This window comes from Amphibalanus amphitrite, unplaced genomic scaffold, assembly GCF_019059575.1.
Source record: "Amphibalanus amphitrite isolate SeventyFive unplaced genomic scaffold, NRLGWU_Aamphi_draft 000038F_arrow, whole genome shotgun sequence".
NCBI lineage: Eukaryota > Metazoa > Arthropoda > Thecostraca > Balanomorpha > Balanidae > Amphibalanus > Amphibalanus amphitrite.
The window spans coordinates 1,524,844-1,595,849 of record NW_024881534.1 but is presented as its reverse complement, the minus strand read 5'-3'; the positions used below and the strand labels follow the sequence as shown (position 1 = coordinate 1,595,849).

Below are 71,006 nucleotides of genomic sequence, written 5' to 3'. Positions count from 1 at the left end.
TACATCACGTAGTATGTAATTAATACTATTGACTGGAGACAATTCCAAGTGCATATTTTCGAATGGATGTGGTAAATGCAGAGGTATAGGTATACCTATCGTGCACCGTCAGCATATAAGTCTTTGAAGCAAGAACTGCTGCGTATGTGGAAGAACATGGTTTTGTGCATCGCATCAACATCAAGCCAGAAGTATAACATGCCCGTATGACGAATATTTCCACATTGACCATAACACATGGCAGTTGCACGATCACGCAGATAATTCGAATAAAGCATGATCGCCAACCAGATTAGCTTTACAGCCCATATATGTCCATCAGTTAAGTTAAAAATACAAAGAGTTGAATTAAAGGCAAATAAATGTATTTATATATAAAAAAACACCGACCGCAAAACATCTGCTCACATGTGCATGCAAAGGGCCCACTTACATTGCGCGCGCAGGGGAAGGGAGGCGTCTCGACAGCGGGTATAGGCACGATTAGTGCGTCCCGCAGGCCAGAGCGGGCCTCACTCACAGCACGAACACCACAGTTCACAGATTTCACTTTTTACTGCACAAATGCTGGAACAGCCCTCGTCGCTGATCCATGCTGCACGGCGGCCGCGCGACAACTGCTGGTTTGAACGGTTTGAAACCGCCGCGCCGGGGCCGGACGGCGACCGCTGATTGGTCCGCCAAGTCTGACGTCACGGGCAGCTGACCATGTGTATGCTGACCAGCTGACCAGTACAAGTTAGGCGCCGGTTAAATAACCATGCGGCAACAAGTTTCCAAAACTGGTTAAGAAACAAACGTTGAAACAAATGTAGAGTTGGTCTGGATACTGAGAAGTTGGTGTGCATAGTAACTATTGACTCGTAGTTGTCACCTGACAAGCAATGCACCAGACAACGGCTTGTTTGAAAAGTATCAGTTGGTAAACATACCAAGAGATGATTGGTTATATTACACAAGACTTGTCAATTTGGTTTACAGTGTATGTTCTGGTCCCTTTTGACTGTTTTATGCTCTTGGAATTAATTAACGTAACGAGGCTAAGGCCGACCCCCACCGGACACGATTTGGTAGCCGAGGTCTGTGACGTCAGCTGGGCGTGAAGTTTTCCCTTCACCATAGGCTTTACACACAAATTGGCCAAAGTTCATGCCAGGATATCTCAGTCTGGAAGTGCAAAAAAGATTAAATCTTGGCGTCATTAGATTCAGTGTTTCATTTTATATCTGTAAACGTCCATTATTAGGCCTCAAAGAAGGTACAAGTACTCGAAATCGAAGTTCAAGAAGATGCTGTCGTGTGCATGATCTGGTAGCATCACGTGACCTCTTTACAGCAGTTTATTGATAATTTCAAAATCTAGTTACACGATTGCTGCTTCAAACAACATAAATAATACATCTTCAACATTTATTACTTCCGTTTAGGTCACAACATTGCAAAAAGCGAAGATCACCATCGTAGTCACGTGACCAAAGGTGTAGCGGGGGTTGGGACAAACGCTTGAAGGGTTCTAATTTTTTAAAATAAATTATATAGTTTTCGTGATGAAATTGAAAGATTGTAATTTTTCATTACATAATACGAATTTTCGTATGTGGGATATTTTATTTGTAGGCGGAATTCTCCACATAAAAATGATAATGACGTCACGGGGGCTTTACTCAAAACCAACTCGAAACATCGGACCTACCTGTTTCTTATAGGTATCTTGGCTAAGGCTTCGTCTACACATAAGCAACATATATTTTAATGCAAAATTCTCTCAAGCCACCGCAACTCACCTTCCAGACGACAAATGCGATCCAGGAGCAGAGGAGAGCCATTCGAACTGTTCGCTCCAGCAGCTGGGCGTTCCTGCACGGCCACCACGGCATGGTTCTGCCGTAGGACGTCCCACCGGACGTCCGGCAGTTTCATCCACCGTCCGCTCGCGGCGGGACCCAACTGGCAACTGGTCAGTTGGGGCTGGCAAGTCATTCCCACGTGTCCCCCTAACTAGACTGTGTTTGCGATACAATGTCGTCACATGTAGACACCGCTGTTGGTCGGCATATGAGCAAACAGACATATCCTCGAGTTACGTGAATATTTGTTGTGGCGTGATGTCATGTGTGCTAGAGTTTGTCATGGAGCTGAACCATGTTGTAACGATTTTTGTTCATGTAAATACCTACAGCTAAATGGGCCTCAATTTATTGCGTTTGCGATTTACGGTATTCGAATTGTATTGGAAGCTGACCAAGAATGAGTAGCATAGAATCTGTCAGTTTTTGACAAATTATATTCAAATGTTAAAGTTGAAATGTAAAACCAGCTTGTTGGGCATTTAATTCAGAACACCGATTGCTACACATCAAATGCTGCCCGGCACTCTCTGAGTCTCACCGATCAGCAATTATGAGTCATCATTGCTGAAACACCAATGGTAAGATCTACACATTACATCTGACCGTAGAAATGCTCAAAATGATCGGTTTCTGTACAGGTTCACTTCACGTGTCAACAGATTAAGTTCCAATAACATATTACAAGGCGTTAATCATATCAAGGGCGCAAAACTCGTACTTTCTAAGAGGGAGATGCACCGTTCTTGGGGTCAAACGACCCATCGTTCCAATCACTGTTTCTCAAGCTGTTTATCGGCACAGGTAAAATAAGTCCCCAAGGATGTCGATTCCGTCTTTGGATGCGTAAGCAATGCCTAACTCTGTCTCTTGGTGCTCTTCTCAAAGTCCAATTCCTGTCGAGAATTACTGAGCGTGCCGGGAGGCGTATTCGCCAATTGTATTACACGAATCGGCCAACCAATAGCTTGCCTCCTGAGTGACGTCAGCGTGGCGTCATACTTTCGGTCCTCGCCCTGGTGGCGTCTATTGAAGCTAGGTTTTAACTTATTGATATTTAAGCTACGTGGGGTACATTATCGCCGTGGCGAGGTGGTTAGAGTATCGGACTGGTGATTCAGAGGTAGGTGGTTCGAATCCACTCGGCGACTTCGATTTTCGTGTCATGTCATTGTGCGTTTTTTGCATTTGTAACGGCGTGCACCTAAGAAATCAGACGTAGGCATTCTTCTAATGAATATGTTGCATAAGATAGATATTTGCAGTCCAACCGATTGGTTCGGTTTCGGTATTTTCCAATGGTCTTTGTTTGTATTTGGTTTGGTAGCGGTGTTCTGATTTTCTGTGATTGACATCACTAATGCATAGTGCATACTATGCGAACGTAGCCAATGGAAAGACAAATGGTGCTGGGCGATGGCCACTCATTGATCAATATTTATCACTGCCAATGGGTGATAGCACGCAGCATTGACAGGGGCGGCTGACCTTTTGAAAGTAGGTGGGCACTTGGCAAGGTAAAGTACCTAAAAGTAGCGAAACCTGAGATGAAAAGTAAAAATCGCACGCTGGTAAGCAGGCTATTAGATAGTTTTTCGTGTAAGAATCACCATGCACAAAAAAGTTCGGCATAGCTGTTAGCGTAATCACGGGACGAGATAATCAGTTTCCAGCCGTCAGAGCGTCATCTATAGGAGCTATGCCCTAACTATAACTTTTACATTTCAGCCGCCAGGGGGATACCTAAGTCCTCTTACTTGGAATCTAGTTAGTCAAAAGATTTATATTAGACATTTATGAAAAAAACTTGGGACTGGTTGTTAAGTTGCATGCTCACGGCGGGCTGTCATCAATTTATATCTATACATGTCTTATCTGATCGATGAAATAATACAGGAATCCGTTGTCATTCGAGTGTGTTTCATAATAGCTCTTCCGACTTTGACGAATATCGACAGTGCCGTAACAAAATTGGTAGTTCAGGTATAGACTGCAACTGCAGTTCTTTTGCAACTTATTCCTTAATCAGATGAACACTAGTCAGAGATTTATTGGGCGTACGATATTGGCGTGCGAACGTAGGGGCCAAAAATGCGCATCTACGACCGACTTCTTTTTAAGAGAAAAGAACCGCTGAAGCAAGAATCGATCCACCGACCTGTCGTCCATCACACCGAGACTCTAACCACTCGGCTACGGCGACACATGCATGCCTGATAGCCATATACAATGCAAAAATAGTCTCAACTCAAATCTAGCCTCAATGCATGCATTGTCGCGGCGGATGGCTATGACGTCGCACTAGAGATGTCGCTAGTTGATGGGCCGGTTCGTGTAATACAATTGGCGAATACGCTGCCGGGAGCACAACGCAAGGAGTAGGCACTTGAGAACAAAGGTCGCGGCGTTCGAAGACAGTCCCGGTTCGCACGATTCTTTCTTTCTCTGCTCCGTCTCCCTTGCTCGAGTTGTAAAGCTGAGACACGCCGCTTTTGGAGGGGGGATTCAGGGCGCCAGATTCCATCACTGATAAGGCATCACTAGCAACAACCTTCTTAATCTTTGGACTAAACCACCTACAGAAGACTGTTCGTGTCAGTGTCTTGAGATCATCAAAGATGGAGAGGATGGAGTAGCCGAGGAGGAGTCCCAGGTAGCCTCCCATGTCCGCCAAGAGGTCTGGGAAGGTGTACGTGACGAACGTTTCGACGGTGCGCCGCACGGGTCGAAAGCTCACGGGTGCGAGGTACCACTCATCGGAGCTACCGAATTCTCCAGGTCGGAGGGACACAGTGTATCGCTGCTTGTGACATGGCCGCGGACAAGAGCATGGGGGAATATTCGTACCGAAGAATTCAACCGGAAAAGAGGCAAAACCTTCCATATACTCATTTTGAAACCACATCATGTCCGAAGCGGAACAGACGGGCTTTTCATCACCGCCATCCAGGCTACAAGAGAGAAAGTCCATGAAGCAGCGCTTCCAGCAGCTTCTCCGGCTGTAGGCGGGATCCTCCTCGCACGGTTGGCGACGAAGATTTGGCATCACCTCACGGTCCACGTTGATCACCAGCTCCTGGTTGGTGAAGGTGGTCATGAGGTTGAACGTTGTCATCTCTGCGTCGGAGCGCAAGGTTAGATGTGCGTCTTCAGATCCCCCAAAGTCGTCCATGCTGTGGATATGGATGCGGTAGGCAATGCTGGCTTTTTTAACTTCCTTCCTTTGTCGTTCGGGGTCTTCGGTGGCAGGGATATCATCACTGGCGTGTACGGTATCGGATGAGTCGTAAAATGCTGTCGAAGTTTCTACATCTTGAGAGCTGCTCGCTGGAGGTGTATCATTGGTACTGTCTGATTCAGTGTTCGTATCTCGAGATCTTGAGGATGCTTGAGGAGAAGTGGTGCCATCACTTCTAAAATCAAGCTCCATGGTGCCCTGGCCTACGTTATATTGATCAGTCTGACCAGTTTCAATCTCCTCCACCGTATCTGGAGTATCACTGCCGGCCTGATACTCAGACACTGTGGAATTATCATCCCAGGTGAAGTTGAAGTTCTCCTCAGTAAATGTGTCATAGTTATAATAATAATTTTCAGTATCATTAAATCTACAATATGAATAATGTATTACGTCTTTTTCGTTTTGTTCATAATCTTGCCGGCGCGCCACCCTGATCAGAGCAGTATCCGAGGTCATATTGAAAGTACCACATAATCCACCTCTGGCATAGTCGACGACAGATTTCCAAACACCATCATACTCTTCAACAAATTGAAGGGACGCGTTGAACAAATATCAGGATAAGTGTGTAACAGTTTTTCCAGCGTTATCCTTCTCTTTTGAAGAGGGCGAGGAGAGTATCATTGCCGAACAGCAGCTCCTTTTCCTCCTCGGATCCGCAGTGTAGGACGTTGCGGGCCTCTCGGTTGAAGACGTAGTAGGGGCAGACGGTGATGACAGGATGTTCGAAGTCGTCATCCCAGCGAGTCACGGAACCAGTTGGCTCAGACAGCAGCACTGTCACCTGAAACGCGACAGAACACGCCATTGGCATTCACATTTCCATTGTTGGCTATATACAATCGATTACACACATATGTAAGATACAATCGATATATGTAGCATACAATCGGTAGGTAAAAGTAAGACACCTGGAAGACGTTCCGAAAGTTCTTAGCGTTAACTGATAACAGACTCGTTACATGCAACTCGGCAGGAATCTGTTTTGAGTGTCAGGGAAGGAAAGTTATCATGTGCCAAAAATCGTCACAAACCGCGTCCACAAACGCTAACGTCATACCTTCCAGACGACGAATCCGATCCAGGAGCAGAGCAGCGCCATTCGGACTGTTCGTTCCAGCACCTGGGCGTTCCTGCACGACCACCACGGCATGGTTCTGTCGTGGACAGTGTTCGTGCGTCGCTCCTTTGCCAAATGTCTCACAGACGGATTGCACCAGCACACTAAGGGGTCTCGCGGTGTACTGAGAGCCAAGGGGTAACTAGCGGCATAACTGGCTGCCGACTGCCACCTAGGCAGCCTTCCTCCCGTGTTTGCACTGTGATAAACCTCAAAGAAACACACGTTAGCCAGGATATGAATAGACAACTGGCGTCGCATGAGTCACTCTGGAATGTGGTGCAGTGTTGTTTAATTAGTGCAGAGTAACGAGCACATGAATGAAGCATACGTGTAGGTCAGTAGCGGCGGAACACCTTCAGTTAAAACCCGCGCCCTGATGGGGGGCCATTTTGGCCCCCCTGCGGTTTTTCTTAAAGAGCGAGAAAACGGCGGCGCGCAGCGCCGCCAAATTTTGGTTACCCTACCGGGCATCAATTTGACACCTTAACACAAAATTTCAAGTCACAGGTCACCTTAGGTCAGGAGTTATTGAGGTCAAACTGAGGTCATGTTCGAGTAAAAATGAGCAAAAAACATGGCATCTTGAAACGCTCACCAATTCTACAGTTAACAAGCAATTTTAAAGTTCTTTATGTGGTTGTGTAGAGAAAAGACGGCGCTACAAAACTGCTATCTTGGATTTTCGAAGTTTTGGGATTTTGACCCCAAAAAATCAAAAAATTGAAGTTTTTAGAAAAACTAAAAAAATTTCCAAAATTTTTTGGAATTTAAAAAAAACCGGAACATATGTGATAGTCCGTGCGCTCTTCGATATACATACCAAATTTTAGATCAATACCTCTTTTTTGGCCAAGTTATAGCGAAAAAACTGTTAAAATTGATGACGTCAAATTTTTTAGCTCAATTTTTAGCAATTCTAGACCTCGTAGCGCAAAACGGAGACCACCGTTGAACTCCCCGTGACGAGCTGCATCGAATCGATACTCATTTTATGCAAAAATCATTTCTGAAATTTGACCTTATTTGACCTGACCTTGACCTGACCTTGACCTGACCTTGACCAAAACGTGACCTAAGCTGGCCCAAAAGTCTGCCTGACCCACATCATCGCATTTGTCATGTAAAATGGACCATAAAACATGCATCACACGACACTTTCATATTGTGACCCCCCCAGTGACCTGACCTCTGTGACCTGACCTGGTATCAGTGACCTCAAATAGCAAAATATGTGTTTGAAGAACATTTCCCCATCGATGATTTTCAATGAAATGCATTTTACTCGATTTTACAACGCATTTCTTGAAATGCCTGTAAACGGTGAAAATTCGACCTTTGACCTGACCTGTGACGTCATCGGTTTGACCGAGGTCAATGAAATTGGGTCACAAGGTAGTTCACCGTTGGGGCTATCCAACGCCGTTTACCGCTTGTCGCTATGTTGCGTGGTTCTCGAGATCTTAAGGGGGGCCAAAATGCCCCCCCCCATCAGACCGCGTTGCTCGGCAGACCCCATCTGGGCGCGGGTTAAGGGGAGGGGGAGGGCACTGCCGACTTTTGGCCCCATTCTTTCCATGCAACGCCCATAGGGCTAATGTAAAAATGCCAAAATCAAAGAGGGGCACTGTGCCCCGGTGCCCTCCCCGTTCCGCCGCCTATGATGTAGGTATCTTAGAGCACTTGCTTGAAGACTGAATAGGTTAGGTACTATGGTGAATGGTGTAATAGACAGCCGTTCAACGTGTAATGATGGCTGTTCATTCAGGCGTATGGGCCATTAAAAATGATGACGACATAAGCCCACCCATTTCCACCTTTACCACCCAATCTGCTGATCACATTATATATGAGACAATGAGATGCATGCGACGAACTTACTGTGCTATCTCGTGAAAAACCATGACGAAACGAAATTGTTGAGAACCTCCTCTGAATGCTAAAATCAGGCAATACATTAGGCTCTGCGCACTTCATACTGTAATGCTGAAAACATCCGATTCTTCCCTTAACGATGGAAGGCGACCATCGTGCCGCTCTAAAACATCTTTTATCTATGTTGGACTTATACGACCTCGCACAGATACAGCGAGTCCCCTACCGGAGTTGTGATTGATGGAGAAGGAAAAGATGGAGTAGCCGAGGAGGAGTGACATATCTGTCTGATCCTTAACAGTGGCGGATCCAGGGGGGGGGGGGGCAAAATGGGCATTTGCCCCCCCCCAAACGGCATAATTTTAACATTACGCCTATGGACGATGTATGGAAAGAATCGATAAATAGTTATGGTTTGCCCCCCCCCCCCCAACCTCTGAGCTGGATCCGCCTCTGATCCTTAATGGCTTCTTGGTATGTTGAGCTTGCATTATTTTGTTAGCTTTAAAATTATTTTTGCCGAAAATCCGCATCTTCTAGCAAAACAACATGCACGCAATAACACCTCACATTACGCCGATGACTGATGAGCGACATACCTACCTTCCACGCTAACAATTCCGATCCAGGGGCAGCAGAAACATGTCAATCGAATGGCACGCTCCAGTACCTTGAAGTTGTTGAACAGTCACCAGCGCATGGTGCCGCCGTCCTCCTGCGATGGTCGGCCACTAAGTGACCTGTGACCTCCGCCTATATCCACCCACGGGGAGGCCAGGCCGTTGACTGGCCGCAGTGTGCGTTCAACCATTGCGCTAGCTCTGCGGTCGTTCTTTGCACACACATGACCAAAAAGGTAGCGACAGCTTTATCAGCTAACAGCAAGTCCACGGCGACAGTGGAGGGTTGACGGCCGTATGTGTTCTTTGGAAGCAATTAATGGCTCTTCTTGCGTTTTATAAAGCGTGTTTAAATTATTTTCTTTGAATGTGTTCATGCTGTTAGTGTTAAACCAGCCAAAGTGTGTAGTTTTCAACTTATCAACTAGTTCTGGGCATGTTTGCAGCTTGAATATGGCACGAAATCGTCTCCACAAAATGCCACCGCAACAGGTCTTTCAAATGCAACGGCAAAGCCTTATGTAGTTTCAACAAAACAACTAATGTCACCCTCACTAATTAAGGCACTGTACACAGACCACCAACTTTGCCCCACGGTTTCATGAGAATGCTGATACTTGGATACAGATTGAATAAGTAATTCGTCTTCACGCGCCGTTATAATGAATGTTAGATCGAAACAGGTGCAGGACACACAGGCCCCAGTCTGTCGGGCTGTTGACAAACTGACTGCGGTCGTTAGCAGTCACGACAACCGAGTCAGACATGTTCTGAGTGTGGTGTCCTCAAGGTGACCTTCACTGGCACCTAAAACAGACGGGCTCTGATTGGTGAACTTGAACTTCACCAGCGATGCCCTGGTCGCTTGGAGGTATAACCTCTGGCCTTTTAATTGGAACTATTTGGTAACAATGATTGTAAAATAAAACATTTATCCTCGACTTATCAGTGATAAAAATCGGCACCCTCGCCAGGATTGGTCGGATTTGGTAAATAATCAGGATGGCTCCAGACTCCAGGGGTAAAATATTGTCAGTGCTCCATTTTGCCAGTCCTCATCGATAACGTCACGCCTAATTGAGGCTGCGCTGTGCAGAAGTCCTGCCGCGCGGACATGAAAAACTGTGCCATTTTTTAAAATAAATTTCGAATTACGAATAAATAGGTAGGCGTCTCCATAAGCACAAGCTTTTTGCATTTCCAAATCGCGTCCGTCTGGACATTGCCTGCTATTGCCTGCACACTGTCTATGAAAACTATCGCCTTACGTCTAGCACATCGAGAAGCATTGCGTGTCTCCGTTGAGGCGGGGGCTTACAGAGCCTTTAGTCCCATCTCAGCGGAATCAGGCTTCACATCTCTGCCTTTCAAGAGCTTGGCTTGTCATTCAAAACGATGGTTCGGTATCGAAGTAGCAGCATCTCACTCCGCGCTTGCTCCGCATCCGTGGTGTGCATGGGAAAGATGCTATACCTATTACTTCAGCTGGTTCTCGTAGAATGTGGTATCGTGATGTGCCGACTGCCGTGCTGCTTGGGTTGTTAGTGTAAAATAATTGGTTTTTACTCGGGTAAGGTCGCATACCAATTCAAAACATGTTATAGACCGCCAAATTCGACCGCCTTCCAATCCAATGCTCAGGAGTCACAACAAGGCGCAAAAAGAGCGTTTTTACTGGTTTTCGAGTCGAACTGTGTCACTAAGCTTTAATTAAGAGAAATCCACTGATTAAAAAAAAATTATGGTCATAGCAGCTAAAAAGAATCGATAGGGGCTTGTTCGTTTACCGTAAGAGTTATGCGTAAGCTAACCATTTATTATCCCTCACACAAATCGAAACACATGTAACAGTGAAACACCCTGAACCGTTCCATAGCCGGTTGAACATGAAAAGACCTCAACCTTATATAGTAAATGATTGAAGACGCACTACTAGCAGGAGCTCGTTGATTCCATGACAGTATTAGAATGTAACATTCAGGCATCTATGCGATGCCCACAAAATACGTCACTGGGACAAGGCATGTCGGTGGTTTCCTACCACGGTTAATGGTTTCCCCTGCGTCGCCGCTCATTTGCGGCTTGTGCTGATTTGCATCAGAACAACAGTCGCTTTACCAGAAGGATTCCTGTCAGAACCCTTGTCAATCGCTGTCAGAATCGCTGTCAGATTCATCAGAATCGCTGTCGGATTCACCGGAGTCGCTGCCGGACTCGCTGGACTCGCTGGAGTCGCTGCCGGAATCTCCGGAGCCGTCGCGGTTGCCGAGGCCGAGGCCAGGGTTGTTGGGGCCTACCCCTGGATAGCCGGGTCCGTACGAGCCGGACGTCCACGGATTGCCGGAGCCTTCCGATTCAGAGCTGCTCGATCCGTACCCTCCGCTGGAGCTGGAGTTATCGGAGACCTCAGTCTCGGAGCTGTCCGAGCTGCCCGAGTCACCAGACGAGTCCGAGCTGGACTGACGTGCTGCCGGGCTGTCCAGAACGTCGTTTGGTCTTCCAACGGCGACCGCCGCCACCAGCGCCAAGAGCAGCAGCACAGACAGCACCTTCATGGCTGTACGGATAGTAGATGGCTGCCCTCGAACGAAGACAAGACACCGTTCCTATCGACCAGAGCACTTTTATACCGGGACGTCGGGGCCGTATCAAACGCCTAAAGTCAGCAGAAGTGGTGCAGCAGTCGGGTGACGCAGAGACCCAGGTGGATGCGCAATCCGCTGACACGGCTCAGGCAATAGAACAGGTGTGCGCGTGCGGGCCTTACACGTAGCGCGGGGTGCTGATCGTCCCGAAAAGCTGCGAACGGCAGCTCCAGGTCCATTGTTTGAGTGCTGAACTGATTCCTGAAGTGATTCGCGGGACGTGTGACAGATATCGACTGCATGTTCTTGCTGTGTTCGGGGCGACCTGCCCCACGCGGTCGACAGTTGCGCTTAGAGAGAAAAAAGCGGCGACACCGGGCGGAAATTCCGTGTATTTGACACCTGCCCATCTGAAATGTCAAATGGAACTGTCAGGGCTTTCGTGATTTACTTTTGGCGTCGTATTGGAAGTATAATGAATGGGCCTCTCATGCATCCAGAATAATGTTCTTGTCTTGGCGAGGTTCACAAAACGATGGACCCAGGTTTTATTCACAATAGTGGGAAGGGGAATAGTGTAAAGAACATCACTGTCATTGCTCAAAGTACGCTACACAACTAAATCACAAAATTAATTTAAATTTTGACTACATAATTTAACATTGTAATGCTAGAAAATTGTTATATTCTCACGCCAAAGCACGGATATACTCGGCAAAAATAAGTCATCCCACAGAAGGGTGCTATCCTATCCCTTTACGTACTAAGGGGCATTCAGCTTCCTATGAGACGCAAAATGTTTAATTTTAGGACTATCTTGCACGACTCCGCGTGATATGTGCATGGTATGCAGTTGAGTTGAGCTGGTATGATAACATTTGAATTTCTAACTCAACATCTCTGACTATTCCTGTTTTGCCTATACATATAGCGCATTTTACTGAACACTTGGATTTCTCAAACACAACTGTTATTCTTGTATTGTCACCATTCGATTAGCTTTTGAAAAGTTAAAACAGTCCCTCCCTCCTTCTAATTTTGGCCGAAATACGTCATTTCTCATTTCTGACTGATCACCTCGAAGTGCGATAATTATCTGTCTCAGTAACAAAGAAGACAAATCTGGTCAGCTGGTGGCGATCTTGGCACACTTGTTGAGATCCCGTCAGTCCTCCAAATGATGCATGGTGCTAGGACATGCGCTATCAGACGGGAAGCATGCATCTTCCGTGTCTGCAGAAATTTGTTCTGAATTGCGTGATCGAGACTTCGGGGGCTGTCATCGCGAGATTGCGTCAACAAGTGCCACGAGGAGGTACTTATACCCCTGGGCCGGTGGCTCATGCCGACTCTGTCAAATAGCGAGGGTGCCTTAATAAGTGCTCTGTAAGTCTTAGAAGTTCAGGGATTGAGCTGTCGCCAAAACAGGCGTCGTAAGCACTCCTTTTTCAGCGTCATTCGCCTGGCCTCAAGAGCATTCTGGGCAAGGAACTTGAAGGTAAACAGCTTTCTCGCTTGCTTGATTAGAGCGAACTATGCACATGAGCGTAAATACTTTGTTTTTAGACTTTGTTTTTAGAGGTAAGCACAATTTTTAAGCGTAAAATGTCCGTAACACCTTACCTAGGACATGACATATCAACACATGCTTCAATTTACATGCTTAAGAAAAGCTCCGCAAAATGTGGGAATGCTTCTTTGAACGGTCAGCAATGAACCGCGTAGCCATTTCATTTCCTTTTTTATATCGCTCTTACTCACCAATGCATTCGTTTGCTTTGCCATTTCAGACGATGTCTTCATACTCTGCACTGCTGTTGCTGAGCCTTCAAATGGCATCAGCTATGAGGCTGCATGCTTCTAAATCGGGCGACGCGCCTCGCAGCCGGTCGTTCCGCCTCGAGCCCAGCACTGCTCGTAGGTCCGAGAATGGTGATACGAGCCGCCTACCTGTGTGGGACTGCAGTGACCTACCCTTCGGCACCCCGAGCGGCGTCTACTCCATCCTGGAGGGCGCCGGCGGCCCTCCCGTGTGGGCCTACTGCGACTTCAGCGATCCCGCCGGCTGGACGGTGCTTCAGCGGCGACAGGACAACCCCACGCAGCTCAGCTTCGCGCGCCAGTACGACGACTACCGCTACGGCTTCGGCCAGCTGAACTCGGAGTTCTGGTGGGGCCTGGAATACATGTGGCTCATCACCTCTCGGCACGACCGCGTCTACGAGCTGAAGATCGAGCTCGGCGACTGGGTCGGCGCCACGCGATACGCTCTGTACGGCCAGTTCAGCGTCTCTTCACACGACGGCCGGTTCCGGCTGTATGCCACCAACTACTCTGGTGATGCCGGCGATTCGCTCACTTATCACAACGGTATGCAGTTCAGCACAGAAGATGAGGACAACGACCAGAATAGTGCCAACAACTGTGGCGGAATCTACACGTCCGGTTGGTGGTACCGAAGCTGCCATGAGAGCAACTTGAACGGCATCTACTACGGCAATAACAACCCGACAGCCGACCAGAAAGGGGTCGTCTGGTCGGCCTGGCACGGGTTCTACTACTCGCTGAAGGATGTGGTGATGAAGATACGTCCCAGGGTGAAACTGACGTAGGAAATGCACGACAGATGTTCAGACAGCGAGTGCTGATGCATTCTGCACGGGATACATAAGGTTAACAGTTTTGAGCGAACGATTCCCCAGCTTATCGGGTTCTTTCACATGCTATGACTCATGACTAGCTTACGTCTGAAATTAGGTGGATATTTGTGGAAATGTCGGTTTTTGCTTTGATTGTCCTCTAAATGTTGTCTTCCTGTTTTGCAATATATTTTTTTATGGGATATATGCCTTGTATTTATCCAAAATTGATGTATTTTTGTTCAAAGTTTGCGTTTGTATTTCGTTCATAAGATTACACCTCTATCAGCGCACTAATGGTGTTTGAAGTCGAGTATTCTAACCGGTCGTGAGTTGCAACAAGCGGCGCCGTGCAAGGTTGTCACAAGGCAGACACTCCAAAACCGTCCTTGACTACATAAGTGGTACGGGCCATCCATAGTGATCGCAGCTCCTGACGGTGTACAAATTTAAGCGCAATCCACCGAACCGTTCTGGAGATGTAGAAGGGGTCATGCACGTTCGGTGTCCGATGAGCGATGTCATTTACCAAAGGCAAAGTTTTTTCCCGGAGTATAATAAATACGTCGCCCAAAAACTTACCCTCCCTAACCGAGGAGGGAGCCATCCCGCCTTAGCTGAGAGTTTTTCCTAAGTTAGCATTCATAGCATGACACTACATTGACTAGTGCAGTACCCAGCCTTCATCCATTCATAGTTCCTGATCATAGTTCAGACCGTTCAGGCCGGATCTGTATGACACCAACTCTATTTTCAGGTTAGGCTAAGCCAACGAACTTTAACCCGCGCCCCGTTGGGCTATTCCCGAACCCTGCCGCCCGTCGGGGGGGGGGGGGTGCGTTTCGGCCCCCTTAGAATTTCGGAGACGCTTACAAATTCAAACGGTGTTCAATAGCCTCCACCGAAGACCTACTGTTACAACATCGAGAAAAGGCATGTCATCGAAAATCATCGATAGAGTGTTATTTAATTAAAGTGACCATCCCACCTTAACATTAGTTTTGAGTTGAGATAGCCAAAATGGGGTCCCTGGCTTACACTTACCGGTTTGAGCACTCAAAACATCCAGAAATGCCTCAAATGTAATATATCTAATTTCAAAGCTGCAGCACTTTGGATTCAGAGGGGCTAATGCATTTGAATGCCCCCTCTGAATTTGTTTATACGTCAATGCAGATCTAACGATTTTAAATATTTTACTAAAACGTTTGGTAGCACGCGGTGGTATATGCTGCTTTGAGCGCAAGGAATGCCGCACTATCAGCTGCCAAACTATTGCTTCCAAAAAAGTCGCTAGGAACAGCGAGAACCCAAAATGTAAACAAAAGTAAAAGTCAAATATCCCGGTGAATATATTTCGGTGGAATTTGGTAGACATTTATTTTCGTTCTTTCTGAACCCAGCGACATCACTTTAATGCCAATTCATTAACATTTTTTGAAGGTGGGAGAGTCCCTTTAATACTTGTGTTGCTAAAAGAGGTAAATGATACTAGGCTAAGTCACAGGTCATGTCACTATGGGTCACAATATGAACCCAACTATACTAGGGTAGTGTGATACATGTTTTATGGTCAATTTGACATTTCAAATTGAATTATGTCGGTTAAGCGACCATTGGGACCGGTTTAGGATACACTCTGGTCAAGGTCAGGTCAAGATCAGGTATAGTTGGTCAAATTTCAAAATAAGTATTTTTGTATAAAATGTATTGATTCGATGCTGGATGCAGCTCGCTACGGGGAATCCAATGGTGGTGTTAGTTTTACGCTACGTGGTCTAGAATGGCTAAAAATTGAGTGACAAGTTGATGTCACCAATCTTGAATATTTTTTCGATATAAGTTTGCCAAAACTGGAGCTATCGATCTGAAAATAGGTATGTCGAGGTACCTAATGTTGTATAAGATATTTTCTGCATTTTTGTCTTCATTTTGTCTTTATAGGGAACTATAAAACATTCTTATTTTTGTGGACCAAATGCAAAATGCTAAAAAAATCCCAGATAGCAGTTCTGTAGCACCTGTAGCAGTTCTGTAGCAGTTCTGTAGCACCCCCCGCGCACCGACGGGGGGGGGGAGGGCGGTTAACCGCCCCCCTGAGTTTTTTTTCGTAAATAGCGGGAAATCCACGGCGCGTACACGAAATTTAGCATGACTTTTCCTTCATCAATTGTACACATGATGTGCAAATTTGAACCTCCTACCTGCCTTTGAAGGTCAGGTCACCAGGTCACTTCGAATGACCAAGCCTCTCATCACTTTTTGCAACTTTGTCACCGTGTCAGCTACAGTAGATGACGGAGTTCTTTGAAAGTCGCAGGATGTATGTACATAATAAGGCCGTTGGTAGCTACAATTTTGATCTCTCGGAATTTTGATATCGATGACCTAACTAAGGTCAGGGCAATTTCTTGACCTCCCCATTATAGTCAATGGGGAGAAAATCGATCCCCCGTTTTTCCACTAAAACGCGTCATAATGGCCCAAAATATACCATGGATGACTTCATATACGATCAAACTTGACTACCTTGAGGCTTTTTTTGCTCTTGGGCAACTCTAAGGTCATGTGACGTCATCAAGAGCCACCATTTTTTGCTAATAACTTCTTACAGAACAGGATACAGCCGCGCGGGTGGTCTCATTGTGCTCAGCTCGTCAAGGCGCATCGAATGATATACATGATGACCTTGAGGTCACGTGACCTGAGGTCAACCTTTGACCTTGACTTTTCGAGGTCAACACATATATGGTTCGATGCAGATTGACGAGAGGATCACGATGGTGCCATTAGTTTGTTTCTAGCTTAGCTGCTTCGAAAGTTATTCGATAAAAATCTTGCTTCATTTCTAGCCTCACAATTTTGACTTGAACCCCTGGGTCGTCATCTTTTACTTGACCACTGTGACGTCATCTATGGCCTGACCTGAAAATGACCTTCATAGAAATTTTAGATCTTGTCCGTGCGTACCCCATGCCGTTTACCGCTTGCCGCTATCTTGCCTCATTCTCGAGATCTCAGGGGAGGCGGATACCCCGTCGGTTCTAAGTTGGCGCGGACCAGCGCGGACCCTCGTCGGTGCGCGGTACTACACCCTATTTGCCTTCAGACATTGTTTTTTCTATCTCCAAAACTGTAGGCATGACAGCTCTTCCCGCATATTTTTTTTTCTCGAAAATGGCAGATGACGTACTCTGACGTCATTTGCAGCCAACCTATCATCGTCTAGTTTAGAGACATGTTTAGCCGCAGCAAGGTGTAAAATTGATGCTCAGAGAAGGTCCTGAAAGTTTAATGACGATATCTACCATTCTTGAGGAGCTGATATCGACAAAAAATGTGAGGGAGGCGCTTTCTCCCCCCCCCCCCTCCCCCACGGGGCACGGATTAATAAGCTAGGGCACATTTAAACCCTACAATGCTTATTCCCTCTCAGACAGCAACGACAACAATACAAGTACAGAAAGTATTTATTAGACCGAGCCGACAGTAAGAGTAGGACAATTGGAACAACAGCACATTTACTTAAGCCAAAACTACATATACCCAACATTCATAGATGCGCCGGTCTTCAGCCGTTGGATGTGGACGGGACCAGAAAGATACCTACAGTATATTTATCGTCCTCCAATGCCTAGAACCTCATATATCCCGTGCGGTGTGCAATGTGCATCAATATGTAAGTGTTTACCGGACCAATCCCACTCATTTCCTACGTCAGCTTCACCCTGGGACGTATCTTCATTACAGCGTCCTTCAGCGAGTAGTAGAACCCGTGCCAGGCGTACCAGACGACCCCATCTTTGCCGCTAGTCGGATTATTGTTGCCGTAGTAGATGCCGTTCAAGTTGCTCTCATGGCAGTTGTTGAACCACCAGCCGGCTGCATACACCTCACCACAGTTTGCAGACCAAAGGTCGTTGTCCTCGTCATCTGTGCTGAACTGCATGCCGCTGTGGTAGCTGAGCGAATCGCCGCCATCACCAGAGTAGTTGGCGGCATACAGCCGGAACCGGCCCTCGTGTGAAGAGACGCTGAACTGGCCGTACAGAGCGTATCGCGTGGCGCCGACCCAGTCGCCGAGCTCGATCTTCAGCTCGTAGACGCGGTCGTGCCGAGAGGTGATGAGCCACATGTACTCCAGGCCCCACCAGAACTCCGAGTTCAGCTGGCCGAAGCCGTAGCGGTAGTCGTCGTACTGGCGCGCGAAGCTGAGCTGCGTGGGGTTGTCCTGTCGCCGCTGAAGCACCGTCCAGCCGGCGGGATCGCTGAAGTCGCAGTAGGCCCACACGGGAGGGCCGCCGGCGCCCTCCAGGATGGAGTAGACGCCGCTCGCGGTGCCGTAGGGTAGGTCACTGCAGTCCCATATGGGCATCCGGTTTCGGTCAGTTCCGTCCAGCTGGCGAGCGGGCCTTAGGTCGAGGCGAAGCGCCCGGTTTGCAGGCGGGCCGACCGGTAAATGATCATCCAGCCTCACTCCTGATGCTATTTGAAGGCAGGACAACAGAAGGGCAGAGTATGACATCCACAACATGATCTGAAAATGAAACAAAGTTGTGAACTATGGAATGTTGATACCAATCAGAGATCTCTTCGTGAAATGCATGTAGCGTATCATCGGTGTATTAAAAAGCTTATGAATTTGCCACTTGGAACCAGAAATCATGAACTGTGTCATCGAGTCAAATTACTTACTTGTCCTATGCTTCTGGCTAAAAGACAGCTCATGTTTCACCGTCGCATCAATCAAAGCAGTAATGGTATTGTCCAGTGTATTAGAAATAGTGTAATAGGCCGTAATGGATTATCTGCGAAAGCTAGCCTCGCAATACGGAGACGCTACGACCTACTAGGCTTGGATTTCAGTGTCATAACTCCATTTGACTTACAAAACATATTTATGTCGAACATTGAGCGTATAGTCAATGAACGCATGATGAGGCGGGACCAAGGCGGGACCACCTAGATGTAATGACCTAGATGCCTGACTGGGCAAAACGTAGCTGTGCTATGTCTGCATGTTCGTGTGTTGTGTTGGTGTATATTGTTATGTGTTTTAATGTTTAACATTCCGTTTTGATTATTATCAAAGGAAGGTGTTTCGTTGCTATAGAGTATTTTATGGTTATTTAGGTAGATGCTATTATCCGTGAAATAAAAACATCAAGGGGCTGCATTATATGAAATAAATGCAATGAATTTAGCAAGGAGTTTATTAACCCTAAAGTATAAAACAGGAGCATTAGGTATCACATCTCGTAGAAACGGAGAAGTGTGTAACTCGAAGTGTTGTCCATCATTACATGATATGCGTACTTTTGGTTAGTTTGTAGTTGAACAACGAAAAACAAGCACTTGACTCACCAGAAATCCTTTAGACATCATGTTCACAACCTCACTCGCCTTGAAACTTGCAACTCAGTCAAACAGCACTGGATACCTACATCAATTACTTATCAATCAATAGATCAACGTAGCTCCTGAAATATGATTGGATTTAGGTGTTGCACGTATACGTGCTGTTTGACAGAGTCGGCACGAGCCACCGGCCCAGGGGTATAAGTACCCCTCGTGGCACCTGTTGACGTGCTTTACGCAATCTCGCGATGACAGCCCCCGAAGTCTCGCACACGCGATTCAAAACAAATTTCTGCAGACACGGAAGATGCATGCTCCCCGTCTGATAGCGCATGTCCTGGCACCATGCATCATTTGGAGGACTGACGGGATCTCAACAAGTGTGCCAAGCTCGCCACCACCTGACCAGATGTGTCGCTCCACTGTTGATAAGACATCAAATTGCAACACTTTCGATATAATTTATCAGGGGTGACATCTCATTAGTCTGCAGCATATTTTGTGTTACCGAGGCCGGAGCGTCTGGACTTGAAAAGGTATTGATGAACATCGATGCACAGACCTTGCATTTTTTTTAGGGATTTCTATTCCTTACGCACTGTTGTGCAGTTTAAAGGAAACTATTGTAAATCTAATTTGCTAAGTTTTCTTCCAATTATAGAAAAACAGCAAATTTGATCAAAAGTTGCATTCATTTATCATTGTATCGGGCCTACGAATGGGCCAATTTGCCCCAAATGCCCACCTTGAATCCGCCAGTGTGCACACTGCACTGCACCTATACCTACTTATTGACCGTCACTCCTTCAAGCCCTTCAAGTTTTTTTTTTTTTGCTTGGTTAGGCCCTTTCGGTCTGACAAGACCATTTCTGAGCCGGAAGGATGATAGGAATTAGGGGGAGACATTGGTCTGGGCAGACACCTTCGTGAGTCAACAGGGCTGAGCCCGTCCCGAAGAACAGGCCGACCAGCCCCCCCCCCCCAAATATACTCACTGCACCCGGCTGTGCCTTGGGAGCAACGGTGCCGCTCCAAGGGAGCAGCCCGCATGATATATAGTTGCCTGTCCAGCCCGAAGAGAGGGTTGTGGCGTGAAGGAGAAGAATTTGAGCATCCTGCGGATGAAAACGACGGACGGGCTGCTCCTTCAAGTCAGGCAGTGGACCCCTCATGGACAGCCTGCGCTTACGGCGCCGTGGCGACCTCTGTGTCCGGGATCGGGCGTCACCAGGCGGCGCTGGCTGTCTCGGTACAATGGCGAGCAACTGACGACGGAATGGAAACATTGTCTCCACACCCAGACGCATTGTTCGACGGTACCGATTTGCTCACAGATATTGGAAAATATGATGTGGAGTTCGCGCTACACATATTGGCCTCCAGATGTCATGCAGCATTTGTGCTCACGGGCGTCACTTTCTGAAATTTCATTGCTATAGGACGCCTCCAAATATAGTCAGCTTTAGCCAAAGCCATTTTTACCTTACCATGCATCGCCATCATTCGATAATTTCAAATAGCTGAAGACCCAGTTTAAATCGGAGTAAGTAGCAGCCATAGTGGCTGGAATCGCAGTTGTACCCAAGGCAAGGGCAAAGGCAATTCATTTATCTGCTTTATGATGCACAGTTTTGCGGAACTGTTGCGTGAAATTAATTTCAGCATCATGCATATTCAAAAGGACCAGCGGTCCGGTGTTGAAAGTGTTTCGGCGCAACTTCCACTGTTAATAAGCGAAACGGTTTCAAAATAAGCTTTGGCCAATGCTACTGAAGAAAAGTGAATTGGCAATTTTACACCTCTGTTGCCTACATTTCGATGACAATATTTAGAATGCCTAGATGATATCAAATTATGCTAATAACAAAGATATAGGTACAGTCCACAGCATAAGCAATGTGACTTGTGAGGTTTCAGTATTGGGTATGTTCTGCTTCTGAAGCTTAGGATTAGCCAGACCACAATGCATCTTTGAATGTAGCTAACCTGTATCATTACCCTTGCAGATGCAACTTTATCTATGGGAGTCTTCTTTTCGATCACTCCGCATTAAAATATCGGCAGTCAAAACCATCTGTTGAGATTGGTAAAACCGCACATTACTTTAGCGGTGGGCTGTACATGATCTTTGAAGTGATAAACTACAATGATCATGTAGTTTATCACTATTTATCACTACAATGATCATGTATATTCTCGTCATTAGCATAATTTGATATCCAGGCACTCTATATACCTAATGTCATCGAAAGCATTTCGATGATCATGATCATAAAATGTCATCCATTGAAGACACAGTTTGATGTTCTATAGAATGGTAAAGCAGCTAATAATATATAGCTAGATTTTTGGAAATTTTTACTATTTTATACAAATTTTGTGTCACATTAACAAATTTACATTTTATAAAATCAGGGAAATCTGTATTTTTTATGACCGATATAACATGTCACCATCACACTGAATCGGCTTAAACTGATGGTAACGAAAGGTAAACATTGTCCAGCCTTTTTGCTAAAGTGACGCAAGAGGTGTTTTATTTTGAGAAGTGATTAAAATATACCTAATGAGAGGATTATCATGCTTCCTTAATCTTTTAAGTGTATGGTATAATCAATAGCTGTGAAGCCTGGTGCTCAAACACTGTTTTCATTTATCATTCATGTGTGGCTGAGTCTGGTACAAAGGTCGTGCAGCGATCCCAGCGCAAGTTCTAAAGCTCTTTTGTGATTAAAAGCCGCGGCCGTCGGCGGCATTGTTGCACAGTTAATGCACGACGTGCACTTCGGTGCTGTTTCCTGCGAGCGACGGTCAATGCAAAGCTGTATCGTCAATATAACTATATAAAGCGTGCCGATTACATTGTGGTGGTAAGGACCCTCAACAAATAGTGTTACTGCACCCTGTAAGTAATCGCGCGTGATTTCATCGCTAAATCACCCAACCCAAGCCCATTCATTCAACCCCGCCACAAAACACCATCATGAGAAATTCTTATAAACCATGCTGCGTGAAAAACTGTGTTTCACCTGTCCACCGGCACACCGCAAACGCCTGCGCCATTTCTGAGAGTGAAACTGATAACCGAATCATGACCATGTTCAATCGAAGAGTTTCCCACCAGACGTCTGAGGAAGTCTCTAATTTTCACCCGTCAGCTTCTCGCAGCTGCCCAGGCGAAGGGATGATTAACAGTTTGGAGACCATGAGCCCCTTTTCTCTCACTCAGAGGTCCGCAAAGCCAAAGCCACCGATATGGATGGTGGCCATCGCCGAGAGTCGTTTGTAGTGCCAGTACTGAGGCCCACTACACCTCGAGTCTACCTAATAACTAGGCATGCATATGTGTTCAAACTTCTCAGCGCAGGTAGTTGCGCACGTAAAACAAAGGTGTGTCGTAGTATGCAAAAAGACGCCGGAAATTCTCTATCTCTCTTCTCTCTTCATGATATATTTTCAAAAGATAGTTGTCGTCTCATATTGTTTCTCATCATGCGGTCCATTTGTCTATTTAGTTATTCATTGATTTATACTAGATTGTCATATTTATACGGACACTAGTGAACGTACTTTAAAACCTCTTTATTGCTTGATACATTTAACCCGCGCACCGACGGGGGTCTGCGCCAACTTAGTACCGACGGGGGGGGGGGGGGGGCGGATGACCGCCCCCCCCCTGAGATCTCGAGAACGAAGCAAGATAGCGACAAGCGGTAAACGGCATCGGATACGCACGGTCAAGATCTACAATTTTTACTAAGGTCATTTTCAGGTCAGGTCAAAGATGACGTCACAGGGGTCGAAAAAGTCAAAATGGCGGCGCTAAATATGGAGAGAGTTTTTCTCGAATAACTCTCGAATTAGTCAAGATAGGAACAAACTAAGGGCATCATCGTGATCCTCTCGTCAATCCGCATCGAATGATACATATGTTGACCTCGAAAGGTCAAGGTCAAAGGTTGACCTCAGGTCACGTGACCTCGAGGTCATCATGTATATCATTCGATGCGTCTTGACGAGCTGAACACAATGAGACCATCCACGCGTCTGTATCTTGTTCCTGTACGGAGTTATTGGCCAAAAACCTTTGGTGACCTTTGATGACGTCACATGACCTCACAGCTGCCCAACAGCAAAACAGACCTCAAGGTAGTGAAGGTTGATCGTATATGAAGTCATGTATGGTATATGGGGCCATTCCGACCCGTTTTAGTGGTAAAAACAGGGAGTTGATTTTTCCCCCATTGACTTATAATGGGGAGGTCGCGAAATTGACCTGACCTTAGGTCACCGATATCAAAATTCCGAGATATACAAATTGTAGCTACTAATGACCTTATAACATCCTGCGACTTTCAAAGGCCTCCGACATCTACTGTAGCTCTGGCACGGTGACAAAGTTGCAAAAAAGTGACTTGAGGTTGGGTCATTCAAAGTGACCTGGTGACCTGACCTTGAAAGGTAGGAGGTTCAAACTTGCACACCATGTGTAAAATTGATAAGGGAATAGTCATACCAAATTTCGCGGCGCTACGCGCCGCGGTTTTCCCGCTATTCGCGAGAAACCTAAGGGGGGGGGGGGGCGGATATTCGCCCCCCCCCCCCGTCGGTGCGCGGGTTAAGAGAAGATGAAGCCAATGACGTGGAAAACCAATTTTTCACTTGAAGTGGAACATCGCACCTCCATTGATCTCGATGGCATGCGATAATATTTGAAGGGAAGAGAGGGATATACGTTTTTTTACCACGTGCCACTAACAGATGGCCACGAGGAAATTCAACCACAACTCAACCAGACTTTCATGAGGCAGGCATGTGACTGAGGGCTTTTGGACAACGGTCGGACCAGCTGTTGTACAGGGACATGATAGAAGGGAAGAGACTCAGTCTCTTCTCTCTCTCTCTCTCTCTTCAAGAGAGAGAGAGAGAGAGAGAGAGAGAGAGAGAGAGAGAGAGAGAGAGAGAGAGAGAGAGAGAGAGAGAGAGAGAGAGAGAGAGAGAGAGAGAGAGAGAGAGAGAGAGAGAGAGAGAGAGAGAGAGAGAGAGAGAGAGAGAGAGAGACAGACAGACAGACAGACAGACAGACAGACAGACAGACAGACAGACAGACAGACAGACAGACAGACAGACAGACAGACAGACAGACAGACAGACAGACAGACAGACAGACAGACAGACAGACAGACAGACAGACAGACAGACAGACAGACAGACAGACAGACAGACAGACAGACAGACAGACAGACAGACAGACAGACAGACAGACAGACAGACAGACAGACAGACAGACAGACAGACAGACAGACAGACAGACAGACAGACAGACAGACAGACAGACAGACAGACAGAAGCAGCGTCTCCAGCAGCTACTCCTGCTGTAGGAGGGGTCTTCCTCGCATGGTTGGCGACGCAGGTTGGGCATCACCTCTCGGTCCACGTGGATGACCAGCTCCTGATGGGAGAATGTGGTCATCAGGTCGAACGTTGTCATTTCTGCATCTGATGGCAGGGTAAGGTCTCTGTCGTCTGCTCCCCAGAAGTCATCAAGTCCATGGAGGTAGAAACGGTAGGCGACTCTCGGGGTGTTGGACGTTTTAGCTTCTGAGCTGGGATTATTGGTCATTTTAAGATCAGCCTGCGTCTGCTCACCGTTCCGACTGATATGTTCATCGGTATACACGTCCAGCCGCCCAGCGCTCTCAGTTGTGCTATGGCCATGGATGTCCTTCAGGTCATTAGTGAAACGCAACGGGAGTTGTTTGGTATCTTGGGTTCGATCAAAAATCTTCAAAGTTGGCAAGCTCGATCTTTGCACTGTATCGTATTTTGCTTCAAATGGTAGATGTGCATCAACGTCTTTCTGGTCAACTTTTTGTTTTGCTTTTCTAAAGGAGCTATCAAAGTTCCTTGGATCTTTTGCGTTCTGATGTTCATCGTTTGAGAGCCTGGTTTCTTGCTCCAGAACGTTTTCATATTCTGATGAATACGTCCCACGTGAATAACTATCAAAATCCATCGTATCAATGCAAGTACGGCAATAGCCGTTCTCTGTCTTATTTTCTTCGTATTCTGGTCGACGCATTAGTATTAGTATAAGGGGATCAGCGGTTTTGTTGAAAGTGCCGCAAAGTCCACCTCTGGCGTAATTCACTTTTCTCGTCCAAATACCAAAGGAGTCGTCATAGCTAAGCATTTCGTTGTTTCCGAAGGGAAACGGAACAGAAGCCATCTTATCAAGGGGAAGTCCGTTTCTGGTGTAAAAGTCGACAAGTGAGAGATTGCCGTATAAGTTATCCTTCTCTTCACTCGATCCACATTTGAGGATCTGACGTGTGCTCTTGTCGATGTCGTGGTGCGGACAGACGGTGATGAGTGGCTGCTCGAAGTTGTTGTCCCAGCGGGTGACCGATCCGGTGGGCTCAGATAGCAGCACGGTCACCTGGAAGTTGGAACAAGGTATTTAATTAGTGCCATTACTCATTAGTAATCCCAACCAGGCAATTAGATTCACAATCTTTCGATCGCTCAATGCGTATTGTTGTGAAACTTCTATATGCCCAAGATGACGTAAAACACTGGTGGAAATTGTTTGCAACACAAAGCTGCAACGAAGACCTTACTGCGCTAAGATACTGCAACAGAAAACCGTTACCTATCACTTACACTGTAAACCAAATCTACAAGTTGGCTCCTTGTTACAAGTTTGGTTCCAATTCGCATAGGCGTCACCTTGTCGATTCACCAGCCCCAGGCTTGTTGGCTAACAAACTAACAGTTTGTCTACAAGTTTGGTTCCAATTCGCATAGGCGTCACCTTGTCGATTCACCAGCCCCAGGCTTGTTGGCCAACAAACTAACAGTTTGTCTACAAGTTTGGTTCCAATTCGCATAGGCGTCACCTTGTCGATTCACCAACCCCAGGCGTGTTGGCCAACAAACTAACAGTTTGTCTACAAGTTTGGTTCCAATTCGCATAGGCGTCACCTTGTTGAGTACTAGTCTGGGCCTTGTGAACCTACCAACTTCTGGATAGGCATAGCCGTTTCCTTGTCGGTTCAACAACCCCTGGTTTGTTGATGAACTAGCCTTTGACTGGGCATTGCTAGTTTACAAATTGTCAACAAGTAAGTGTACTAACGCTCAGTTCGAACTTGTTCTTTCTTACAATCGCTTTGTTTGCGTTGATAACCTTAAGAACTTACGATTTGCGTTCGTTTTCAATTGCCACGATACTGATTCAGGAAATATTTTCTATACGGACAGGTCATTTTTTGGCTGGAAGTGGTGCACAAAATCATGACTGGCATCAGTTATTGCTCAAAGGCTTGCGCTGACAAGAAACGGTATACTGATGGGTTATATAATCGATGAATGCATACACCACATCCATTCGGAAGTTTCTGGAATCATTAGTATTTATTACGGTCACGTACCTACATCACGTAGTATGTAATTAATACTATTGACTGGAGACAATTCCAAGTGCATATTTTCGAATGGATGTGGTAAATGCATGAGGTATAAGGTATACCTATCGTGCACCGTCAGCATATAAGTCTTTGAAGCAAGAACTGCTGCGTATGTGGAAGAACATGGTTTTGTGCATCGCATCAACATCAAGCCAGAAGTATAACATGCCCGTATGACGAATATTTCCACATTGACCATAACAATCATGGCAGTTGCACGATCACGCAGATAATTCGAATAAAGCATGATCGCCAACCAGATTAGCTTTTACAGCCCATATATGTCCATCAGTTAAGTTAAAAATACAAAGAGTTGAATTAAAGGCAAATAAATGTATTTATATATAAAAAAAACACCGACCGCAAAACATCTGCTCACATGTGCATGCAAAGGTCTGGCCCACTTACATTGCGCGCGCAGGGGAAGGGAGGCGTCTCGACAGCGGGTATAGGCACGATTAGTGCGTCCCGCAGGCCAGAGCGGGCCTCACTCACAGCACGAACACCACAGTTCACAGATTTCACTTTTTACTGCACAAATGCTGGAACAGCCCTCGTCGCTGATCCATGCTGCACGGCGGCCGCGCGACAACTGCTGGTTTGAACGGTTTGAAACCGCCGCGCCGGGGCCGGACGGCGACCGCTGATTGGTCCGCCAAGTCTGACGTCACGGGCGCAGCTGACCATGTGTATGCTGACCAGCTGACCAGTACAAGTTAGGCGCCGGTTAAATAACCATGCGGCAACAAGTTTCCAAAACTGGTTAAGAAACAAACGTTGAAACAAATGTAGAGTTGGTCTGGATACTGAGAAGTTGGTGTGCATAGTAACTATTGACTCGTAGTTGTCACCTGACAAGCAATGCACCAGACAACGGCTTGTTTGAAAAGTATCAGTTGGTAAACATACCAAGAGATGATTGGTTATATTACACAAGACTTGTCAATTTGGTTTACAGTGTATGTTCTGGTCCCTTTTGACTGTTTTATGCTCTTGGAATTAATTAACGTAACGAGGCTAAGGCCGACCCCCACCGGACACGATTTGGTAGCCGAGGTCTGTGACGTCAGCTGGGCGTGAAGTTTTCCCTTCACCATAGGCTTTACACACAAATTGGCCAAAGTTCATGCCAGGATATCTCAGTCTGGAAGTGCAAAAAAGATTAAATCTTGGCGTCATTAGATTCAGTGTTTCATTTTATATCTGTAAACGTCCATTATTAGGCCTCAAAGAAGGTACAAGTACTCGAAATCGAAGTTCAAGAAGATGCTGTCGTGTGCATGATCTGGTAGCATCACGTGACCTCTTTACAGCAGTTTATTGATAATTTCAAAATCTAGTTACACGATTGCTGCTTCAAACAACATAAATAATACATCTTCAACATTTATTACTTCCGTTTAGGTCACAACATTGCAAAAAGCGAAGATCACCATCGTAGTCACGTGACCAAAGGTGTAGCGGGGGTTGGGACAAACGCTTGAAGGGTTCTAATTTTTTAAAATAAATTATATAGTTTTCGTGATGAAATTGAAAGATTGTAATTTTTCATTACATAATACGAATTTTCGTATGTGGGATATTTTATTTGTAGGCGGAATTCTCCACATAAAAATGATAATGACGTCACGGGGGCTTTACTCAAAACCAACTCGAAACATCGGACCTACCTGTTTCTTATAGGTATCTTGGCTAAGGCTTCGTCTACACATAAGCAACATATATTTTAATGCAAAATTCTCTCAAGCCACCGCAACTCACCTTCCAGACGACAAATGCGATCCAGGAGCAGAGGAGAGCCATTCGAACTGTTCGCTCCAGCAGCTGGGCGTTCCTGCACGGCCACCACGGCATGGTTCTGCCGTAGGACGTCCCACCGGACGTCCGGCAGTTTCATCCACCGTCCGCTCGCGGCGGGACCCAACTGGCAACTGGTCAGTTGGGGCTGGCAAGTCATTCCCACGTGTCCCCCTAACTAGACTGTGTTTGCGATACAATGTCGTCACATGTAGACACCGCTGTTGGTCGGCATATGAGCAAACAGACATATCCTCGAGTTACGTGAATAATAGTTGTTGTGGCGTGATGTCATGGGTGCTAGAGTTTGTCATGGAGCTGAACCATGTTGTAACGATTTTTGTTCATGTAAATACCTACAGCTAAATGGGCCTCAATTTATTGCGTTTGCGATTTACGGTATTCGAATTGTATTGGAAGCTGACCAAGAATGAGTAGCATAGAATCTGTCAGTTTTTGACAAATTATATTCATTGAAATGTTAAAGTTGAAATGTAAAACCAGCTTGTTGGGCATTTAATTCAGAACACCGATTGCTACACATCAAATGCTGCCCGGCACTCTCTGAGTCTCACCGATCAGCAATTATGAGTCATCATTGCTGAAACACCAATGGTAAGATCTACACATTACATCTGACCGTAGAAATGCTACTCAAAATGATCGGTTTCTGTACAGGTTCACTTCACGCGTCAACAGATTAAGTTCCAATAACATATTACAAGGCGTTAATCATATCAAGGGGCGCAAAACTCGTACTTTCTAAGAGGGAGATGCACCGTTCTTGGGGTCAAACGACCCATCGTTCCAATCACTGTTTCTCAAGCTGTTTATCGGCACAGGTAAAATAAGTCCCCAAGGATGTCGATTCCGTCTTTGGATGCGTAAGCAATGCCTAACTCTGTCTCTTGGTGCTCTTCTCAAAGTCCAATTCCTGTCGAGAATTACTGAGCGTGCCGGGAGCACAACGCAAGGAGTAGGCACTTGAGAACAAAGGTCGCGGCGTTCGAAGACAGTCCCGGTTCGCACGATTCTTTCTTTCTCTGCTCCGTCTCCCTTGCTCGAGTTGTAAAGCTGAGACACGCCGCTTTTGGAGGGGGGATTCAGGGCGCCAGATTCCATCACTGATAAGGCATCACTAGCAACAACAACCTTCTTTGGACTAAACCACCTACAGAAGACGGTTCGTGTCAGTGTCTTGAGATCATCAAAGATGGAGAGGATGGAGTAGCCGAGGAGGAGTCCCAGGTAGCCTCCCATGTCCGCCAAGAGGTCTGGGAAGGTGTACGTGACGAACGTTTCGACGGTGCGCCGCACGGGTCGAAAGCTCACGGGTGCGAGGTACCACTCATCGGAGCTACCGAATTCTCCAGGTCGGAGGGACACAGTGTATCGCTGCTTGTGACATGGCCGCGGACAAGAGCATGGGGGAATATTCGTACCGAAGAATTCAACCGGAAAAGAGGCAAAACCTTCCATATACTCATTTTGAAACCACATCATGTCCGAAGCGGAACAGACGGGCTTTTCATCACCGCCATCCAGGCTACAAGAGAGAAAGTCCATGAAGCAGCGCTTCCAGCAGCTTCTCCGGCTGTAGGCGGGATCCTCCTCGCACGGTTGGCGACGAAGATTTGGCATCACCTCACGGTCCACGTTGATCACCAGCTCCTGGTTGGTGAAGGTGGTCATGAGGTTGAACGTTGTCATCTCTGCGTCGGAGCGCAAGGTTAGATGTGCGTCTTCAGTCCCCCAAAAGTCGTGCATGCTGTGGATATGGATGCGGTAGGCAATGCTGGCTTTTTTGACTTCCTTCCTTTGTCGTTCAGGTTCTTCAGTGGCAGGGATATCATCACTGGCGTGCACGGTATCGGATGAGTCGTAAAATGCTGTCGAAGTTTCTACATCTTGAGAGCTGCTCGTTGGAGGTGTATCATTAGTACTGTCTGATTCAGTGTTCGTATCTCGAGATCTTGAGGATGTTTGAGGAGAACTGGTGCCATCACTTCTAAAATCAAGCTCTATGTTGCCATGGCGTACGTTATATGCAGTACTTTCCGACCTCCGCTTTTTCCGGGTTTTCTCTCGTGAAGCTGCCACACGTTCTTGATCAGTTTCTATCCCTTCCACCGTATTTGGAGTATCACTGCCGGACTGATACTCAGACACTGTGGAATTCTCATCCCAGGTGAAGTTGAAGTTCTCCTCAGTAAATGTGTCATAGTTATAATAATAATAATTTTCAGTATCATTCAATCTGCAGTCTGAATAATGAGTTGCGTCTTTTTCGTTTTGTTCATAATCTTGCCTGCGCGCCACCCTGATCAGAGCAGTATCCGAGGTCATATTGAAAGTGCCACATAATCCACCTCTGGCATAGTCGACGACGGATGTCCAAACACCATCATACTCTTCAACAAATTGAGGGGACGCGTTGAACAAATATTCATCAGGATAAGTGTGTAACAGTTTTTCCAGCGTTAGTCCTTCTCTTTTGAAGAGGGCGAGGAGAGTATCATTGCCGAACAGCAGCTCCTTTTCCTCCTCGGACCCACAGTGTATGACGTCGCGGGCCTCTCGGTTGAAGACGTAGTAGGGGCAGACGGTGATGACAGGATGTTCGAAGTCGTCATCCCACCGAGTCACGGAACCAGTTGGCTCAGACAGCAGCACTGTCACCTGAAACGCGACAGAACACGCCATTCACATTTCCATTGTTGGCTATATAACAATCGATTACACACATATGTAAGACACAATCGATATATGTAGCATGCCATCGATAGGCAAAAGTAAGACACCTGAAAGACGTCCCGAAAGTTCGTGGCTTAACTGACAGACTCTTTCGTTTCATATATACAACCCGGCAGGAATCTGTTTTGGGTGACAGGGAAAGAAAGCTAGCATGTGCCAAAAATCGTCACAAACGGCATCCATCATAGGCGCGGGAATCAGGGGGGGGGGGGGTAGTGGGGGCAGCTTGCCCCCCATACTCTGGGGCCGTGGGGGTGGCTCCCCCACAACTTTTAGACGCAATACTGCACTTTTTATGCAAATGTTTTCTTTTTTTGTTGAAAAAGTCAAGGGATGAAAAATAAGTGGCCTAAAACCGGTGAGAAAACTAGATTTGGGGGACCCTAGGTTGTTGATCTCTATTATGGTGTGCCCCCCAGTCTGAAAGTAGTTCCCGCGCTCCCCGGCATCTACAAACGCTAACGTCGTACCTTCCAGACGACAAATGCGATCCAGGAGCAGAGCAGCGCCATTCGAACTGTTCGTTCCAGCACCTGGGCGTTCCTGCACGACCACCACGGCATGGTTCTGCCGTAGACAGTGTTAGTGTGTCGCTCCTTTGCCAAATGTCTCACAGACTCGGATTGCACCAGCGCACTAAGGGGTCTCACGGTGTACTGAGGGCCAAGGGGTAACTAGCGCCATAACTGGCTGCCGATTGCCACCTAAGCAGCCTTCCTCCCGTGTTTGCACTGTGATAAACCTCAAAGAAACTAACGTTTGCCAGGATATGAATAGACAACTGGCGTCGCATGAGTCACTCTGGAATGTGGTGCAGTGTTGTTTAATTTGCAGAGTAACGAGCACATGAATAAAGCATACGTGCAGGTATCTTAGAGCACTTGCTTGAAGACTGAAGAGGTTAGGTACTATGGTGAATGGTGTAATAGACAGCCGTTCAACGTGCAATGATGGCTGTTCATTCAGGCGTATGGGTAATTAAAAGTAGTGACGACATAAGCCCACCTATTTCCATATTTACCACCCAATCAGCTGATCGCATTATGTGAAAATAAGATGGATGCTACGAACTTACTGCGCTATCTTTCTCAAAACCATGACGGCATTGTCGAGGACCTACTCTGAATGTTAAACATCAGACAACATACATGATGTTCTCCGCACTTCATACTGTGATGCTGAAAACATCCAATTCTTCCCTAAACAATGGAAGGCGACCATCGTGCCGCTCTAAAACATCTTTTATCCATGTTGGACTCACGACCCCGCACAGATACAGCGAGTCCCCAACCGGAGTTGTGATTGATGGAGAAGGAGAAGATGAAGTAGCCGAGGAGGAGTGACATATCTGTCTGATCCTTGATGGCTTCTTGGTATGTTGAGCTTGCATTATTTTGTTAGCTTTAAAATTATTTTTGCCGAAAATCCGCATCTTCTAGCAAAACAACATGCACGCAATAACACCTCACATTACGCCGATGACTGATGAGCGACATACCTACCGTCTACGCTACAAATCCGATCCAGGAGCAGAGAAGTGCCATTCGAGCGGCACGCTCCAGCACCTTGAGGTTGTTGAACAGCCACCAGCGCATGAGGCCGCTGTCCTCCTGCGATGGTCGGCCGATAAGTGACCTGTGACCTTCGCGTATATCCGCCCACGGGGTGGCCAGGCCGTTGACTGGCCAGTGGCCACCCCGTGGGCTACCTTTGCGCGTGCGCTACCTTTGCGGTCGTTCTTTGCACGATGCACAGTGCACACACATGAACAAAAGGGTAGTGACAGCTTTATCAGCTAACTGCAAGTCCACGGCGACAGTGGAGGGCTGTCGGTCGTATGTGTTCACTTCTTTAGATGCAAATTAATGGCTGTTTTTGCGTTTGATATAGTGTGTTAAATTATTTTCTTCGGACGTGTTCATGCTGTTAGTGTTAACCCAGCCAAAGTGTGTAGTTTTCAACTTACTAAATAGTTCTGAGCATGTTTGCAGTTTGATTAGGTATGTCATGCAGAATCGTCTTCACAAAGTGTTACCGCAACAGGTCTTTCCAATGCAACGCGGCAAAGCCTTAGTTTCAACAAAACATCTAATGTCACCCTCACAAATTAAGGCACTGTACACAGACCACCAACTTTGCCCCACGGTTTCATGAGAATGTTGATATTTAGATACAGATTGAATAAGTAATTCGTCGTCACGCGCTGTGATAATGAATTTTAGATCGAAACAGGTGCAGGACACACAGGCCCCAGTCTGTCGGGTTGTTGACAATGTTAGGCCACAGGCAGCGTATCCATCAGTCGTGTATTGGTGCTCAATACAGGCATTGCACCAGCAGCAGCAGCACCAGCGGCAGCACCCGCGCGTGGCGGCTCCCCGGTCCAGAATGACCGCCGCCCCCGGCTGCGGCCGTGACCCCACGCCGCCGGTGGCAGCGGCGCGCCCAGCGGGAGGCGGCCCGCAGAGGCGCACCCAGCAGCGCGCCGAGAGGGACGCCTCACCCCGGCCACGCAGCGCATAACACAGCCACACATAACAATACATAACCCAACACATCTCCCCCCTAAATAAATAGCGCCTTAGGCTGTAATTGTACACATGGAGGTGTCACTTCAGCGACAGCATGTTGGTGATGATGTCCACCACGCTGGCGAACCCCGCGCCGTCGGCGTATGCGACGCCGTGTGCGCAGGCGGCGGCGTCGAGAATCGAGCGCCGTCTGCGGTGTCGGAAAACGAGCGCCTTCAACGTGCGAGCATCGCCTCGAACTTCTCGGTGGCCTCCCAGCGACGTATGCCTGTCGGTAACGATCAGTTCAGGGCAAACCATACGGGTGACGATAATAACTAACTCACATACATTTATCAAATTTATGCCTGTTAAGGGAGATCTCACAATCTGGAGACTATTCGAACGACATGAGGACTTTCATAATGTTTTTTTTTTTACGGGTCAGGGTATCTAGCCGGTGGCCTGGAAATCCGTCCATATCGTGTCACGTATGGACGGTTAGCGGGCATGTACGGTTGTTCCGTGACAGTTTCACCAGAACTCCAAACAAAATCAGGGAGCGGGGAACTGCTCTCAGATATAATGTTTGGGTCCTGACTCTGAGTGGTGTGCCCGTCGTCTGTCCGCCGCTCTCGCCGTTGGGGCGTAGCCGCGCGGTCCTCATCGTCATCCCGGCCTCGCAGCTTCACAGGTTTCAGGTGGTCATGGTGTATCCTGATAACCTTCCCACCAGGCATACTGACCTTATACGTGACTCCTTCCTCAGTTGGACCTTGTTTCTCTATCACAGTCCCTGGTCCCTTGTAGTGCAATGCCAGCTTGCGTTTGCCTCCAGGACAAGTGGTGTGGTCCCTCACCCAGACCTTCTGACCCGGCATGTACGGTGTCTCTCGTGCTGACTGGTCGCGGGAATCCTTCATGTTGGCCGCTGCTTGCTCGATTTTTTCACGGACTTCTTCATGTGCATGGCGTAGCTGACGAAGCTTGTGTTCTAGGTAGGTGTCGACCATCGAAACCTCCTGACGTGTTCTGAATAGCTCATCGACGGGAAGGCGAGCTTCACGTCCGTGCACCAGAAAGAAAGGCGTGAAACCGGTCACCGAGTGCCTGGACGTGTTGTAGGCGAATGTGAGGGACGCCAAACGATCGTCCCAGTCGGACCCACATGGCTTGATGTATTTTGATGACATGTCTTTGAGCGTCCGATTGAATCGCTCTACCATTCCGTCGCTTTCTGGCCGATAAGGTGATGTGCGAGTCTTTTCTATGCCCATTCGCTTACAGAGTGATTGGAAGACGGCCGATTCGAACTGTCGGCCTTGGTCGCTGTGGAGGCGCTCCGGTACCCCGTGGTGCAGTACCAAATCGAACATGCACTCGGAAACTGATTCAGCCGTTTGATTTGGCATGGCATATGTGGTCACATACTTGGTAAAATAATCCATAATGACTAGGGCGTATTTGTTTCCACGTGCGGATACTGGCATCTCGGTTATATCGACGGCCACTCTTTCGAATGGTCTCGAGTATGTCTCTGTTTGGATTGGTGCTTGCATTTTTGGCGTTGGTTCGTTCCTCCTCTGACACAATTCGCATGTTTCGCAGTGCTGGTTAACATCCTTGCTCATCCCTGTCCAAAAGAATCTAGCCGCCACTTTTTCCAAAGTGCGCGTCTTTCCCAAATGGCCTGAAGTCTCGTCGTCGTGCAACATCTCCAAAACCACCTTGCGATACGTTTTGGGGAGGAGCGTCACCGAATCGCTGTCGCTGCCCGATCTCTTTAGTTTCATGATGCCCTTATCTATGAACAGCTGGTCGAAAAAACGAGCCATCGTTCGTAGAGAGCTACTCTTTTTCTTGAGCTCCTTCCTTGGGGGTAGCTTCCCCGCTGCCAACCAGTTCTTGACTTCATTCAGGACGGGGTCCAGATCCTGTTCCAGCTCTAGCTTCCCGAGGGTAATTTCTTCCCGAAAGGCTTTGTGGTTGGCGGTTAAGAGCTCGCTGACTCCTGCATCAACTGTTGGATCGGTGAAGTCGGTGACAGGCCTCGACAGAGCATCGGCATTGCCGTTGTCACTACCCTTTCGGTACTCAACGACGAAGTCGTACGTGCTGAGCTCAACGGCCCATCGACCTCTCCTCCCAGTGGCATCGCCGTCAACGTTGATGGATTTCGGGATGTTTTTTAGGGGTTTGTGGTCGGACGTGATGGTGAATTTAGTGGCTGCGAGGTAGTGACGAAAATGTCTGATGGCCCACACGATCGCCCACAGCTCCTTGTCGTACGCTGGCCATCGTCGTTCGCTTTTGTTTAGCACTTTGCTGGCATACGCGACGACTCTCTCTTCGTCATCGACCATCTCTGTGAGAACAGCTCCCACCGCAGTGTTTGAGGCGTCAGTTGCGAGCCTGAACTCCCCTTTAAATGTCGGCAGAGTCAGGATTGGAGGAGACGTCAGCTGTGTCTTGATGTTATCGAAGCTTTCTCTGAGCTCGTCAGTCCACTCGAGGTCACCTTTCTTTTCTGCGGCTTCTCGGATTGGACGCACCAGGTCGGAATAGTTTGGAACGAACCTGGAGTAGTATCCTGCCAGTCCCAGGAAGCTCTTTAGATCTTCTGCTTTTCGCGGTCTAGTCCAATTGCGCACCTTCTCTATGTTGGCTGGGTCTGGTTCGACGCCTCTCCTTCCCACCTTGTGTCCGAGGAACACCACCTCGTCTCGAGCCAAGCAGCACTTCCTTGGCTTTAGCTTCATTCCTGCTGCTCTTATCCTTTGAAATACTTCCTCCAGGTTCTTTAGATGTTCTCGTTCGCTCTCTCCAAACACGATTATGTCGTCGATATAGACGAGGCAGCTCTTGGAGTCCATTCCAGCCAGCACCAGCTCCATCAGCCGCTGGAACGTCGCTCCTGCGTTCTTCAGGCCGAACGGCATCGCTCGGAAGTGGTGGAGACCTTTTCCTGTGCTGAAGGCAGTCTTTTCCCTGTCCTTCTCGGCGACGTCAACCTGCCAGTAACCTGACGCCATGTCGAGAGTTGAGAAAAATTTTGCTTCGGCGAGGCTGTCGAGGCTCTCGTCCACCCTCGGCAAGGGGACTGGCAAGCTTTGTGTGACGGAGTTCACTGCTCGGAGATCGATGCAGAACCTGAAACTGCCGTCTTTCTTTTTCGCCAGGACAATTGGTGAGCACCAAGGGCTGGAACTTTCTTCAATGATCCCTTCTTCAAGCATCTTTTCTTTTTGTCGTTCCACCTCCTCTCTCAGCTTTACTGGGATTCGTCGTGGCCGTTGACGTACTGGCGGTGCATCGCCAGTTTTGATCTGATGTTGAAGGAGAGTCGTTTTTCCGATGTCTGCTTCGCCTTTGCTAAAAACATCACTGAACTCCATCACTAGCTGCCTTAATGAAGCCTTTCCCGTTTTTGAGAGCACCGCTGACTCCAGTTTGAGCTCCTTCATGAGTTCATCGATCGTCCCCTCGTCGACTGCGGCTGAAGCAACCGATGTGTCTGGAATGTCGTAAATACCTCTCCCATTCTCCTGGATTGAGTACAAAAGTCCTATCTCTGTACCTGGAGGGATCGTGATTGCCTCACTCCCGATGTTTGCGATTTGAACCGGGACCTTGGCTTCGCTCGTCACCGCGGTGACCACGCGAGGGATTCTCCATTCTTGCTCGTTCCCCACGGGCTGTGGCTCGAGCACCCCTTGCCAATTGACTTCCTTGGTGACTTTGACACCACCGTCTGGAATCTCGACGTCGACCTGAACGAGCGTCTGAGACTTTGCCGGTATTGTAACAGGCGAGCATGTTAGTACCCTGGCGCGCTGGGGTCGTAGCTCTGCGTATGTCGGGAGTGGAATCTCCAGGCTGCCGACCCTGAAGACCCCTGCCTTGTCGTCTAGCACTGTTTTGTGCTGGCAGCAGAAGTCTCGGCCGAGAACGACTTGGTAAATCAGACCTGGAATTACCAGCATAGGCTGGATGAATTGCAAAGCCTGTATGGAGAATGACACTTCTGCCTGTGTAGTGACCTGTATTCTCTGCCCACCCGCCTGAGTTATTGCTCCAAAATGCCCTCTGCGGGACGAGTGTTTCGGTACGACCGTCTGGGCGAATTCTTGTCCGATCATTGATGCGTCGGCTCCAGAATCAACCAGGGCCCATACGCTGCGCCCTTCGACTTCGATTTTGATGACAGAAGCGCGCTTGGTGTTTGGTTCTTGCCCCGGCATTGCCGGAGTATTCTCCACAGCGCCAGATATGTCGCGTGCGGGGCTCGAGGGAGCGATGCCCCCTGCTGCGACTGGCGTTCTCCAGCATTCGGGTAACGCGTGCCCGTACCGTCCACAACCCTGGCAGGGAATACCGGGCGGAATCGCGCTCAGTTTTGCCCTCGGGGTAGCGGCTCGTGCTGTCCGTTTAAGTCGGTTTGAAAACTGCGGACAATCACGTTTGAAGTGGGCGGTATCGCCACACAGGTAACAAACGCCTCGTCTACTGCCGGTCGGTTTGCGGTGCTCGGTCAGCTGGACTTTCATTTCATTCAACTCACTCCGGAGTTCTCCAAGAATGGTCAAAATACCTGGTGCCTGTCCACCCTCGATGGATTGCGCTTCTTCAGACGAAATTGCCACAGCCGTGTCATGACCGGCGGACGCCCGCATAACGGCGAGAGTGAGGTCCTTTTCCCAAAGTCTCTGGACAACTTCCTCCGCTTTTTGAAGCGACAGCACAGTGTGGTCATTGTGCAGCTTCTCTTGAAGCTTAAGATCGCTCAGACCACACAGGAAGTGATCTAGCGCTATATGATCCACCTGTTCACTGGATAACCCCGGGTGTGCCAGATTTGTAAGTTTTCGGACGCGATCCGCGAATAACTCTATATTCTCTTCAGGCAGTTGACGGATAAGACGCAACTGAGCCCGAGCCCGTCGCGTGTCGCAACTAGATCCAAATTTCTCTTGTAGGACCCCCTTAAGTTCCCTGTAGTCGCTCCTGGCTCTTTTGTCCAAGTTCCCGCAAATGTCCAAAGCAGCACCATCCAGCAAGTCGAGCAGGGCAGCTGCTAGTTTTGCCCCCTCCAAGTCGCCAAAACGCGTCTCAAAACGGAAAATCCACGTTTCCCAATTTTCCTCCTTGCGACCGCTAAATTTTGTTGTGCTGTGAATTTTTAAGTACAGTTCACTCGCCATTTTGGGCGGTGTATGATCGACGACTAATAAATATGATCGTATCGTCCAACGATACGGTATGCAATGACCAACGGGTAATTTGAAAATCGTGTCGTGCAACGACAACGCTATATAGCCCTATGATCGTATCGCCCAACGATACGTTATGCAATGACAAAACCAGATAATTTGAAAATCGTGTCTTAAACGACCACGCTATCTGTGCTTTATGAGCTGTAGGCGCTGCCAGTGCCTCAGCGTGATTTAATATTTGCCTAACATAATCGACCTGAAATCAACAAAATCTGGGTCGAGAACGACTGCACCTTTTCCAAATTTCAGGTCGTAGGCTAAGAGCTCATCTATCGTAAATCGATAGCATAAGAGCTGCTAAAACGGTTATTGTTTAAATAAGCATAACTCAAAAGTAGGGAGCGTAAATGAGCTTACCTTGACCGCGCCAATGTTAGGCCACAGGCAGCGTATCCATCAGTCGTGTATTGGTGCTCAATACAGGCATTGCACCAGCAGCAGCAGCACCAGCGGCAGCACCCGCGCGTGGCGGCTCCCCGGTCCAGAATGACCGCCGCCCCCGGCTGCGGCCGTGACCCCACGCCGCCGGTGGCAGCGGCGCGCCCAGCGGGAGGCGGCCCGCAGAGGCGCACCCAGCAGCGCGCCGAGAGGGACGCCTCACCCCGGCCACGCAGCGCATAACACAGCCACACATAACAATACATAACCCAACAACAATCTGACTGCGGTCGTTAGCAGTCACGACAACCGAGTCAGACATGTTCTGAGTGTGGTGTCCTCAAGGTGACCTTCACTGGCACCTAAAACAGACGGGTTCTGATTGGTGAACTTGAACTTCGCCAGTGATGCCCTGGTCTCTTGGAGGTATAACCTCTGGCATTTTAATTGGAACTATTTGGTAACAATGGTTGTAAAATAAAACATTTATCCTCGACTTATCAGTGATAAAAATCGGCACCTGCACTCGCCAGGATTGGTCGGATTTGGTAAATAATCAGGATGGCTCCAGACTCCAGGGGCAAAATATTGCCAGTGGTCCATTTTGCCAGCCCTTATCGATGAGGTCACGCCTAATTGAGGCTGCGTTGTGCAGAAGGTCTGCCGCGCGGACATGAGAAACTGTGCCATTTTTAAAATAAATTTCGAATTACGAATAAATAGGTAGGCTTCTCCATAAGCGCAAGCCTTTTGCATTTCCAAATCGCGTCCGTCTGGACCTTGCCTGCTTTTACCCCACACTGTCTATGAAAACGATCGCCTTACGTCTAGCGCATCGAGAAGCATTGCGTGTCTCCGTTGAGGCGGGGGCTTACAGAGCCTTTAGTCCCATCTCAGAGGAACCTGGTGCCTCACAGCTCTGCCTTTCAAGAGCTTGGCGGTACCGAAGTAGCAGCATCTCACTCCGTGCTTGTCCCGCATCTACGTGGTGTGCATGGGAAAGATGCTATAAGTACTTCAGCTGGTTCTCGTAGAATGTGGTATCGTGATGTGCCGACTGCCGTGCTGCTTGGGTTGTTAGTGTAAAATAATTGGTTTTTACTCGGGTAAGGTCGCATACCAATTCAAAACATGTTAAAGACCGCCAAATTCGACCGCCTTCCAATCCAATGCTCAGGAGTCACAACAAGGCGCAAAAAGAGCGTTTTTACTGGTTTTCGAGTCGAACTGTGTCACTAAGCTTTAATTAAGAGAAATCCACTGATTAAAAAGAATTATGGTCATAGCAGCTAAAAAGAATCGATAGGGGCTTGTTCGTTTACCGTAAGTGTTATGCGTAAGCTAACCATTTATTATCCCTCACACAAATCGAAACACATGTAACAGTGAAACACCCTGAACCGTTCGACAGCCGGTTGAACATGAAAAGACCTCAACCTTATATAGTAAATGATTGAAGAAGCACTACTAGCAGGAGCTCGTTGATTCCATGACAGTATTAGAATGTAACATTCAGGCATCTATGCGATGCCCACAAAATACGTCACTGGGACAAGGCATGTCGGTGGTTTCCTACCACGGTTAATGGTTTCCCCTGCGTCGCCGCTCATTTGCGGCTTGTGCTGATTTGCATAAGAACAACAGTCGCTTTACCAGAAGGATTCCTGTCAGATCCCTTGTCAATCGCTGTCAGAATCGCTGTCAGATTCACCAGAATCGCTGTCGGATTCACCGGAGTCGCTGCCAGACTCGCTGGACTCGCTGGAGTCGCTGCCGGAATCTCCGGAGCCGTCACGGTTGCCGAGGCCGAGGCCAGGGTTGTTGGGGCCTACCCCTGGATAGCCGGGTCCGTACGAGCCCGACGTCCACGGATTGCCGGAGCCTTCCGATTCAGAGCTGCTCGATCCGTACCCTCCGCTGGAGCTGGAGTCACCGGAGACCTCAGTCTCGGAGCTGTCCGAGCTGCCCGAGTCACCAGACGAGTCCGAGCTGGACTGACGTACTGCCGGGCTGTCCAGAACGTCGTTTGGTCTTCCAACGGCGACCGCCGCCACCAGCGCCAAGAGCAGCAGCACAGACAACACCTTCATGGCTGTACGGATAGTGGATGGCTGCTCTCGAACGAAGACAAGACACCGTTCCTACCGACCAGAGCACTTTTATACCGGGACGTCGGGGCCGTATCAAACGCCTAAAGTCAGCAGAAGTGGTGCAGCAGTCGGGTGACGCAGAGACCCAGGTGGATGCGCAATCCGCTGACACGGCTCAGACAATAGCACAGGTGTGCGCGTGCGGGCCTTACACGCCGCGCGGGGTGCTGATCGTCCCGAAAAGCTGCGAACGGCAGCTCCAGGTCCATTGTTTGAGTGCTGAACTGATTCCTGAAGTGATTCGCGGGACGTGTCTGACAGATATCGACTGCATGTTCTTGCTGTGTTCGGGGCGACCTGCCCCACGCGGTCGACAGTTGCGCTTAGAGAGAAAAAAAGCGGCGACACCGGGCGGAAATTCCGTGTATTTGACACCTGCTCATCTGAACCGTCAAATGGAACTGTCAGGGTTTTCGTGATTTACTTTTGGCGTCGTATTGGAAGTATAATGAATGCTCCGGGATAATGTACTTGTCTTGGCGAGGTTCACAAAACGATGGACCCAGATTTTATTCACAATAGTGGGAAGGGGAATAGTGTAAAGAACATCACTTTCATTACTCAAGGTACGCTACACAACTAAATCACAAAATTAATTGAAATTTTGACTACATAATTTAACATTGTAATGCTAGAAAATTGTTATATTCTCACGCCAAAGCACGGATATATACGGCAATAATAAGTCATCCCACAGAAGGGTGCTATCCTATCCCTTTACGCACTAAAGGGCATTCAGCTTCCTATAAGACGCAAAATGTTTAATTTTAGGGCTATTTTGCACGACTCCGCGTGATATGTTCATGATGGTATGCAGTTAAGTTGAGCTGTTATGATAACATTTGAATTTCTAACTCAAAATCTCTGACTACTCCTGTTTTGCCTATACCTACATATAGCGCATTTAACTGAACACTTGGATTTCTCAAACGCAACTGTTATTCTTGTATTGTCACCATTCGATTAGTTTTTGAAAAGTTAAAACAGTCCCTCCCTCGTTCTAATTTTGGCCGAAATACGTCATTTCTCATTTCTGACTGATCACCTCGAAGCGCGATAATTATATGTCTCAGTAACAAAGAAGACAAATCTGGTCAGCTGGTGGCGATCTTGGCACACTTGTTGAGATCCTGTCAGTCCTCCAAATGATGCATGGTGCCAGGACATGCGCTATCAGACGGGAAGCATGCATCTTCCGTGTCTGCAGAAATTTGTTCTGAATTGCGTGATCGAGACTTCGGGGGCTGTCATCGCGAGATTGCGTCAACAGGTGCCACGTGGAGGTACTTATACCCCTGGGCCGGTGGCTCATGCCGACTCTGCCAAACAGCGAGGGTACCTTAATAAGTGCTCTGTAAATCTAAGAAGTTCAGGGATTGAGCTGTCGCCAAAACAGGCGTCGCAAGCACTCCTTTTTCAGCGTCATTCGCCTGGCGTCAAGAGCATTCCGGGCAAGGAACTTGTAGGTAAACAGCTTTCTCGCTTGCTTGATTAGAGCGAACGCAAATGAGTGTAAATACTTTGTTTTTAGACTTTGTTTTTAGAGATAAGCACAATTTTAAAGCGTAAAATGTCCGTAACACCTTACCTAGGACATGGCATATCAACACATGCTTCAATTTACATGCTTAAGAAAAGCTCCGCAAAATGTGGAATGCTTCTTTGAACGGTCAGCAAGGAACCGCGTAGCCATTTCATTTCCTTTTTTATATCGTTCTAACTTACCAATGCATTCGCTTGCTTTGCCATTTCAGACGATGTCTTCATACTCTGCACTGCTGTTGCTGAGCCTTCAAATGGCATCAGCTATGAGGCTGCATGCTTCTCAATCGGGCGACGCGCCTCGCAGCCGGTCGTTCCGCCTCGAGCCCAGCACCGCTCGTAGGTCCGAGAATGGCGATACGAGCCGCCTACCTGTGTGGGACTGCAGTGACCTACCCTTCGGCACCCCGAGCGGCGTCTACTCCATCCTGGAGGGCGCCGGCGGCCCTCCCGTGTGGGCCTACTGCGACTTCAGCGACCCCGCCGGCTGGACGGTGCTTCAGCGGCGACAGGACAACCCCACGCAGCTCAGCTTCGCGCGCCAGTACGACGACTACCGCTACGGCTTCGGCCAGCTGAACTCGGAGTTCTGGTGGGGCCTGGAGTACATGTGGCTCATCACCTCTCGGCACGACCGCGTCTACGAGCTGAAGATCGAGCTCGGCGACTGGGTCGGCGCCACGCGATACGCTCTGTACGGCCAGTTCAGCGTCTCTTCACACGAGGGCCGGTTCCGGCTGTATGCCACCAACTACTCTGGTGATGCCGGCGATTCGCTCACTTATCACAGCGACATGCAGTTCAGCACAGAAGATGAGGACAACGACTCGAATAGTGCCAGCAACTGTGGCGGAATCTACACGTCCGGTTGGTGGTACCGTAGTTGCCATGAGAGCAACTTGAACGGCATTTACTACGGCAATAACAACCCGACAGCCGACCAGAAAGGGGTCGTCTGGTCGGCCTGGCACGGGTTCTACTACTCGCTGAAGGATGTGGTGATGAAGATACGTCCCAGGGTGAAACTGACGTAGGAAATGCACGTCAGATGTTCAGACAGTGAGTGCTGATGCATTCTGCACGGGATACATAAGGTTAAAAGTTTTGAGCGAACGATTCCCCAGCTTATCGTTTTTTTTTCACATGCTATGCCTCATGACTCGCTTACCTCTGAAGTCAGGTGGATATTTGTGGAAATGTCGGCTTTTGCTTTGATTGTCCTCTAAACGTTGTCTTGCTGTATTGCAATATATTTTTGATGGGATATATGCCTTCTATCTATCCAAAATTGATGTATTTTTGTTCAAAGTTTGCATTTGTATTTCGTTCATAAGATTACACCTCTATCAGCGCACTAATGGTGTTTGAAGTCGAGTAGTCTAACCGGTCGTGAGTTGTATCAAGCGGCGCCCTGCAAGGTCGTCACAAGGCAGGCACTCAAAAACCCCGACTACATAAGTGATACGGGCCATCCTAGTGATCGCAGTTCCTGACCGTGCACAAATTTAAAGGGACACTCCCACCTTAACATTAGTTTTGAGTTGAGATAGCCAAATTGGTGGCCATGGCCTGCAAATACCGGTTTGGGCACTCATAACATCGAAAAATGCTTTAATTCGAAGATAAGGAATTTCAAACTTGCAGTTTTCGGATTCTAAGGGGCTAATGCATTGGAATGCCTCCTTAGAATTTGTGACGTCAGCGGAGATCTAACGATTTTTAATCTTAGACTAAAACCATCGTTAACACGTGGTGGTATACGCTGCTTTGCGCGCAACGTCTGCCGCACTATAAGGCTGCCAAATTATTGCTTCCAAATAAAATCGCTAGTAACAGGGGAGATCCCAAAAAGTAAACAAAAGTAAAAGCCTAATATCTTGAAAACCAGTGAATATTTTTCGGTGAAATTTGGCAGATATTCGTTTTCGCTCTTTCTGAACCAAGGGACATCACTTTCATGCCAATTCATTAACTTTTTTGAAGGTGGGAGGGTCCCTTTAAGTGCAATCCACCGAACCGTTCTGGAGATGTAGAAGTGGTCACTGGTCATGCACGTTCGGTGTCCGATGAGCGATGTCATTTACCAAAGGCAGAGTTTTTCTGGAGAAGAGAAGTACGTCGCCCAAAAATATAACCTCCCTAACCGAGGAGGGAGCCATCCCGCCTTAGCTTTAGAGAGTTTTTCATAAGTTAGCACTCATAGCATGACTAGTGCAATACCCAGCCTTCATCCATTCATAGTTCTTGAACATAAGTTCAGACCGTTCAGGCCGGATCTTTTGACACCAACTCTATTTTCAGGTCAGGCTAAGCCACCGAATTTTAACCCGCACCCAGTTGGGCTATTCCCGAACCCTGCCGCCCGTAGGGGGGGGGGGGGTGCGTTTCGGCCCCCTTAAAATTTCGGAGACGCTTACAATTCAAACGGTGCTCAATAGCTTCCACCGAAGACCAACTGTTACAACATCGAGAAAAAGACATGTCATCGAAAATCATCGATAGAGTGTTATTTGATTAAAGTGACCATCCCACCTTAACATTAGTTTTGAGTTGAGATAGCCAAAATGGGGTCCCTGGCTTACACTTACCGGTTTGAGCACTCAAAACATCCAGAAATGCCTCAAATCGAATATATATGTATAATTTCAAAGCTACAGCACTGTGGATTCAGAGGGGCTAATGCATTTGGATGCCTTCTCTGAATTTGTTACGTAAACGCAGATCTAACGATTTTGAATATTTTACAAAAACGTTTGGTAGCACGTGGTGGTATATGCTGCTTTGCGCGCAACGAGTGCCGCACTATCAGCTGCCAAACTATTGCTTCCAGAAAAAGTCACTATAGGAACAGCGAGCTCCCAAAAAGTAAGCAAAAGTAAAAGGCTAATATCTTGAAAACCGGTGAATATATTTCGGTGGAATTTGGTAGAACTTTGTTGCCGTTCTTTCTGAACCAAGCGACATCACTTTCATGCCAATTCATTAACTTTTTTGAAGGTGGGAGGGTCCCTTTAATACATGTGCTGCTAAACGTGGTCAATGATAATTATAGGCTAAGTCACAGGTCAGGTCGCTAAGGGTCACAATATGAACCCAACTGTACAAGGGTAGTGTGATACATGTTTTAAGGTCAATTTTATGTTTCAAATTGTATTAACTATGTGGGTTAAGCGACCATTGGCACCGGTTTAGGATACACTCTGGTCAAGGTCAGGTCAAGATCAGGTAAAGAACGTCCAATTTCAAAAGTAGTATTTTTGTATAAAAATGTATTGATTCGATGCTGGATGCAGCTCGCCACGGGGAATCCAATGGTGGTGTTAGTTTTACGCTAGGTGGTCTAGAATAGCTAAAAATTGAGTGACAAGTTGATGTCACCAATTTTGAACAGCTTTTCGATATAAGTTTGCCAAAACTGGAGCTATCGATCTGAAAATAGGTATGTGATGTCGATGGATTACTTATGTTGTGTAAGATATATTCTGCATTTTTGTCTTCATTTTTTTTTGTATGTATAGGAAACTATAAAACATTCTTATTTTTGTGGACCAAATGCAAAATGTTAAAAGTCCCAGATAGCAGTTCTATTGCATCGTTAACCCGCACACCGACGGGGGGGGGGGGGGCGGTTAACCGCCCCCTGAGGTTTTTCATAAATAGCGGAAAAACCACGGCGCGTACACGAAATTTAGCATGACTTTTCCGTCATCAATTGTACACATGATGTGCAAGTTTGAATCTCCTACCTTTGAAGGTCAGGTCACCAGGTTATTTCGAATGACCCAGCCTCTCATCACTTTTTGCAACTTTGTCACCGTGTCAGAGCTACAGTAGATGACGGAGGTCTTTGAAAGTTGCAGGATGTAATAAGGCCGTTGGTAGCTACAATTCTGATCTCTCGGAATTTTGATGTCGATGACCTTAGGTCAGGGCAATTTCTTGACTCCCCATTATAGTCAATGGGGAGAAAATCGACCCCCTGTTTTTCCACTAGAACGCGTCAGAATGGCCCAATATACCATGGGTGACTTCATATACGATCAAACTTGACTACATTAAGGCCTTTTTTGCTCTTGGGCAACTCTTAGGTCATGTGACGTCATCAAGGGCCACCATTTTTTGCTAATAACTTCTTACATAACGAGATACAGCCGCGCGGATGGTCTCATTGTGCTCAGCTCGTCAAGGCGCATCGAATGATATATATGATGACCTTGAGGTCACGTGACCTGAGGTCAACCTTTCACCTGGACTTTTCGAGGTCAACACATATATGGTTCGATGCAGATTGACGAGAGGATCACGATGATGCCATTAGTTTGTTTCTAGCTTAGCTACTTCGAAAGTTATTCGAGAAAAATCTTGCTTCATTATTGCCTTCAAATCTTGCCTCACAATTTTGAGTTGGACCCCTGGGACGTCATCTTTTACTTGACCACTGTGACGTCATCTATGGCCTGACCTGAAAATGACCTTCAAAAAATTGTTGACCTTGTCCGTGCGTACCCCATGCCGTTTACCGCTTGCCGCTATCTTGCTTCGTTCTCGAGATCTCAGGTCAGGCGGATACCCGGACCCCGTCGGTTCTAAGTTGGTGCGGACCCTCGTCGGTGCGCGGTACTACACCCTTTTTGCATTCGGACATTGTTTTTTTTTATCTTCAAAACTGTAGGCATGCCAGCTCTTCCGCATATTTTTGTTTTTCTCGAAAGTGGCAGATGACGTTATCTGACGTCATTTGCAGCCAACCTATCATCGTCTAGTTTATAGACATGTTTAGCCGCAAGGTGTAAAATTGATGCCCAGAGAAGGTCCTGAAAGTTTAATGACAATATCTGCCATTCTTGAGGAGCTGATATCGACAGAAAATGTGAGGGAGGCGCTTTCGCCCCCCCCCCCCCTCCCTCCCCCACGGGGCACGGATTAATAAGCTAGGGCACATTTAAACCCTACAATGCTTGTTTCCTCTCAGACAGCAACGACAACAATACAAGCACAGAAAGTATTTATTAGACCGAGGCGACAATAAGAGTAGGACAATGGAAACAACAGCACATTTACCTAAGCCAAAACTATACATATACCCAACATTCATAGATGCGCCGGTCTCCGGCCGTTGGATGTGGACGGGACCAGAAAGTTACCTACAGTATATATATATCGTCCTCCAATGCCTAGAACCTCATGTATCCCGTGCGGTGTGCAATGTGCATCAATATGTAAATGTTTGCCGGACCAATCCCACTCATTTCCTACGTCAGTTTCACCCTGGGACGTATCATCATTACAGCGTCCTTTAGCGAGTAGTAGAACCCGTGCCAGGCGTACCAGACGACCCCATCTTTGCCGCTAGTCGGATTATTGTTGCCGTAGTAGATGCCGTTCAAGTTGCTCTCATGGCAGTTGTTGAACCACCAGCCGGCTGCATAGACCTCACCGCAGTTTGCAGACCAAAGGTCGTTGTCCTCGTCATCTGTGCTGAACTGCATACCGCTGTGGTAGCTGAGCGAATCGCCGGCATCACCAGAGTAGTTTGCGGCATACAGTCGGAACCGGCCCTCGTGTGAAGAGACGCTGAACTGGCCGTACAGAGCGTATCGCGTGGCGCCGACCCAGTCGCCGAGCTCGATCTTCAGCTCGTAGACGCGGTCGTGCCGAGAGGTGATGAGCCACATGTACTCCAGGCCCCACCAGAACTCCGAGTTCAGCTGGCCGAAGCCGTAGCGGTAGTCGTCGTACTGGCGCGCGAAGCTGAGCTGCATGGGGTTGTCCTGTCGCCGCTGAAGCACCGTCCAGCCGGCGGGATCGCTGAAGTCGCAGTAGGCCCACACGGGAGGGCCGCCGGCGCCCTCCAGGATGGAGTAGACGCCGCTCGCGGTGCCGTAGGGTAGGTCACTGCAGTCCCATATGGGCATCCGGTTTCGGTCAGTTCCGTCCAGCTGGCGAGCGGGCCTTAGGTCGAGGCGAAGCGCCCGGTTTGCAGGCGGGCCGACCAGTAAATGATCATCCAGCCTCACTCCTGATGCTATTTGAAGGCAGGACAACAGAAGGGCAGAGTTTGACATCCACAACATGATCTGAAAATGAAACAAAGTGTTTGAGTACAAAGTGTGCGCCAAATCCTATTAGTGCGCTGGTTACGACGGACAGCTTCTTTACATCGTTTTAATGAAAAGTCCCTGAAATTTGAATGTTTCTTCATACATGTTGAGAAAAACATTCCCTTTTGATTAAATATTATCAAAGGATTTCATCGCTATAGAGTATTTTATGGTTATTTAGGTAGATGTTATTATCCGTGAAATAAAAACATCTGAGGGGGCTGCATTATATGAAATAAATGCAATTAATTTAACAAGAGGTTTATTAACCCTGAAGTATGTAACACGAACAATATCACATATCGTAGAAACGGAAAAGTGCGTAACTCGAAGTGCTGTCCAACATTACATGATATCCATCTTATGGTTCGTTAGTATACAAAATGAATAGCGGACAACAAACACTTGTCTCACCAGAAATCCATTGGACATCACGTTCACAGCCTCACTCGCCTTGAAACTTGCAACTCAGTCAAACAGCACTGGATACATCAATTACTTATCAATCAATAGGTCAACGTAGCTTCTGAAATATGATTGGATTTAGGTGTTGCACGTACGTGCTGTTTGACGAAGTCGGCATGAGCCACCGGTCCAGGGGTATAAGTACCTCCTCGTGGCACTTGTTGACGCAATCTCGCGATGACAGCTCCCGAAGTCTCGATCACGCGATTCAGAACAAATTTCTGCAGACACGGAAGATGCATGCTCCCCATCTGATAGCGCATGTCCTGGCACCATGCATCATTTGGAGGACTGACGGAATCTCCACAAGTGTGCCAAGCTCGCCACCAGCTGACCAGATGTGTCGCTCCACTGTTGATAAGACATCAAATTGCAACACTTTCGATATAATTTATCAGGGGTGACACCTCATTAGTGTGCAACATATTTTGTGTTACCGAGGCCGGAGCGTCTGGACTTGAAGAAGTATTGATGAACATCGATGCACAGACCTTGCTTTTTTAGGGATTTCTATTCATTACGCACTGTTGTGCAGTTTAAAGGAAACTATTGCAAATTTAATTTGCTAAGTTTTCTTCCAATTATAGAAAAACAGCAAATTTGTATGATCAAAAGTTGCATTCATTTATCATTGTATCGGGCCTACGAGTGGGCCAATTTGCCCCAAATGCCCACCTTGAATCCGCCAGTGTGCACTGCATTCTGTACCTACATATACCTACTTATTGACCGTCACTCCTTCAAGTATTTTTTTTTTTGCTTAATTAGGCCCTTTCGGTCTGACAAGACCATTTCTGAGCCGGAAGGATGATAGGAATTAGGGGAGACATTGGTCTGGGCAGACACCTTCGTGAGTCACCAGGGCTTAGCCCGTCCGGCGAAGAACAGGCCGACCAGCCCCCCCCCCCCTCCCAAATATACTCACTGCACCCGGCTGCGGGTGTGCTCTCTTGGGAGCAACGGTGCCGCTCCAAGGGAGCAGCCTGCATGATATTAAGTTGCCTGTCCAGCCCGGAGAGAGGGTTGCGGCGTGAAGGAGAAGAATTTGAGCATCCTGAGGATGAAAACGACGGACGGGCTGCTCCTTCAAGTCAGGCAGTGGACCCCGCATGGACATTGGACAGCCTGCGCTTACGGCGCCGTGGCGACCTCTGTGGCCGGGATCGAGCGTCACCACGCGGCGCTGGCTGTCTCGGTACAGTGGCGATGGCGAACAACTGACGACGGAATGGAAACATTGTCTTCACAACCAGAGCCCGGAGGCCAGACGCATTGTTCCATGGCAGCGGCACTGCTTTGCTCACAGAAATTGGAAAATATCTAAGCTTCACGTGCACATATAGTGGCCTGCATAGTACCTACTTATATACATTGTATATGTGTGATGTGTTATGCATTATGAAACATTTGTGCTCACGGGCGCCACTTTCTGAAATTTCATTGTTATAGGACGCCTCCCAATTGTCAGCTATAGCCAAAACCATTTTACGTTACCATGCATTGCCACCATCCGATGCCTTCAATTAGCTGAAGACCCAGTTTAAATCCGACCAAGTAGCAGCCATAGCCGCTGGAATCGCAGTTGTACCCAAGGCAAGGACAAAGACAATTCATTTATCTGCTTTATGATGCACAGTTTTGCGGAACTGTTGCGTGAAATTAGTTTCAGCATCATGCATATTCAAAAGGACCAGCGGTCCGGTGTTGAAAGTGTTTCGGCGCGACTTCCACTGTTGATAAGCGAAACGGTTTCGAAATAAGCCTTGGCCAATGCTTCCATAGGCGGCGGAACGGGGGGGGGGGGGCACCGGGGCACCGTGCCCCCCTTTGATTTTGGTATTTTAACATTAGCCCAATGGGCGCTGCATAGGAAGAATGGGACCAAAAGTCGGCAGTGCCCCCTCCTTTAATTGAAGGTGTTCCGCCGCCACTAAATGCTACCGCGTAGAAAAGTGGATTGGCAATTTTACACCTCTGTTGCCTACATTTCGATGACATCATTTAGAACGGCTACATATCAAATTATGCTTACCTATAACAAAAGTATAGACTACATATAACGTTTAGCACTATCATGATCATTGTAGTGATAAACAGTATCTATTGACATACAGTTTGATGTTCTAAAGAATGATAAAGCAGTTAATAGGTTTTTGTGGCTATTTTTTGAAATTTTTACTATTTTATACAAATTTGGCGTCACATTCACAAATTTACACTTGATAAGGCACCACTACACTGAATCGGCTTAAATTGATGGTAACGAAAGGTCAACATTGCCCAGCCTTTTTGCTAAAGTGACGCAAGAGGTGTTTTATTTTGAGAAGTGATTAAAATATAATGAGAGGATTACCATGCTTCCTTGATCTTTTAAATGCATGGCAAATCAATTGCTGTGAAGCCTGGTGCTCAAACACTGTTTTCATTTACCATTCATGTGTGGCTGAGTCTGGTACAAAGGAAGTGCAGCGATCCCAGCGCAAGTTCTATAGCTCTTTTGTGATTAAAAGCCGCGGCATTGTTGCACAGTTAATGCACGACCTGCACTCCGGCGCTGTTTCCTGCGAGCGACGGTCAATGCAAAGCTGTATCGTCGGTACTAAGCGTGCCGATTACAATATGGTGGTAGGGACCATGAACAATATAGTTTTACTGCACCCTGTGGATAATCGCGCGTGATTTCATCACTAAATCACCCAACCCTCAGCACCAAGCCCATTCATTCAACCACAGCCACAAAACACCATTCAGCGAAATTCGTATAAACCATGCTGCGTGAAAAACTGTGTTTCACCTGTCCACCGGCACACCGCAAACGCCTGCGCCATCTCTGAGAGCGAAACTGATGACCGAATCATGACCATGTTCAATCGAAGAGTTTCCCACCAGACGTCTGAAGAAGTCTCTAATTTTCACCCGTCAGCTTCTCGCAGCTGCCCAGGCGGAGGGATGATTAACAGTTTGGAGACCATGAGCCCCTTTTCTCTCACTCAGAGGTCCGCAAAGCCACCGATATAGATGGTGGCCACCGAGAGTCGTTTGTAGTGCCAGGACTTCGGCCCACTACACCTCAAGTCTACCTTATAGGCATGCATATGTGTTCCAACTTCTCAGCGCAGGTGGGTTCGCACGTAAAACAAAGCTGTGTCGTAGTATGCAAAAAGACGCCGGAATTCTTTTTTTCTCTCTCTCTCTCTCTCTCTCTCTCTCTCTCTCTCTCTCTCTCTCTCTCTCTCTCTCTCTCTCTCTCTCTCTCTCTCTCTCTCTCTCTCTCTCTCTCTCTTCTCTATTCATGATATATTTTCAAAAGATAATTATCGTCTCATATTGCTTCTCATCATGCGGTCAATTTGTCATATTTATACGGACACTAGTGAACGTACTTTAAAAACTCTCTATTGCTTGACTTACATTTAAGAGAAGATGAGGAAGCCAAAGACGTGGAAAACCAATTTTTCACACTTGAAGTGAAACATCGCACCTCCATTGATCTTGATGGCATGCGATCATATTTGAAGGAAAGAGAGGGAGATACGTTTTTTTTTTACCACGTGCCACTAACAGATGGCCACGAGGAAACTCAACCACAACTCAGCCAGACTTTCATGAGGCAGGCATGTGACTGAGGGCTTTTGGAGAACGGTCGGACCAGCTGTCGTACAGGGACATGATAGAACGGAAGAGAGAGAGAGAGAGAGAGAGAGAGAGAGAGAGAGAGAGAGAGAGAGAGAGAGAGAGAGAGAGAGAGAGAGGAGAGAGAGAGAGAGAGAGAGAGAAGGAGAGAGGGAGAGAGAGAGAGGGAGAGAGAGACAGACAGACAGACAGACAGACAGACAGACAGACAGACAGACAGACAGACAGACAGACAGACAGACAGACAGACAGACAGACAGACAGACAGACAGTCACAGAGAGGGAGAGATGGCAGAGCAGTGATAGGTAAGTGAGAGTACAGGAGATGGGAAGACCGCACCTTCAGCAGCGGACGGTGAGAGCTCAGAGCTGATTGACCACAGCCACATGTTCTCAGGTGGTGTCGTCTGACGGTTTCACTCGTGGGTCGTGTGTCTTCAGTGGATACTGCGACATGGGACAAATGGAAACCGCGCTTCATTGCCAGACGTGAAATTCAGAATTTATCTCCCGACTTCGAATCCGTTGTTATGCTTGAGTCATTCCGTCCAGTGTTATCTGGGCTGCGAAAGTCGCTAAACAATGCAATGTCGTTGCATTGCCATTTTTTGGGCAAATTATCGCCTAAAACATTCGTTCTAAGAAAAAGGATAAAGGTAGGCATCGTTTATGTTCTTACATGTTGAAAACTGTCATTAGGTATTTACAACATGACTCTGTGGAGGCTGTCTTCGTTGCTCAATTATAAAAAAGATAATTTGGGTGTTCAATGAATGACTGCAATTTCTTATATGTCCAGGAGCTTTTATCATGGCTTTTATGGCTTTAACTACATATGTTTCACTGCAGCTTTTTTGTCAAACCACATGCAGGTGAGTTCTGAGTAGCCACCACTCAAAAGACCCAATTCCCTCTCCTGCACTGCTCTTTATCTCTGTCTGACTGTCTGTCTGTCTGTCTGTCTGTCTGTCTGTCTGTCTGTCTGTCTGTCTGTCTGTCTGTCTGTCTGTCTGTCTATCTGTCTGTCTGTCTGTCTGTCTGTCTGTCTGTCTGTCTGTCTGTCTGTCTATCTGTCTGTCTGCCTGTATGTCTGTCTGTCTGTCTGTCTGTCTGTCAACTCAACTCAACTCATTTATTTTAACAAACCAGACAAAGTAAAGGTACACAAAACATAGAAATGGGATCGGTGCAAAAGCCTAAAGCTTAATTAAAGGCACCTCTCCACATTAAATAATGCTTGACAAAACATGACACCGCCGGGATTAACATAATACACCAACATATCTATAAATCAAATGAAAGGCGGACATGAACAAGGGTGTGAGATTACTTCTCCGCTGAGCTTGGGCTGTTTTTTTGTCTGTCTGTCTGTCTGTCTGTCTGTCTGTCTGTCTGTCTGTCTGTCTGTCTGTCTCTCTCTTCTCTCTCTCTCTCTCTCTCTCTCTCTCTCTCTCTCTCTCTCTCTCTCTCTCTCTCTCTCTCTCTCTCTCTCTCTCTCTCTCTCTCTTCTTTCATTTTTCTAATATTTTCATCATTTCTCTCTGCTCTGCCTTCCGCACTTCGCAGACATCCCGCTGAATCAGGGGACCGTTTGAATGCAGCCCGACATAGTCTTGTTTTGATGCAACAACATTGGCTTCACTCTTTCTTTTGATGATTCAGTGCCTAGTGACATCTAAATAGTTGACGCTGTTACTCTCTCGCATAACAGGATACGCCTATCCCATTTCTGGAGATAAATGAAAGTAAATTTACGGTACGGCTTCCTGGAAATACGCTACTATGTATATGCCTACAGGGCTAAGAGATGGCCATATTCATCTCGTACGGGCCTAATGGATGAGCTACGAGCTAAAGTTTTGATGAATACCAAGGAAGATGTTATGATCGTCGGGTACTCGTGGTTTGATGCTCTCTCGAGGATCTAGTTAACGTGTTTACCCACTAATCTTGGGCACACACTCCTTCAGAATTCAGCTGCAATGCTCACAGCAATTAGTTGTAAGCTGGAAGAGCAAATATCAGGCAAAGGCAAGTCGGCAACCAATTTCGTTATGCGATGAGGTTCAGAATAATGTGGATCCTAAAATAAAATGAGCCTCTTATATAAAACAAAATTAGGTCTATCGATGCCATGAAACATTCTGAACTCTTGCCAAGGGAGTGAAGCATACAACATTTTTAGCAATAGTTTCCAATTGTGTAGTAATAGTTATAGGCTCCGAATACGAATTGGTACGGCTCTCGCGAGATTAAGCGCTAGGTTTTACACTTTTACATTTCCGGTTATATCTCAGAAACTAATCGATCTACGATGAAGCCATTTTACACGATCGTGGCCGGGTTGTGAACCAACAAGTCGATCGCATCTTCAACACTTAAAAGCTAAAGACGACGAAGATACAGCCTGGAGTACACTGAATTTTCTAGGTGCAAAACCTACCGCTAAAACCCGCGAGACCTGTACACTAAACACAGCTTCCAGTGACCCATATAACGCTGTTTTAACCGCTCTTACCACGAGCACTACCCTGCCGTGGAATATTGCAGGCACGTTTGAATGGCTCACTGCCTGCCCATCTGTTCGGAGCGTGTCACATGACACGTGACCTCAGCGCCCTTTTCGTGGGCAGATCAGCATTGGTGTTTCAAGGAAGCTGAATGGATCAATCTTACCCGAGGCTCTCATATTTTCTAGATTCAGCTGCACTCTTAAGATAAATCGCCGATGATTGAAAACAGGGATGCCCGAGGCCAGGTGACTGGCTGAAACAGTAGTCTAGCTCTGTCTCTGATCTAACAAATGCAATGCAATAATAAAACTACCATCCCTCGGGGAGAACAAGCGGCTCAGGCTTCTGTCTCCGTATGCCGCTTTCAGGCATCGAGGAAGGGAAATAAAACTGCTACGACCGCTGCCAGGTAGATTGCTTTTCAGCGTGAGCGCCCCAGAATATCTACTTAGACGAATGAGGCACAACACCGTCCAGAGACACGCGTGTAAATGCGTTCATCTCTCAAGTTCGCAGAACGTGGTAATGAAAATATGCTGAGTCTTCTCCAGGATAGGATATGTAAATGACGCTACATTACGGCGGGCTGTAGGCTGGCTTTACAACTGGTGTTGAACAGAACCTATTTTGAATGGTTACTTGCCATAAGTTTATCGCCTTGCTTTGAATAGTGAGAGAAGCATTCAACCTAGGAACTTAAGCACGTTAGATTGTTATGTTGGCTTTGAAACTCGCTGTTCTGCAAAAAAAAAAAAAAAACAGCTAATGCAAGCACTAAAATGCATATGGCAGAGTCATGGTGCTCACTCCGTACAGATGCTGTAATCAGTAGCTTCCAGCGCATAAGACCAACCGAAAAGACCCGACCAGGCCATTCTCACAAGCCAGACCTTATTAGAGTCGGCGGAAGACTGGCAAGCTGTTTCACTCACTGGCACTTGCCGAGCTGTTGACCGCAATTAGGGGAGATTCGCGTGCTCAGCAGTCGTTTGGACGAGCCGGTTGCAGCCATTCACAAGTCTGCTGTAGCCTGTAACACACGCTACTGTGAAACATGTGCTGTTGGTGGTGTTTCTGCGGTCACACATTACATGCTTGTAATATTCCAAGACTGAGAAGAATGCGTGCAGTGAGCGGGCATGAACAATGAACAGCTAGCAAAGAAAGGCTTGGAAATGAAAATAAATGAGCGGCAATGAAATATACCGTATGCACTCTGTGTAGCTGTAGATATTGCGAGGAAACGTTAACGAAGAAAAATAGACGAATAAACCTTGAATCTCATATGGGCGTTGCTGATAGGTGGAACTGGGATACCGAGCAAACGCACATCTCTGGAGATTTACGCACAGCGTGCAGGTCCTGCTGCAAATTTCCATGACTAGTCCCGGAACCTGACACACTTTAGTCACGAAGGTTATCACCCACGTGATTTGCACAATCGTTTCAAACACCCCACTGATACGCTCTGTCGTATGTGCAATGCGCATTTATGTCTGAAAATGCTAAAAACAGAGGATGGATACATGTCCAAATTTAAAGTGAGTAAACGATCACACTGGACAACACCTACATATAGTTGTTTCTTGATACGCAAAGCGTTTTTAAGGGTGAACGGTATATCGGGCATAAACTTTCCCCGATAAATCAGGATGGCTTGTGCCGGACGGGGCACTCTTGCCGAGCACCCCTTGGCTGGTGTCCGAAGTGCCGACTTCCTCAAAGACCTCTGTTGGTCGCGCGGTTTACGGCTGTCCATCCAGGTTTTATGTGGCTGTTTTCCGGCTCACATGCGTCCGTGCCGGGATGGAGGGTGACGGAGTTGAAAGCTGACAGGGTGGGGACGGGGGGGGGGGGGGCATGCGGAACGCCTTCAGCGCCACTCTGCACAAAGTCATCCAGGCTGGCTGTAGGGTTACGTCATTGAGGGTCTATTCGAAGATCAGTTGAAAACAAAGTCAATTTAAGGAACAGGATATCCGTAAATGAGAGCTAACGAGAACATCCTTTTTATAAATGTTGTCCAAACATCAATTAGGCCCACATTTCTGAAGCTGCAATGACCTCGACGCAATGAGTGGATGGCTGTAAGCCCAACTGACCAGATTACCTGAACAACTCTCGTTTATGCCAGCGTTCAGTAATAGATCCGTTTATCTGGAAATCACAACGCTCCTTTCACAACAAAAGTGAGAATCCACTGCCATCGTTACTCAATGCCGTCACGATTCGCTCACATTGCACATTGCACGCGTCGGTTCACCCGTGCACCGCAAAACTGCCAATACAGCCGACGCGTCGAGCGATTTAGAAAGCCGCTGTGAGACGAGGACCCTAGAGCGGCAGATATCCGGTGATATATTAGCGAGGGGCAATGACAGGTGCCTGCGTCCACGCTCTGCCGGCCATGCCTCTCTAACCAGCGACAGCGCGGCGGTGAGATTTCTCCCCGAGCCGCGGAGCCCTGAGAGACGCGCCAGCTGCGGCATTTTGAGCGGACTTCGATCGAGCGACCTGGGAAGGTCGGATGAGCTGCCGCGAAAATGTGGGAGCTCCTCAGCGACGACCAAAATTGACTAACTGACAACACTGAGTTAGTTTTGATTTATCTCACGGTCAGCTCCAGTTTTACTGAGCTATTCCACGGCAAACCTCACCGTTTACACTCACTCTGGCTCGGAGTTCGCCCCGGAGCTACAAACACGAGCCCCACACGTCGTCGTCGATCCGACGGCTGTCGACAGGCTGTGGAGCAGCCCGGTGCGGCCGTCTCCGCCCCCGGGTCCTCTCAGCTCGGGGCGGTCGGTGTTCACTGTAAAAAAATCTTACAAGCCCCTTGTAGGAAAACCGCTGGCGCAAAAATGAGCATGCAGCGACGTGTAAAAATCGCCTCATATTTAGCTAGTAAGAGGGTAAAAGCTTGTTTCGTTAGTAAATGACAAGCCCACGCCTCATAAACCGAGCACCCCCGTGTCAGCCCCTCGTTTCGTTATTCGGTACCTCGTTTGAAAACGAGGGCAAAACCAGCAGATCGGTACGCCGATTAGGCTCCTTAGCAGGACTCGCCTGGTAACCCAACCAGCTAGCGCCTGCTATTGCTGCCCAGTAGTAATACTAGCTCAATTGCGTCACCCCCCCCCCCCCCCTCCTTCTCCCCAGCCGCCCCTCCGACTGGTGGACGACCCGGCCAACGACAGCCACGCCACGTTACAAAAAAAAAACATACACAAAAATAACGTTTATTACTTATTAGCATACGATACAAAATATCTAAATACATACATATTACAATATCATAGCGGAGTGGTGCAAAAGCTGATTCGAGTCACCACCAATAACATTCACAAAATAATGCGGTTGCATGAGACACGATCGGGCACTTCCACGGGCTTTGACGCAACGGCACTTACAACAGGCGAGTGAGCAAGTTGATCCTGCCATGTCAGGTACATTGTGCACTGTGCAGTCCATCAAATATTTGCCATACTTTGCAGATTCAAGCAAGTTTTTTTTCTGGGCGAGGCTTACCAACAGAAATATCGCTGGCTTCCGGTATACCTTCATGCCTCAGTCTTCCACAACTTTAAGCAACTCTGCAAACAGAAAAGAAAATTAACTGAGTGATTTTAAAATATCAGTGAGGATGGCTTTATTATCTACATCAACTGACTTTTGTATAAGATAAATCAATGTGAGGCAATATGTGTAGCTTACACATTTTAAAAAAAGGCTAGACAGCAACTGAAAGAAAGTCCGTCTTCCAACAGTCGGAATTCAAACGAAACAGTGGCCCACAACGGTCAAGGGGTGAATTCTATGACCCAACATGTGTTCAGAATATTACAAAATGAATAAAATGTCCCCCATTGCTACGTAAATATCATACAATATAACGTACCTTCGGAATATCCCCGCCCGAGAACTTCACAACGCACCGTGCCACAACACAACCGCACCAACCGCCGGCAGCCGCAGAACTGAACAATGGCGGCCGGAAATGACGGCCCCGCGCCGGAAGTTAAGGACGCGTTTTAGAAGCAGTCTCAGACTCGTCGCTGCTCACCGTAGCAGGGATTTATGAGGCACTACCGAATCAAAGTCGTTTCGCCTCATTCGGCAACACGAAAACCCTACCAGGACTAGTCCGATGATGAGTTTCCGACTAGGTGGCGTGTGCGCAGGATTATATTTAAAGCACGTGCAGGGCGGTGCCTCATTAGCCGACATAATAATTATATGACACGATAATGAAACACGCATGTAACTAGCATGCAACAAGCTTCTGGCGGATTTAATTATGAGACTATGCGTAGTTTTCCGACACAGCGCGAAATCTGTTGATAAGCAGGCAGGGGTGTTAGGGAAGCATTTAAGTTATTAGGTTACCGTTTGTAACCAATTGTTTCACGAGGCCACTCTTTAACTAACAACCCTCAGGCTGATAATGTCCCTATATATAACAGCAAGGTACAATGGACTACCGTGTAACCCACTCCTTGTCATAGAATTGGCTCGTGACATTTTTTTACAGTGTTTTTCGTCAGCCCGAGCGGCGGCCGCGATAACGGCCTCTCTGCCGGCCAGTTTGTCTGTGTCCGACTGTTGGCGGTGGCCTGACATTGGCCGCCGCCCTCCGTCCACCAGCAGAGCAGCCAGTCCACGCAGTCGAAACAGTCCACTACGCAGTCGAAACAGTCTTCACTTGAGCTGGGAAGGCCACGAAGCCCACCTCAGCCGGACAGTCCGCGCAAACGACGAGGGCTTGTTGGCTTCGTATTTTCAGTGCCGAAGCGAATTCCGTTCACGATTGAGTGAAACTGCAAGGTGCGGACAGGTTCTTTTATCCGTCCAATTCGTACAGTCCACCTAGTCCCCAGAGGGTTCCGCCAGGCGTCCAATCCACCTAGTCCACCCAATCCATCAGTCCGCGGACTGCGTCGGTCGGATTCTCCCGCCGGGGACGTCGTATACGCGCTGGTTGGAAAAATGGTCAACCAGGCCCATAACGCTCGCAGGGGAGCGTGATACTAAATTGGACTCATCTGGCCTGAAGGCAGAACACAATGAGCAGACGGCGGGGGAGCGGACGAGATATAATGACCAGAAAACAGCGAGGAAAAGGAAACAGATGACACTGAAAGCATCGTGAAAAATCGTGTCCCAGACCCGAGATAGCTGAAGACTTATGTTATACCTCGATTCTGTAATTAACATGTGTGTCAAAAGGGACTGAAAACACATAAATGTCTAGCGCTCTATAGCACTAATTGAGATAATGAGCTTAGTGCCCAAAAAATACAAGGCCTGATTTTTCCTGGAGCGAGAGAAAACATAGAAAATGAGAACAATTCTTAGAGACGCCATAACAAAACAGAGATGCCTACACTGAAAACAATTTAAAGGAAATAGTTCACTTTCACGAAATTATTTTTTTTTGCAACGATTTATTATTTTTTATGTTCAAAATAATCAGCAAAGAAAATAAAACCTTTTTATAACAAAGGATTTTTTTTTCTATATTTTGATATAGGAAGAACTTTTCAGTTTCTGTAAGGCACACGCGATCCAGTATGAAAAGAGCATGGGTCCCGAAAATTTTCAGAAACAGAGAAATTATCGCAGCCACCGGCATTTGGGCGATCTGCTCGATCTGATAATGTTCCCCTGAATGTCCTAATTGATCAGTACGAGAATTTCTCTAGAGTTCTCGTAGATAATTTCTCTAGTTTCTGAAGAATTTTCGGGACCCATGCTCTTTTCATACTGGATGGAAATATATGCAAGGCACACATCCTCAACGCAAGACACCTTTTTCGGGACGAGAAATAGAATATCTTTGCCTAGGGTGATCGTTGGGCTGTAAAAGCTCCTGATTTATGCTCGTCTCAGCCCAAGCTACGGAACTGCTATTCCAGTTCAAAACCCATGTTAAAAAGTGAACTATTTCCTTTAACCCAAGGCCGGCGAGTAAACCGGTGTTTCGCGGGTACCCCTATCCGCAACAATTTTTAACCACCCTCCCAGGAGTACAGTAAGGCCCCATTGCAAGTAAGGCCCCATTGCAGTGTAGTCGTCCCTGCTCTCAGCGGACATGTTCGCTGACAGCGGTTATATCCGCTCAGCGCAAGTACGACTACACCGCAATGGGACCTAGCACTACTCCTGGGAGGGTGGTTAAAAATGGTTGCGGATAGGGGCACCCGTGAAACACTGGTTTACTCGCCGGCCTTGGGTTAAATTGTTTTCAGTGTACATCAGAGATACATAAAATACTAAAAACATATACACATTTTCAAACGGCATTAGCGATGTCGTCACCTTTGGACTCGTCCCCATCTAACTCCGAACAACACCGGACATTGGACACCAGACAGGGCATCCGTTACAGCGCACGCCATCGTGCAGAACAGCGATATCGACCCTGTGCCGCCGGGGCGGCGCTCGGCAGACGGCGTGACCCCGGAAGGGGGCGACACAGTGCGCCATTTGGTCTCCTCGCTGGAAATGATCCAGGACTCGGCCAGGTGGCAAACGACCGGTGGAAGTCGATTGGCGCCGCACACAGTCGGCGACGGGACGAGCTCGGGCTGAGGCTGGGGCTCCCGCTGCATAGATACGGCTCCCGCTGCAGAGATACGGCTCCCGCTGCGGAGATACGGCTCCCGCTGTGGAGATAGCTGGCAGAGACGGCTCCAATTACAGGTAGACGGTTTCGCTGTAAATATAGCTCCCAGAGACGGCTCTCTTCTCTTTGGATGAATGGCTCCCACTACAGAGACGGCTCCTCTACAGGAAGACGGCTCCTCTATAGAGACGGCCCCACTGTAGAGACGACCCCTCTGCAGGGAGACGGCCCCCGCTGCGGGAAGACGCTCCCACTGTAGATGGGCAGCTCCCGCAGCAGGCAGACGTCTCTTACTGCATAGATAGCTCGCAGAGACGGCTCCGCTGCACGGGAGGGACGGTCTCCGCTGCAGGGAGACGGTCTCCTGTGCAGGCAGCCCCAGCTGTATGAAGACGGTCTCCATTGCAGGCAGGTGCTATTGTGAGCGGGCGAGCGGAGACGGTCCCGAGAAACCCGCGTGGGCCGCCCGACGGAAACAATAGTCGTCACGGCTGGATGAGAGGCGACGTGTGTGTGTGGGAGGGGGGGGGGGGGGGAGAGACAGGGTGTCCTCGAGTGAAACTGAGACCGAAACCGAGCGCCGCGGCAGGCTTGTTTGGCTGAAAAGTGATTTTGTGTGCTAATACGTCCTTGGAAATTTCTATGGAGATGTTGGTGGATAATTTGTTATGATATGCATCGTGCACACTGCATGTTACATAGTTTATTTATCATACAACTAAATCTATGTACCTTTTTCCATGCAATCTTATTGTCTCATCAATTAACATATTCCCTCAAAAAAAAAAAAAAATAGGCAAGGCCACTGTTTCTACGCCGCTTTATCTCGCCTTACCATAGAATCATCAAAAATAAACAGAATGAATTGACCTGTAACAACACCGATAATCTAACTGCCACTCCATATAATTCACCTCCCTCAAACACAGACTCCAATCAAGTCTGTCATTCCCTCCGGCTCCCAGGCTGCCCGCCGAGGCTCGGTCTCAGCGTAACCGCAGCGTCCCTGCGGCTCCAAGCTGGGCTCGATTGGAGCCTCCAAGCTGCCGGCTCGATTGGAGCAGCGGTGCCGTGTGTGCCGGTAGACAGACGAATCACCGTCAGGCGGGCCGCAGGTGTCTCTCTCAGACCAACTGGACCGGAACGGAGCAGACGGGACGCTTTCGAGTGCTGCCTGATACCCGCCGCTGTCTGTCGCTCGGTGTCTGACGTCTGTAGGCCTAATGGTAAATGTCTGTCGGTTGATACGAGTTACCTGCAGATGATGGTGAATGTCTGTCGATTGTCATCCTTCGTTTGGATGTCAGGCATTTATTTTTGCTCTCTGTCTTAAGGTGACATGTCTAGTTTGAGGTTGTTATCTGGTGCCTGTTTTAGTGGGTTGATGTCTTTATTTCAACATGTATCCGGTGCTTGAGTATTCTCGGTGTCTTTTGTAAGAACATGTCTTTGTCGTTTGGTGTTTGATGCATGTCCTATGATGTCCACTGTCCGTGGTCTTATCTCTGTTGTCTTTCCTTCAACCCTGTCAGTAAGTACGTGCTCAAAAGTCAGAAAGCTGAGTCGTCTGTCTGAGATCTGCAGGGGACAAGCCCCGCCTCCATGCAAACAAAGTTAAAACTACCCACCAACCTGCTAATTGAATGATCGGACTAACTAGAAGGGAACGCCAGGATGCAGTTGCTGTGTTGGATCCATTAATCTCGCACCGTGGCCTGGAGGGCCCATTGGTGGATGGCGAACCGTAACGAGACGACAGCCGCTATCCGCGAACGACGACCGGCGGTCGACCTGGCGCCTCCCCCGTCCAGGATACATGGAAACGGACCGGGGGCACGGCACTGGGCCACAGCTCCGGCCCATCTGTTGATGGTAAATATGGAAATGCGGTCAGCGGCTGAGTGCCAGATGCGACGTGGACCTGAGGTGGTGAGGCGTCAGTGTGACGGTTTTTGGTTCGTGGACGATCAACTAAGTAATGAGATTGGATATACTGCAGTGTGCATCTTGGCGTTTTTTTTTTGTGTGATTTTATTGTTACCATGAAGTGTGGTAGACTGAAATGATCCTAGTATCTTCAATTGATTCATGAACTGAGGCGTACTGCAACAGCAAACAAAAACTTCAACAATTTAATGCAATAGCCTATACACTGTAAAAAATATTGACTAGCCCCTCGTCAAATGATTCTCAACGCTAAATGTCGGGGGTACAGACTAGTTTTGCATCCTACTTTTGACACACGCTGCGAGCCCCTGGCTTGTTTTGTGTTCGTCAGATGACAGTTACCAGGTGTCGGTTAGTTTTTACCACGTCCCAAAAATAGCTGGAGCGTTTCTGCCTTGTTTTGGAAGCAGGTCCTCGTTAATGCTGTGTATGATAACAAAGTACCTAGTAACAATAATAACGAAAAACAATGTCAAAACGAGGGCGGCTTGTTTAGTGACGATGCTCAAAAGAAGCATCGTCTTGTTCCTACTTAACGAATGAAGCTCAAACTAGGTCAAAACTAACGTATTGCTCAACCCATAGTCAGATGACCAGCAGATCCTACGCCGCCCAATCCAGTCATCGAATTTGCCAGCGAATTCGTTTGAAGACCATCATATTATTAAATATCGGTGGTCTTCAAACGAAATCCCTTACCAGTTTGATGACGAATTCATCCGGCCCATTCCAAAAACGCTCAAGATAAAATGAAAGTGTATTTCTGAAATAATATGCTTTCTTGCAATGCACATTTCGTATATCAAGCGAATCTTTCACTTCCAGCGCCCGTTTACAGTTATCAATCGAATCAGAAGCATGCACATACCTATCGATAGATCTGAACCTAAGAACACAGACGACATTTTGTAGAGTACCTGTCTGAGCCTATGCAGTGGAGCCCGTGAGCCGCCCAACCGCAGCTGCCTCATGAACTTGATGATAGGTCTGAAACTCAGATTGGCCAGAGCTTGGCCGTCAATAACCAGCTTATTTATATCCACAGTTGTAGTGACTTAGGGTTTGGAATTTGCCAAACCTAAGTTTTGATTACCAAGAGAAGTTTTGTACTTCTTGCACTTGCCCTTTCTTCATAACTTTGGCGGAAATCGTCGTAGTGAAACTTCAGTGTTCCGTTAGCTGTCGGTTCTTGAGAGAGTTGGCCAGGCCGGACACCGGGGGCGGCTCCACAACTTTCGAAAAATTAAACCTATAAGTCCTATTGCACTGCATGGAGAGCAATTCATTTAAAATCGCTCTTGTTTCGCCCCCCCCCCCCCTCGACAACTTTGCAAACGTCTCTGCGCGATTTGGTTGAGAATAATGGCTTATGGCAAGTTATTGAATCAGAACGTCGATCACTGCAGGTCATATATCGGCAAGCAATTCTTCATAACTAGACACTGCACAAATGGAAACGATACAGGTTTGCCCAGTGATAAACACTCGCACTGCACAGACTCGCGCACCCCCGACCGAACGCGGCACGGCACAGCGCAACAGCTGGCGCCGGGAAGCCGGGAACGCATTAAGTGAAGGATTCACAGGTGCGCAACTTTATTGCGAACAATAAAAACCTACCGCAAACGATTAAAAAAAAGTTTTAGGGCAATCGGAAATACAAATGTATTGGCTTATAGAAATAAAATTGTCATTCACCTTCCAAATAACCCAACAATTTATTTGCCGTAAAAAGTGTCTGGAAATGGAAAGTTACTAACATGATTCAGCAAGTAGGGAAACGCAGCCGCTACCTGGCGAATAATCTCAGGCTGGTTTAGTGACGAGTGCATTGCTACGGCTTGTTCCTCAACCTTCACAGATTACTATGACAAAACTACCCCTAGTATTTTGATCATCCTGAGGCTGGCTTTCACCTAATAATTTGATGAGGGTCTTCCTCGTTTCGGATTGAGGCGAAAACAAACGTCAAACAACCTTGATAGTTAATTCAGCACTTCAAAACAAAGGTACACCTAGGGTATCATTACAATACCGGATCATAACGATCTGGATAGTTCTCAGCCTGTAAGCTAACTAAGCGGTAACTAGTCAAGTGGTAGGTACCGGAAGCATTGACAACCTGGTGACTGTTTCGAGACCCTTGTTTTGACACATAGCTCGTCAATATTTTTTACAGTGTAGAATATGCAAGTAGCGATTAACTCATGAAAATCAACAAACATTGATAATATGCGTATTTACATCGTAAACTGTTACTCACAAACAGCAGCGATATTTGTAGGGTTGCGTCAAAAATTAAGAGATGTCGTCAATCTCGTTATTCCATCATACTACATCACGCCGCCAACAACCCTTGCAGCATTCCGCTCTGTTGCGCACGCCCAGATCAACCCTGATTCTTATATGGGCCAACAACACACGAACCTGCCAGTCACGAGGTGCCCATCTACCCACTCTCGTATGCACGTAAGCGGCCACTGTAGTGAAACGATGAGACTTCCGCCAGGAAGCGTACAACATTCAAAACCTTTGTCTGACTCTGAACCGTGCCATGCCACATGGCGAAGTCCAGAGCAACTTCAAATGAGTGCAGTCTCGTGTTGTGAGAATTCCTTTACCTCTGGCCGGTGGTGGTGGCTGAAGTCAGTGGCTGGGCGGCCTCATTAGGGAGTAGATGGTTACAAACGAGGCCGGTGCCGGGCCCGGGAATGGGGCGAGTTTGGCTGGTTACCGGGACCTGTGCAGGTCTTGGGTGGACCTGAGACGAACGATAGCTTCTGATGAAGTCCGGCTGCCGCCGGACGAGCATGGCAATGAGATAATAATGGCTGGCTTGGGATGAATAAATCCTGTGTCGAGTCCGAAACGACTACGGTTATTCTTGGCCCTGTCTACTGCTTCGTATGTAAGTGTAGGTATATCTCGGTTCGGTGTTATTTCCGGGTCCGTATATAACCATCAACCATTTGAATGACGATGAATTAGAGGCTTAATGTGCGGGCGCGCAGTCTGCAGAGGCTATTCTGCAAGCTCATTGCTGGGAATAAATGGGTTCCAAACAAAGATACATGATGCAATTCACACCCGAGAGTTACTAGTTCCATACGGATCATACGGAGGACTTTGCCTTCAAAGAATAACGGCGTGGGTACAGGGTACTGGACAGTACGACAGTATGTATCAGCCGCGGAGTAATGTCACGATGACAGATACCTGCTTCAAACAGAACAGTGACAATAGCCGTACGGACAGATAATCACTGCTTAACAATGAGGCTGTGTGCGCTAAGTGGCCATGTGAATGTCTTCGTTTGCTCAAGAGCTTGATAGAAGTCCGCCGACCTCCAGGGGGAAGAACGGGGGAAACATGGGTTTAGTGTAGAGCACTTCATGGGCCGGATAAATCCGTTATCCACGGATAAATCCGTGGACCGGATAGGATTGGATCCCAAATTTGGAAAAATAGAACGGATCTGGGCGGGCCGGATTTGGGAATTGAATGTTGAACACGGATCAGAACGGATAAAATTGTAGCATTCAATATTCATGTTAAGAATTAGGTAACTTAACTTGTTAGGCACTGCAGCAGAAGTATAATTGATTTACATGAGATTTATAAGCATACCTTTGTGAGCCATGATAGTCTGTAAGGTATATGGCAGCACCAACCAAATTTTTAAATATAGATGGTCACAACATAAAATCTGCAGACTCAGCCATGTTCCTAACCGAGGAAGCGAGAACAACCGCCATGGCATCATATCCACCATGGCTCGCTGGTTCCTGAATAAGATACGAATCATGTAAAAAAATGTGTTAGTAACTCACATGTCCTGAGAACAGTCCCCATATAATATGTACAAAAACGATAATGCGTTCTCGAATTTTTCAATCTTCCAGACAGCAACAAACACTGCGCAAGGTTAGAAACACATGCGCAATAACAGATGCTTTTAACCAGCTGAATAAAACGCTGCAAAAAAAGTTTTAAACTTGGCGCAATGCCTCGTCGATGATTTTTTTTTTAGAAATAAAAACGATCCAAGACGATATTAAATTCTAATGTTATCAACATTTTCAGCGTAAATGACGCCAAAAAATATTTTCTGATCAGAAATTCAACTTAAAGGGTAAACGAATCAATATTACGTCATCAGCTCGCCTATTTCATAAAGAGAGAGCGGATCTTAAAAAAAATCAATCCTTGCTTGTTTTTTTGCGCCACTATCGTCAATTTTGTCTGTGTATTGTGTTGTGTCGTCTTGTTGATACGACAAAATGCCGGTTTGACTTATCTTCCTTTCATTTTAGGACCAAAGTCAGGCTCAAGGCTATTTAATACCTACCTTTTCAGCTGGGTTTTCAGTGTCAAATTCTTTGTAGAGTGTGTCAGACCACATTCCAAGGCTAGTTTCCAAACAATGTGTTTTGAGGTGTTTTGATTCTGCCTTTTCCCATATAGAATGTTGCCAATGTCATGAAACTTTATTTATTCATTGTATTATACTTATTATTACCTACCATTTGACTTACTAATTGATTGTGGTTTTGCTGTATGAATAAGGACTCTTCCTTTTATAGACCACAGTAGATTCTTAACAATTCTAATGATAGCCAACCTTGTGAAATGCTGAGGTCCATGTCAATGTGTTACCCCTATCCTTAGCAATGCAGCTTTTACCACAAAATGTATTTTGCAGTGGCTAAGATTGCTGTTATTACAATTTGATAGCTTCCTAGTGTCCAACGTTTGGATCTTATGGCGATATGCTGATAGTCTCACAACCGGTTTGTAATGAAACGGATTATTATGGATATTTTTTGGATGCATGGCTGAGATACGGGCCATGGGCGGGCCGGATTTTGAAATTCAAAGAAACACGGATAATGGGCGGATCTGGATATGACTTGCCGGATATGGGCCGGGCCGGATCCTGAAAAGCCTATCCGTGAAGTGCTCTAGTTTAGTGATGGGCTTACGGAAATTCTTACAAGAAATAAGGACACCATTTTTTTAAAGATATGCGATAAAAAGATTCTCTTACAGCCCATTCGCTAAGAACTTCTTTCTAAGCCACATTCTATGGATTGAATTCAGCCATAGATATCACCCATTAAAACGATACATTGAAGACAGGTGCCTTCCGTGGCCGAGAGTAGAGAAAGCACCAGCGGCGGCTCGGCGGCGGTGCCTGCGGCGCGGCGGTGGGGTGGCAGCGCTGACACACTAGCTCAGTGACGGGTGGCGGTAATAGCTTGCCGGCTCGTGCGCACCACCGTGACCAGCGGCGAAACCGGCGCGGCGCCGCGTCTGTGGCGCTCGTGGCGCAGTGCAGCGGCCGCGGCGGACAGCGGTGCGGCCCAGTGCGGCTGCGGCCAGCACCGTTGTGACCGGCGTCCGGTGGGCCATCTGGCGCCTAGTTGGCACGGCTGACCCAGTGCTGGCGGCCCGACCAGATGGAGACTGCAGTCAGCGGTCCAGAGCCGCACGGAGCACCGCTCCGACCCACGTCCATCCTGAGGAGCCGGGGCGCCGTGCCTCAGCCACAGTCAATCCTGAGAAACAGGGACCCGTCGGCAGTGCCTCGGTATGGGAACGACCTCAGCCAGGGTAGCGTGAGGACTGACCTGGCTCCGAGTAATAGTGAGCGCGACCTGCGCGGGGACAGCGAGTCCGTCCGGCTCGAGAGTGTGTCGATCGACAGTGCGACATCCTCCCGCGAGAGGAACTCCGACAGTGTTGTGGTCTCGCCAGTGACATTGGAGAGTGTCGTTGCGCCTCTTCCGCCTCAGGCGTTTCCGACAGTGACGACTCGTGGCGACGTTCCTCCGTCTGGTGAGGTAGGCGGCAGTGTCTGGCGGCCGCTGCAGGGTGCGCGGGATGTGCTGCGCCGCGGTCGACATTGGTGGCGCGACATGAGCGCCAAGCTCGCCGACTGGGCCGTGCTGCAGGACCTGCGCCGGCTAGGGGACGTGGAGGCGGCCAACAGCCGGCGCGCGCGCAGCCTGAATCGGCAGCCTCGCGAAGGCAAGGCCAGCACTCGCAGCGCGCGCAGTAAGCGCAGCATACGCAGCACCCGCTCTCACGGGAACATCCTCAGCAATGGCGACGACGAGCAGCCCGCCGAAGGCACCTCAGGGAAGGCTTCTTCCGTCGCTCCTACAAGCGACCGGTCTCGTCGAACGAGCTCGCGGCTCTCGATCCACGACATCAACCGTCTAGACGTGTCCGCCTCCGAGTGCCGTTCGCTGTCCGCGGGGCGCTCTGTACCCGACCTGTCCACTCACGACGTCTCACGGCGGGGAATCCACCTGCCGCAGCCTCAGTTCGAGCTGAACGGCGCCGTGACCTTGACCCCACACGTGACCCTGTCCAGGCCGAGCACCCCGGGTCCGGGCGGAGCGCATGTGGAGGGCCCCAGCAGTCCGGGAGTGCCCGGACACACTAGGCAGCCCTCTCTGCACCGGCACAGAGCCTCTGCGCAGCTGGAAGAGCTGCGGAGCCAGCCCGGCTCGGCGGGTGACACGGACGGCAGTGGTGCAGCCTCGTCCTCCGGTGCGG

The 71,006-nt window shown here is 47.7% G+C and overlaps 7 protein-coding genes across 8 annotated transcripts in view; 3 read left to right on the top strand and 4 right to left on the bottom strand.

Moving 5' to 3' along the window:
• Window positions 1-10,847: 10,847 nt before the first annotated feature.
• LOC122373766 (clumping factor B-like) lies at window positions 10,848-11,258 on the bottom strand. Its single transcript, XM_043352127.1, has one exon. The coding sequence runs from the start codon at window positions 11,256-11,258 to the stop codon at window positions 10,848-10,850; it is 411 nt and encodes a 136-aa protein (XP_043208062.1).
• Window positions 11,259-12,635: 1,377 nt separating this feature from the next.
• LOC122373672 (microfibril-associated glycoprotein 4-like) lies at window positions 12,636-14,130 on the top strand. The gene is made up of 2 exons (XM_043351971.1): window positions 12,636-12,786; window positions 13,079-14,130. Exon 2 carries the CDS (start codon window positions 13,082-13,084, stop codon window positions 13,898-13,900), a length of 819 nt encoding a protein of 272 aa, XP_043207906.1. The 5' UTR covers window positions 12,636-12,786; window positions 13,079-13,081; the 3' UTR covers window positions 13,901-14,130.
• Window positions 14,131-17,379: 3,249 nt separating this feature from the next.
• On the bottom strand, window positions 17,380-19,458 carry LOC122373645 (microfibril-associated glycoprotein 4-like). The gene is made up of 2 exons (XM_043351930.1): window positions 19,292-19,458; window positions 17,380-18,464 (listed from the first exon to the last, which is right to left on the bottom strand). The coding sequence occupies exons 1-2, from the start codon at window positions 19,310-19,312 to the stop codon at window positions 17,640-17,642; spliced, it is 846 nt and encodes a 281-aa protein (XP_043207865.1). The 5' UTR covers window positions 19,313-19,458; the 3' UTR covers window positions 17,380-17,639.
• Window positions 19,459-41,145: 21,687 nt separating this feature from the next.
• On the bottom strand, window positions 41,146-41,556 carry LOC122373754 (clumping factor A-like). The gene has a single exon (XM_043352119.1). It carries the CDS (start codon window positions 41,554-41,556, stop codon window positions 41,146-41,148), a length of 411 nt encoding a protein of 136 aa, XP_043208054.1.
• Window positions 41,557-42,380: 824 nt separating this feature from the next.
• LOC122373685 (microfibril-associated glycoprotein 4-like) lies at window positions 42,381-44,424 on the top strand. 2 transcript variants are annotated; one of them, XM_043352002.1, is made up of 2 exons: window positions 42,381-43,078; window positions 43,371-44,424. In XM_043352002.1, the coding sequence occupies exons 1-2, from the start codon at window positions 42,782-42,784 to the stop codon at window positions 44,190-44,192; spliced, it is 1,119 nt and encodes a 372-aa protein (XP_043207937.1). In that variant the 5' UTR covers window positions 42,381-42,781; the 3' UTR covers window positions 44,193-44,424. The 2 variants fall into 2 exon arrangements, with proteins under 2 accessions (XP_043207937.1, XP_043207929.1); XM_043351994.1 differs by having other exon boundaries at window positions 42,929-43,082.
• A 3,724-nt stretch (window positions 44,425-48,148) lies between these two features.
• On the bottom strand, window positions 48,149-49,837 carry LOC122373678 (microfibril-associated glycoprotein 4-like). Its single transcript, XM_043351984.1, has 2 exons — window positions 49,674-49,837; window positions 48,149-49,235 (listed from the first exon to the last, which is right to left on the bottom strand). The coding sequence occupies exons 1-2, from the start codon at window positions 49,689-49,691 to the stop codon at window positions 48,411-48,413; spliced, it is 843 nt and encodes a 280-aa protein (XP_043207919.1). The 5' UTR covers window positions 49,692-49,837; the 3' UTR covers window positions 48,149-48,410.
• Window positions 49,838-69,794: 19,957 nt separating this feature from the next.
• The window catches only part of LOC122373709 (facilitated trehalose transporter Tret1-2 homolog), a 23,959-nt gene continuing 22,747 nt past the window's right edge, over window positions 69,795-71,006 (top strand). The window contains exon 1 of the mRNA XM_043352031.1: window positions 69,795-71,006. This exon is cut by the window's right edge and continues 83 nt beyond it. Within this exon, the coding sequence (XP_043207966.1) occupies window positions 69,902-71,006 (1,105 nt within the window). The 5' untranslated portion in view covers window positions 69,795-69,901.

What these genes read in the sequence shown, in the direction of transcription:
- LOC122373672 (XM_043351971.1), top strand. Translation starts at nt 13,082, where the DNA reads ATGTCTTCATACTCTGCACTGCTGTTGCTGAGCCTTCAAATGGCATCA.
- LOC122373645 (XM_043351930.1), bottom strand. Translation starts at nt 19,312, where the DNA reads ATGATGTCTAAAGGATTTCTG. An exon ending in TGATGTCTAAAGGATTTCTG is followed by an intron (nt 18,465 to 19,291) that starts GTGAGTCAAGTG and finishes TTTCATTTTCAG; the next exon opens with ATCATGTTGTGGATGTCATA.
- LOC122373766 (XM_043352127.1), bottom strand. Translation starts at nt 11,258, where the DNA reads ATGAAGGTGCTGTCTGTGCTGCTGCTCTTGGCGCTGGTGGCGGCGGTC.
- LOC122373754 (XM_043352119.1), bottom strand. Translation starts at nt 41,556, where the DNA reads ATGAAGGTGTTGTCTGTGCTGCTGCTCTTGGCGCTGGTGGCGGCGGTC.
- LOC122373685 (XM_043352002.1), top strand. Translation starts at nt 42,782, where the DNA reads ATGCGCTATCAGACGGGAAGCATGCATCTTCCGTGTCTGCAGAAATTT. An exon ending in GCATTCCGGGCAAGGAACTT is followed by an intron (nt 43,079 to 43,370) that starts GTAGGTAAACAG and finishes TTGCCATTTCAG; the next exon opens with ACGATGTCTTCATACTCTGC.